The 61,077-nt window shown below is 42.2% G+C and overlaps 1 protein-coding gene and 1 long non-coding RNA gene across 4 annotated transcripts; one reads left to right on the top strand and one right to left on the bottom strand.

The window, feature by feature from the left end:
- Positions 1-669: 669 nt before the first annotated feature.
- Positions 670-1,950, bottom strand: LOC310852475. Its single transcript, XR_014568111.1, has 3 exons — positions 1,879-1,950; positions 979-1,101; positions 670-761 (listed from the first exon to the last, which is right to left on the bottom strand). It is a non-coding gene; the product is annotated as an uncharacterized lncRNA (long non-coding RNA).
- An 18,816-nt stretch (positions 1,951-20,766) lies between these two features.
- On the top strand, positions 20,767-41,339 carry INSIG2 (insulin induced gene 2). Of its 3 annotated transcripts, XM_083753833.1 has the most exons (7): positions 20,767-20,906; positions 31,997-32,090; positions 32,243-32,353; positions 35,426-35,550; positions 36,178-36,344; positions 37,197-37,296; positions 37,948-41,339. In XM_083753833.1, the coding sequence occupies exons 4-7, from the start codon at positions 35,452-35,454 to the stop codon at positions 37,987-37,989; spliced, it is 408 nt and encodes a 135-aa protein (XP_083609959.1). In that variant the 5' UTR covers positions 20,767-20,906; positions 31,997-32,090; positions 32,243-32,353; positions 35,426-35,451; the 3' UTR covers positions 37,990-41,339. The 3 variants fall into 3 exon arrangements, with proteins under 3 accessions (XP_083609959.1, XP_083609958.1, XP_083609960.1); XM_083753832.1 differs by having other exon boundaries at positions 20,789-20,906; positions 31,997-32,353; XM_083753834.1 differs by lacking the exon at positions 31,997-32,090 and having other exon boundaries at positions 20,839-20,906.
- The last annotated feature ends 19,738 nt before the right edge of the window (positions 41,340-61,077 follow it).

The following is a 61,077-nucleotide window of genomic DNA, read 5'->3' as shown; positions in this document are numbered from 1 at the left end:
AAGCGGAATGACTGAAAAAGCACTATTGAATTCCATTAGAGGTCTTTGTTTTTAAATCAGTCATTTCTTTGTGAATAGCCAACTATATACTTCTTGACCCTATCGGGGAGTAATAATTGTGAACTAATATCACAAAACATTAATCTGAGTTACTGATTCAATTAAAGCTACTTTCTCCAGGATTATTTCTGTACTATCAAATGTGAAACAGCCTGAGTATTGCAAATACGCTTCTTTCTTTCTTTCTTTCTTTCTTTCTTTCTTTCTTTCTTTCTTTCTTTCTTTTTTACTTTTTGCTGGAGGAGAACACACTTTCTCAATTTATTTTCTCCCAAGTCCAGTTTCAATTCATTAGGTATAAGGAAGGCTACTAGATTAGATTTCTTAAAACACACAAACACACACACAACCGTGCCAAGGAGAAATAACCCCAATCAACAAATCTATAAAGGTAAACAGTTTTACAAGATTTGCCACAAATAGTTCATGCATAGTCTTGGTTAATTATTAGGAAAATCAATAAATAACTCCCCATCTTACAAGCCAAACAGTGCCACCTTATCTATCCATCACATATGATTTATCCAGCTTCATAATTGCTTGGATAATTAGTACAGGATTTAGGTTCATTTGGTATGCCAAACCCTTTGGGAATGGTTGAATAATTACCATTTGTGGAGACGATCAAGTTATGAATTATTCTTTCCCATACAGAAAGGTGGCTTGGGAACTTAGCAGCATGCCTTTCTTCATTCACTGTCCTAAAAACAAACAGGGGTTTATCCATCATTCCATGTCAAATGCCCTTCAGATGAAATGCATGTTATTTTTTTTTTTTTAAATCATGCCATGCTGGCAAATACATTTTTAGATGGGGTACAGAACTAAACAGAGAGAAATGCAGGAGTGTGTGTGCCCCTCACATTTCACATAATGGTAAGGGGTGGGTGGGAGGAAGCGAGCACTCTTTATACAGACCATATTTAAATATTGCTTTTCTGTGTTTTCTGAAGATAATGGTCTGTTTTCAAATCCAAACGATCGTCATGCCTCTGTGGCGGAGTTTTCGATGCCCACAGCTTGAGAATGAGACTTCCCTTACTGTTGTAATGACAGGTGTAAGATTAACTTTGTTAGGTGTTGAACCACTCATGCAAACTAAATTAAATTAATGGAACAAATTTCTATCATAATTAAGATAAAAATTCATGTCAGCTGTAACCTTGCTGTACACTAATTATGTACAAATGATTTATCATCTGTTTCGCCCAGAATATTAATCCTCACCTCATTGATAACTCCAGCCAGTGTTAAGAGATGAGAGTTGATTAACAATGACAGATTGGGCAACCACACTGCAGAGTGCCTGTACAACCAGGGAAGCCAATAAGATTTAAATGGCACTTCTTATTTAGAAATCCATTCCCATGGAAACAGATGCATACTTAATGAGGGGAATGGAGATGATTTCAATAATGATGGATATTGGAACAGTGGGCAGAGCCAATCAATAACAATTAAGCACTTAGTCTACTAAAGCTATGGTTCTATAAAGCAGGTTATATACACATTAGTTGGACCCCGGTTCAAGACATGTTTTATAGAACGTCTTTATGCTTTGCTGTTAATATTATTTGCTTTCATAACTGTGGAAGACACTGCTTGGGTTTCATATGCTACCAAGCCTATTTTCTGTTTCAAAAAGAAAAATGAATATATTAGAAGAAACAGACATACTAGGAAATTCTTGGAATGGTCCAGATGTGACTTCAAAAATGAATTGCAATGTCAAAGACCTACAAATCTGATTTGCTGTTAGTATTACCATAAACATACATTTGTCAGTTTGTTGCTTGTTATTGTTGGCTACTTACATACGTAGCTTCCAAAAATTGGATTCCTTATCCATATAGAAGTCACACCTCACTAAATTCTGTGCAGGTTTTCTTTTCTTTCTTTCTTTTTTAAAAAATAGTTTTATTGAAAGTTTTCAACGTAAGATACAATTCTGTGTAGGTTTTCTAACATTGTATTCCTGTTTGTGACTCTTTGAGAAGCCAATAAAGTGAGCTTTGACTATAATATGTTTATTTGGATATGCACTACTCAAGTGGGGGGATTCACCAAAACAAGGGTCTTTCTTCACAATGGAAGAACAGAAGTGTCAACTGAATGTTTGATGTAAAATTCTAGACTGCAGAGAAATGATCCCTAGAATAACCAGAAAAAGCCATAGTACTCGGGAAGCGGGCAAGCTCATGCTGAAAAAAAGAGCCACTATTATAATCCGGATTTGATGTCTTTGAGACACTCAAATAAGAAGATTGTTCTACCTCTCGGGAGCCTTTCAGTAGCCCAGACATATCGCTACTTACTGTGGATTGATAATAAAAGGAGGGAATACAGTATTTTTCATCAGTAATGTCACTATGCTATAAACCCATTCTTTTCATTTAGGAACCATTCTCTTAGAGTTCCAGATCACCATTCTGGAACTTTGTTTTGGATGTTAAAAGGTTGGGCTTATAACGACAGAAGGTTCCTGACAAATGTTGAAACAATAGACAATCCGGACTAGGCTGGATTTTATTTAGACTAACAAGACAAACCTTGAAACTCAATGGCCAGCTTAGACACTGAGGTTGCAACCCTGACTCCAGTTTTGTAGTCCTTAGCCTTTTGACTTCTGAAGGACAATGAATTCAGGCAGAGTTTGGTTAGTGATAGAGATTTCATTCATCGGCCATTGCCTATCAGTTTTGAGAGTCATCTGCAATCGTTGCCCACCAGCATTGCCTGCTTCCAGGTATAACAGCCAATGTGTATGTGTAGCATTTTCATTGACACACCTACCATGTGCTCCCCATGGTAGCTGACTCTGAGCAGCAAGTCATTTGTTTAAGTCTTTGATTGGAAGTTGGCAGTGTTACTGAGAAAATCTCCTGATACCTCTGCTCACATCTTGGTCCCACAAGATGCAATGATGGGCACCAATTTGGATGGCTCAGAAAGAGGAGTAAACAAATGCATGGAGGATAGTCCTATCAATGGCCACTAGCCATGGCTGGCTATGGTCTGCCTCCACTGCCCTACCTCCACTGGTTGCTGGGAATCACAAGTGGGGAGAATGGTGTTTGTGCTCAGGGCTTTTCATAGGCATCTAGTTGGTCACAGGATGCTAGACTAGATGGGCCTCTGGCCTCATCCGGCAGGGCTCATCCTGTGTTCTTATACATTCAGAAGTGTCACCATGAGAAACAATGACAGCAGAGTCTGCATGCTGGCTGTTACCTGTATACCATACTTTAGCAAGATCTCAGAGAAACAGGGCTTGTAGTGTGAACTCCTGGCAATACACATTATTCAAGCATTTTTCTAATGTTGCCAAGACACCCAGATGCATAGAAGTCTACTCAGGCACCCAGCGACAGTCTTATGCACCATTTTGCTGTGCGTTACGACTTCAGTTTATTAAATTCCAGCTTCAGCTGAGAGAGAGCAGGTTCTTCGCACTTCTTAGAGAAAGGCACTTCTTTCTCTGCCCTTCTAGCAATTTCAGGGCTAATTGCCTTTGAATGTGTAAATGCAGATAATTAGAAGAATCATATGTAGAAAGGATTAGACAGAGTGTATGCAGAACAAGTCAAGTATCTGATTCTCCAATTTAATTTTGGATCTAATATCAACTTTAAATAACAGAAAGAGCCATAAGATTTATCATCCTCTCCTCTCTAGGGGAAACACATCTGCTTCGAACCTAATCAGCCACGTTCTATCTCCAGTGCTCTGCACACAAATGCTAATGAGGGAACGTTTATGTGGCAGAACAAAAATGGATCATAAACACTGCAAGTCAGATGTGGCAACTAAAAATTGCCCTGCACATTTTCATGAAGATTCAGTGCCTGCCTTATGCAATCTCTGTTACTCCTCCTCCCCGCTTCTCATGAATAAAAATTAGGAAAGGGAGACACATAAAAAAGAAGTGCATTAAAAAACTAAAACCACATTTTCATGTGCATTGCACACCTATACACTCACAGTCTTGCTCTTGTGTACACACACACACATCTGTATGCAGAGCAATCCTTCTTGTGGATTAATGTTCTTTGCAAGCTGTGTGGTGTGGCGACTCATTGTTCTGGAAAGTACCATGAACACGTGAAGCTGCCTTTTACGGAGTCAGACCATTGGCCTGTCCAGGCTAGGACCACCACCCTTGATGGGCAGCAGGCCTCCCAGGTTTCTGGCAAAGGACTTTTCCACTCCTGCTACCTAAGATCCATTTTAAATCAGAGTAGCCAGGGATTGAATGCAAAACATGCACTCTGCCACTGAGATTTTCAGATGGTTGTATGGCTGGTGTGCCAGGCAGACTTGGGTAATATGATGCCCTGAGCGAGGACAAAATTTGGTGCCTCCCCTAAATAATTCCTATTTTGACAATAATTCATTTTGTCACAGTTGTCTTTTCAATGGATCTTCTCAGTAGGTACCCATGTAAATATAGGTTTTAAATTTAAACTTTTTAATTGCTACTTTTTTGCACCCCCTCAGCTTGGCACCCTGTGAGGAGGACCTGTCCTCACTGCCTTAAATCCGCCACTGTGTATATGCTCATACATCTCCAGGGACCACAAAGCATCCTTAGCCCTGGGTGTGTGACACAGAGAATGGAATATAGCATCATTGTGCTTGTAGACTTCTGTGGCTAAATACAGATGACCATTGACATTTGTAACAATGGGTACTAATCTGAACTTTTTACATGGTTTATTTCTATGGATCATGCCATCTGCAGATAGCAGAAGTTTAATATAAAATATACTCCTCATGCGCTACCTGTGACCCTGGTACAAGCTCCTATCTTATACATGACCTGGAAAAAACCCCATAGTTCCAAAAAAGATCAGAGCACTCTGTGTTTGCCAGGAAGACCTGGTTATCAACTTCCTGTAAGCAGGTGTCAATTCGACAACAGCAATCTCTTTTACTGTAATGGCAATTCACGATTCAGGAACTGTCAAGATAAAGCTATGGTCTTCCCAAAGTTGACGCCATGTGCTCTTCACTTCAGACACAGCTCATAAAACACAACAGTACACTAAGAAGGAACAAACAACAGGTCACGGGTGTTGTATTATTTCCTCACAAAGGAAGCCCCCTCTCCTCTCCATAGAAGTTAGAGTCAAAGGGTGGTTAGTTAGCTCACAGCACCAGTGGGGACCCCCCCCCCCCTTTGCTTCTCAAGGATCAACACTGTTGCTTGGCTGGCACAGAGTTTTGAAGGATAGACCTTAATTCTCACACAAGGCACAGATCTCAACTCCCATAACTTTGCTATTGTAATAATAATAATAATAATAATAATAATAATAATAATAATAAATTATTTATTATTTATACCCCGTCCATCTGGCTGTGCTTCCCCAGCCACTCTGGGCGTCTTCCAACAAAACACTAAAATACAGTAACCTATTAAACATTAAAAGCTTCCCTAAGTTTGGTAGTTATTTTTATCTTTGACATCTGGTGGGAAGGCGTTCCACAGGGCAGGTGCCATTACTGAGAAGGCCCTCTGCCTGGTTCCCTGTAACTTGGCTTCTCGTAGCGAGGGAACCGCCAGAAGGCCCTCGGCACTGGACCTCAGTGTCCAGGCAGAACGATGGAGGTTTACTGGAGTGAGGCTGTTTAGGGCTTTAAAGGTCAGCACCAACACTTTAAATTGTGCTTGAAAATGTACTGGGAGCCAGTGTAGGTCTTTCAAAACTGGTGTTATATGGTCTCGGCAGCCACTCCCAGTCACCAGTTTTGCTGCCGCATTCTGGATTAGTTGTAGTTTCCAGGTCACCTTCAAAGGTAGCCCCACATAGAGCGCATTGCAGTAGTCCAAGCAAGAGATAACGAGAGCATGCACCACTCTGGCGAGACAGTCCGCGGGCAGATAGGGTCTCAGCCTGCGTACCAGATGGAGCTGATAAACAGCTGCCCTGGACACAGAACTGACCTGCGCCTCCATGGACTGCTGTGAGTCCATTGGCCACCCTAGCAGCCCCCATCAGGCTAATGTCCACCTCCATCCCATCTACAGCTGGGTAGCAACTTGTTACTGCCAATATCTAAGTTTGGATCAGCTTAGGCTAAGAAAAGGGGCTGCACTTCTGCCTGTGTCCCTGTTATCCTCCCACAAAGCTTCTCTGCCCGAGATAATTACGTGAGTCAGGCAATGCAAACAAACAGCATTATTTGGGGATGCAATAAGCAGAGGCTGCCTTTGCGACACAGAAGCCATTCTGCACCTTCCAGTAAATAAACATTTTTTATGCAGACATCTTTTAAAAGAGGCAATAGGCCCACAGCACCGCTCAGCTTTAATGAGCATATGAAGGCAGGGTCATAGGTATATTTCCTTCTCTTTCTCTTTCTTTCCCTTCCCCTCCCCCCTCCGACCGCCCTGCTAGCCTAATGAGGAAAGTGACAGACACTGAAACACTTCACACTTGAGTAATTTCCCAGGCATCAACAACTGCAATGTTCATAGAAGGTGCCGAGGAGGGAGGGGGAGTGGGGGGAGAGAGAAAGCTATACAATAAATGTGGACTGAATGCATTGGCCAGAATAAGTTATCACTAGGATAGAGATCTTGGGGCAAGCTCCCCTAGGAAATTTAAACCAAAAGAGTCAATTTAAGGCATCCCTAGCAGTGCATTCAATTAAAATTAAATTTGAAAAAAAGATTGTGGGAGGTGGGGAGAGGAGAGAGATCAGCTGCTGTTCCACTAGACCACCTGCCCAAAGGAAGAAGGGAAGGGAAGAAGGGGGCGGCAAGGGAGAGATAGAGAGGCAATGACCCTGCCCCATTGGTGTCTGCAAGCTGCTTGAAATTGCTGAATAATATCTACTTTTCTCAACTGTCCATGCAACAAAGAAAGAAAGAAAGAAAGAAAGAAAGAAAGAAAGAAAGAAAGAAAGTCTTTCCTTCTTACATGTTTAAGACGCTGGCATTCGCTTGCAGATGACACCTCCCTTTGCCCCCTTTTAAAAATAAGTTCTATTTTTAAGGCAAGGTTTTATAAACCGATGTACATCAGAAAGGCAACATATGCAGCAAAAAATAAAGTGTACACAGCAATTTAAAAAGCAGACCTTAAAAAGGATAAAATTGCAAAAGTCCACAGAGCGTAGTATAAAAGGGCTGAGTCACCCTTTGCAAGAGAAAGCTGCCTTAAAAAGATGCACTTTCAAAAGCCACCTGAAAGCAAAAGTGCTAGCTAGGTGCTTAATGGGTGCTGGTACTTTTACATGGTGACTGGAAGCCATAGCCAAAAAACAAAAACCCAATGGGGTAGGCAAGAAGGAAAGGCTAATAGATCCAGTGCGTTTTGGCCTTACTGTACAAAGAGAAATTCAGAGAACAATCGTTCAAAATGCAGATGTGAAGCCTCTTTAATCTCTTGCACTGCAGACATGGGTGTGCAGAGCAGGGGGAGTGGGTAATGTAAGGTGCAGAAATATGTGGACTGTGACAAGAAGGGGCAACAAAGGCAAGGAGTAGAGAGTAATCTTTGGGGATGTCAGAAGATTGTGAAGATTGTATAAAAATGATTTTTCCCTCCGTGCTCCTCCTCAATAAGCTGCTTTCAATCTAGATTGATTATAGAACATGGGTAGGCAAACTAAGGCCCGGGGGCCGAATCTGGAGCAATCGCCTTCTCAATCCGGCCCGTGAACAGTCCGGGAATCAGCATGTTTTTATATGAGTAGAATGTGCCCTTTTATTTAAAATGCATCTCTGGGTTATTTGTGGGGCATAGAAATTCATTCATTTCCCTGCTCCCCAAAAATATAGTCCGGCCCCCCAAAAGTCTGAGGGACAGTGGATCGGCCCCCTGCTGAAAAAGTTTGCTGACCCCTGGTCTAGATCCTGCTGTCCCCAAGAGTGGCTGTTGTTCTTTGATCCATGCTGGAATACCCTCCCTTCAGTTAGATTATCTACGTCTTTTCCTCCCTGCAGATGCCCGAGGTGGTCGAACAAGGAAGTGGCTTTGCGATCTCGGTTTATGCCCCCCAATGCATTCACTCCCCATTGCCAGGAGCCCCATCATCTATTTCCAAATGGCCACACTGTGAGGTAATGCAGAATCAATATGCATTGAGTGTACATAAGAAGAGCCTGCAGGATCAGGCCAATGGACCTCTTTTTCTAGAAAAATAGCACCGAACAAGAAGCCATTTTCAGGGGCAAAAAATATGCAACAGATCTAGGTTGTGACTGGACTACTTAGAAAAATTAAGTGCTTCAGTCTCCATTGATTCTAGAATAAAACGTGTGTATGCAGACCGAATGCATCCCTCCATAGATTACTTAGCAAACATATGAAACCAGTCCCAAGCTGGCACCATTCAGGGTGGATCTGGGTGAAAAACCCATTTAAAATCTCAACGTGATCCCACCCTACCGCGTGAAGTTATCTTGTGCATATCAATAACATTCTTGGGACTGGAAATATATGCGAAAGGTATCACCCAAAGACATATAGAGAAATAACCTCCCCTGTTCGAGCGAAGTCTAATTATTCCTAGCATTTAAAAAATAACAATGAATGAGCAAAATAAAATAAAAAATGTGCCATGTATCTTATGTGAGCATTGTAATTAACATGGAGTCTTTTAAAATTCCTATCTGATGCCCATGCTAGTTACAGCACATATTTAATATATGCAAGAGCTACATCTTTTCGAGGTTTCTTTTACTTTATTCAAATTACTAATCATTTAGATCCTATCTGAAAGCCTCTCCTCCCTCGCTCCCCATGCATGCTTAACCTAATTAACTATAAATGAGAAAAAATGCTATTCGCATAAAAAGAAAATGTTAACCTATAAATTATCCAGCTCTCCCTACTGTAGCTGGAAACGCCTCCCTTAGAAAAGCTGAAATTTTGGTGCAGTATTCTTGGCATGCAGCGTGGTGAGCATCTCACAGAACCCTGCCCCTGGCCATTTTATGCAATGAAAGGCAACATTTTGCTTTTATCGAATTCTCTCGGATGTTTCCAGAATCATATCAGGCTCTACAGCCATATTAGCAGTCAGCTCGAAAACACCAGTCAGTTAGGTCATTATGGCTCAGGGCTTTCCTTGAGCCACATTTTAGTTTCGGAGACCAATCTCAGCGCCAAGGCTTAATTCAAAAAACAACAAGGTATTTTTCTGAGCATGTGCAGAGACACATATTTGAAAGCGGGCACAGCTCAGGGGTAGTGAACATGCTATGCACCCAGAACACTCCAGGTTCAACCTCTGGCATCACTTTGCAAGTCATGGAGAAAACTGCTGCTTGAGACTTTGGCTGCATTCATATCATACAGTGGATGCTCGGGTTGCGAATGTGATCCGTGCGGGAAGCACGTTTGCAACCCGCAGCACCGCATCTGCGCATGCACGGGTCGCAATTCAGCGCTTCTGCACATGCACAAAGTGTGATTTAGTAACCTGTTCTGGTACTTACAGGTTCGGCGTGGTGCACAACCTGAAATCGTGGAACCCGATGCATCTGTAATCTGAGGTATGACTGTACATTGAAAGCAGTGCCAGATTTATGTATAAGCTAAACAAGCTATAGCTTAGGGCCCCACTCTTTTGGGGGCCCCCCAAAAATTTAAAGGAAAAACAACAACCTGGATGTACATATCCAAAATATAAGATAAAAAACAAATAAAATAAAACCTACATACAGCAACAGTGTTTTGTGTTGTGTAGGCTCCTATGATGTAGTTTAATAATTATTTCATTATTAATATACTTCTTCTTAATTGTATTTCAGTTCAACAACTACTTTGATAAAATACATATTTTGTTGTGCGCAAGTGGCTTTAGATAGCTATTAGGTCCATAAATTACCATACAGCATATATTCAACACAAAAAACAGCGACAATTTGTTGTTGACAAACTGGACAGCTGGGCATATAAAGGGCCCCATTACCTTCAGTAGTTTAGGGCCTCATCAAACCTAAATCCGGCCCTGATTGAAAGCATCACTGCCAAAGAGTCCCGAGAACTGTAGTTTGTTAAGAGTGCTGGGAACTGTAGCTTTTTGGTAGGGGAGGAATGTATTTTAAATGTATGGCATGCTCACAACTGTTAGTAGACAACATTGCACTGCAAGCTCCAGTGGCCTGACTTTGCATAAAACTGTCTTTTATGCCTGATCATCTATCTGCTTGCTGATAAGTGATTCAAATCCAACCCATGGATAGAATAAAGGGGGGAAAGGGAGAATCACTTCCAAGCTGGTCAAAACATGCACATTCTCGCCTACTAAATCATTAATTGCAAGTTTCACAAGGGGAATTTTCAAATCAGCTCTGACTGCATCCTTGTAGACAATTTAGGTGCAGTAGTATGATTCAGGCGGTGTGCACGAAATGATTTGCCTGGGAATCATTTGTTCTAGTGTGCGGTTTGGTCAAGAGAACTCTTAATTGAAATATACTCAAAATATCACCTTTATTGATATATTGCAACATCTATATTAGTCAGTTAACAAGCTATTTAATTGGCTGAAAGCTAAAGTGTTAATCAGCTGACAACCTTAATTACCGGCGGTGCTGGGTGGTGAATGGGAGCCAGGAGTCAGAAGCCAAGAATCACAAACCAGGAGTCAAGAGCTGGGGCTTAGGCACAATAATACTATTATTATCCAAACAAAGGCAGTGTACACACACACACTTACTCTGCATCCAGCGTGCTACCACTGCCGGTTGGGGTTTGTGCATGCGATGGTAGTCACAATTCATATCTATCCTGCTATGTGTTCTGTAGTTTTTTTTAGGAAATGCTGTGTTTTATTTGTTATTTATTTATTGCATTTTTTACCCCCCCGAATAAGGAGCTCAAGGTGGCGAACATGGTTCTGCCCTTCCTCAGTTCATCCCCACAGCAACTCTGTGACGTAGGTTAGGCTGAGTGGGGATTTGAACCCTGATGCCCCAGGTCCAGCACACTAAGCACTGCACTGCACTGACTCTCACTGGCTCTGGACGCATTTCCTCCTAACCTGCTTTGATCTGAATTAAGAAAAAGAATGATGTAATTGCATTTGAACCTGGTAATGCACCTGTGGCAGAAGCCACGATATGAATAGGCAAGCATGCTGGTGTTCTATCTATTTCTTCCAGATCAGGGGAGGCCATTGGGAAATCCACTTTAGAACACAGTGAACACTCTACAGCCCAGATAACACATAATAATAATAATAATAATTTATTATTTGTACCCACCCACTCTGGGCGGTTTCCAACAAAGATTAAAAATACATTAAAATGTCACACATTTAAAACTTCCCTGAACAGGGCTGCCTTCAGATGTCTTCTAAAAGTCTGGTACTGTAGTTGTTGTTCTCTTTGACATCTGAGGGAGGGCGTTCCACAGGGCGGGTGCCACTACCGAAAAGGCCCTCTGCCTGGTTCCCTGTAACTTGGCTTCTCACAAGAAGGCCCTCAGCACTGGACCTCAGCATCCGGGCAGAACGTTGGGGGTGGAGATGCTCCTTCAGGTATACTGGATCGAGGCCGTTTAGGGCTTTAAAGGTCAGCACCAACACTTTGAATTGTGCTCAGAAACGTACTCAAGACCTCTAGCCCCAATGGCTTTTAACATAGGGTAACAGAGTATTTGGTTTTATGAATTTTGGGGTTCCTGGTTGTTGCTCTAATACCTCTTAACAATGACCAAATCCTCAAATCCTAGGTCTCATAGAATCACAGGTGTGTAGAGTTGGTCCCTGAGGGACATCTATTCCCAACCATTTCAATATAGGAATCACAACTAAAGTACCCCTGGCCATTTTGTTTTGCTTCCCAACTCTGCCTCTTAAACCATAACTATAAAGAGTGATGCCACTGCCTCCGAGGAATGATAAATTAGGGATGTCTCCAGACAACCTGCATATTGACCATTCATAATTATCTTCTTTTATTTTTTATTTGGCACGGAAATTAGACAATGTTGGCTATGTGGAGAGCATTCATTCCAACTGGTTTGCAATTTCGCAAAAGCACTGAAAAAACACAATAGTTTCAACATAAGAACATAGGAAGAGCTCTGTTGGATCTGACCCAAGGCCCATCTAGTCTACCATCCTGTGCTCACAGTGGCCAACCTGATGCCCAGGGAAGGCCTACATGCAGGGCATGAGCGCAACAGCACCCTGTCCGGCTGTGTTCCTTCCATTCTTCCTCTCATGATCTCCAGGCATATTGCCTCTGATACTGAATGCAGTTCACAGACGTCCTGACTTGTAGCCATTGACAGCCTTCTTCTCAATGAATTTATCTCTTTTAAAGTCATCCATGCTGGTGACCACCAGCCATCACTACTCCTGTGGCAGAGTATCCCAAATTTTCACTGTGCACTGCAAGAAGTACTTCCTTTTTTAGCTGAAGATGATAGCACATTATCCATGCTGTGCTCAATTTATTAATTTCTTTACCCCACCCCTCTCGCTTGTTGAATAGGTTGTGCAGGGTTTTGAAGCGCTATTAGAAACTTGCAAAACCTATTCACCAGAGACGACAGGGGAATAAACGTTAACAGCTTAAGATTCTATTCCACTTCAGCTTTCTGGTGCTGGTGGGGATACTTATCATCTTGTCTTCAGCCTGAAATATAACTTATTTTTTGCCTTTTCACAACAGCGGAATACTCTTCCCATACACACTTATCAAAGGGCAAGCCTATGTATCTTGAAGGAATCCCAGCCTTTTGATGATTGGGGTTAAGCTGGTTTAGGATAATTTAAATTCTGTTTAAAAAATATTTAGAGTTTTAATTTGTCAGCTTTACTGTACTGAGTGTCGGTTGTAGTGCTGTGTTACCTGCCCTGAGCCAGCAGGATAGAAATCCAATTTGCTAAACAAGTAATCTTTTTGTAAGGCTGGTCATTTGCAGTACTTATGACTCTTCCTAGTGTTCCTTTTCCTGGAAAGCTGATAGGTCTTATTCACAGACGACACACTCCAGCAGTTTGATAAATACATAGCTACTTGAAAAGGAGTTTCTTGGGACACTGTGTGTTATTCATCAGGTCTTATATGGACGGACACACACACACACACACACACACACACACACACGAAAGGCCCAGTTCAGTTCTCAAAGTTGTTTTTTTATCATTATTTTCATTATTTGACATTTTGCGCTGACTTCTTTGATCTTCCCCTTTGCCAAGGCACACAAAGAAAAACAGCATCCAAGGACAAGCCAAACTGCACATATGGCGCAGTGAAAAATATTCTTATATACTTTTAGCGTATTATCTCGTAGCCGCTATCTGACAATTGAGGGTGAGGGAATATTGTAAAGTCATATTCTATAGCAGGCATAATGCTTATCAGTTTATTTTCCTTTGACCTTCTGCCTTAGAAAATTAATTCACTTGAGCTCTCCTCACAACTCAGAACATTAGGAGGGGAAAAAAATAATGTTAGCGCTAGTGAATATAATCTCTGCAGGAAAGCTGTGCAATTATTCAATGGCCTAATCTTATCTCTTGTTTCATTTTTTTTTATGGCAAGTCTCCATTTAAACACATTAGATATACTGGGCTATTGCCCTGCACCTTCAAAGCACAGTAAATAAATGCAGCTAAGTGCCACCAAGAGTGAAAGAGCTTATAATGAGAAGTGTGAATAGACGGGGGTGCCATTCATCATTCTGTTCAGTCCAATATTGGGGCTCTTTTTATCAGCAGTATCCGTAGTAGTGTCATCACCTCTGGTATAAATCTTCTGTCAGTGTCTGTCGTCTCGGCACCCTATTAAACCCATGCTCTCATATAATCACCAAATGACCTTTGGATGTCTTTCATTAACCCCTGACCTAAACCTTGCCAGTGTCTTGTTGGTAGGTAAATCTATGACATGACATTTGCCTATAACCCTACATTTATCTCCATTTATTAATTTGTGCTTTTTCAGTGACTGCTCCCAAGCCGAAACCTGGTAAGGGTTTTAGATAACAGTGGCTTTCGTGGCTTTGAATTGAATAGGCTCTTTAAGCTTATTAAACGTGTACATTTCATTCTTAACGGAATATTCTCGATGACAGTGCTAGTTATCCCCTCGCCCCAATAAATCAAGAAATATTTTTCTTGGTGGCGAAAGATGCCCAATTACATCTATTTGTCAAAGTGGAGATTTTCTTTGCAAAACAAAAGGAGTTGTCTGATGGAAGTTCTTCTGAGCAACTTGGATTTCAGTGAATGGGAATTGTGCAAGAGCACCACCCAGGGTGTTCAGCTTGGTTCAGCTTAAACTGTGCAGCTGTGACACAGCTCAACCTAGAATGGCAGACTCAAGAAGCACCCATTTGTTTCTTTGCTCCATTTGCTGGTATTTATTTATTTTCAAGTTTTGATTACAGGAGGTAGGCAGCCTGATCCCATGCAGTGTTAGACGCACGTACACCTACATTGGTTAACGAGTTGTTGTTGTTGTTGACGACACACATACACCTACATTGGTTAACAAATAGTAGTTGTTGTTGTTAGCTACTTACTCTTCACCAGAAAGTTGCAGCGCAGGCTATAGCAATATAAAATGCAAAATCGCAGTCACTCCTAAAAATATCTCTCTCAGCTATGAAAGGCCAGGCTAAAGAGGTGCATCTTGAGAACAGAGGGAAAGCTGTAAATGAAGAAATAATAGTAATAGTAATAGTAGTACAGTAATAATAATAATAATAATAATTTTATTATTTATATGCTGCCCATGTCAATGAAATTTTCAATTTCATTGTTCTGCAAGGGACAATGATAATAAAGAAATCTTATCGTATGTGATTGCTTTGCCCCAAGCACTCTCAATGGCTCCTAACAGAATATTAAAAACACAAGAAACACCACTGTGGACAGTGAATTCCACAATTTAGGGTTACCAGAAAGAATGTCCTCTCCTGGGTCACCCTGTCTCCGAACCTCTGAGGGCCCCATTAACACATTTCTTTGTGATTAGGGAGGTGTGGGCCAAGCCAGGTGCATGTTTATTCACAGTCCCATGCCACCCGTGAGGCAAGCTGCCTCAGATGGCAGGAACCACAGGCAGTAGATCCCAATGTAGATCTTTATTCCCCACTAGTTCCCAATGTAGATCATTACTCACCCTTTTTTCCCTGATGGGGAGGGGTGCCAAAAATATCTTTGGCTGGCTGTGTTTATTCATCAGCTAAACCTGTGTGAATAACCTGCCTATGCTTCCTGATATCTATCTATCTATATCATCTATCTATCTATCTATCTATCTATCTATCTATCTATCTATCTATCTATCTATCTATATCTATCTATCTATCTATCTATCTATCTATCTATCTATCTATCTATCATCTATCTATCTATCTATCTATCTATCTATCTATCTATCTATCTATCATCTATCTATCTATCATCTATCTATCATCTATCTATCTATCTATCTATCTATCTATCTATCTATCTATCATCTATCTATCTATCTATCTATCTATCTATCTATCTATCTATCTATCTATCATCTATCTCTATCTATCATCTATCTATCTATCTATCTATCTATCTATCTATCTATCTATCTATCATCTATCTATCTACTTATCATCTATCTATCTATCTATCTATCTATCTATCTATCTATCTATCTATCATCTATCTATCTATCTATCTATCTATCTATCTATCTATCTATCATCTATCTATCTATCTATCTATCTATCTATCTATCATCTATCTATCAATCATCTATCTATCTATCAAAAGGCAGGATATAAGTAGCAAGACAAACTAACAATAAAAATTAATGGGTGTGGATTTGAGAGGATTCCAAATATGAAATTAAACACAGGTTGCATGATCAGAAAAGGGTGAGCTGTGCATAACTAATGCCTGGCCTACAGATAAACAAAGAACTCTAGTCTTTCCAACTGACTATCCGGCAATCTTTCATAAATGATAAAATAAGTCAATGCAACTCAAATTGTGTATTCTGCCTCTATAGCTGGGGATGTGAGCTGATGATTTGATGCTACAGCTGTTTCTTTATCTTTACTCTCTAACATGTCAGCCTCGTTGAAAAACCAATTTTATATGACTTATCTCTTGTAGGCTGCACTCTTGCCGAGTTGCTGGAACTGTTAGCCGTGTGCTGTCTCCCTTTATGCACAACCATGTTCCTACATGCTGGACATTACCAGCTTTGATTACAACCCTTTTGCATACGCATTGGAACAGCTATTCTGGTTCTTATAGTTTCCTTTAAGATTTGGCAGCAATTAAAAGGCTGAATGTTTACAAGAGCTGCCTTTAAACAAGCAACACTTGCATTCCCGCCCCCCACCCAATGTTGCATGCCAAATTCTGAATATCCAGCAGGAAGGACATATTCAAACTGTGCTATTCAAAGGAACAAGGATAGATATTTTAATAACTGTGTGGCTTTACAGCATACAGTATATTTAATTATAGGCTAAAAGTAAAAATGTTCAGACTGATACCGCCTTTCGAGGGAGGTTAGACTGACACCTTCATTGGCGATTTCCCCCCAGTGGGGTGGGGTGGAGGTTAACAGTACAGTTCTATTATACATGTCTATTCAGAAGTGCCAATAAGTTCCATCAGTCCCAGGTAAACATATATTGGATTGTAGCTTATCAGTGCAATCCTCAGTATGTGCATGTGTGAAGTGGCAGGTAGTCACTTCTAAAGCCACATCAGGTCATGGTGGGGAGATAATGGAAGTGTGTGCGCACTGGGCACCCCCCCCCCCGTTCTAGTAAGGGAAGAAATAGTTGTGCCACCTCTGGGCTGGTGTACAGGGGGAGCCCATTCCCGATAAATGAAAGGGCCTCCATTCCACCCTGGAATGTCCCACATCAGTGGTATCGTTAGGCCCAGAGAGATATCTGTAGGGATCTGTAGGCATTCTCCTCTGCTGCCAGAGGTGCCCCTGCTCAGTCTTAACCTCCTGCAGCCAGCAGATCGGTGGGGTTAGGACTGTTGTAACCTGCCATTTTTATTCTGCCAAGCGTTTGCTGCATTTTAATTCTTACCTGCATGTGAAGTCATTTTATTGGCTTGCTTTGAAGTTTTATGGGTTTTAATTGTAACACTATTCTAATATTGTAAACTGCCTGGGGACCCTTTTTAAGCCTGACTGACACCATACAAATGCTTTTTAGAATTATGATGCAATACCCAATGAAGTATGATGAAGACAAATAGTAGATTTCACGTTTTGATTATTCCACAATGCAAATCTAGAGCTAGGTTTCTCCTACGTAAATTTGAGTGCTCTTGTGTCTCCTACTGCGGTCTAGTCAACTACATACCTTCATCTCAGGTAGCTAAATGTCTTGGGCCATTGGGCCAACCCTGCCAGCTGTCTATGCCACTGGTTTTCAACCTTAGGTCCTCCTCAGATATTGTTAACTACAACTCCCATCGTCCCTGGAGTCCCAACAGCCTGTGGGAACTCCAAGGCTGAAGAACACTGCTTCACGCAGATTTTCATCTGAACATGTAGAGGTTGGGAGTGACGATAGCGCAAGCAACCCCATTCTCCTACCAATTTTGAAACATTGTCTTAGAAGGGCTGAACTGCAGCTAATTTCAATGGCAAATAAGCTGTGAGAGTTTGTACAAATGAAGCTGGCCCACTCCGAAAGGGACTGACAGGCTGTTGAGAAGGAGTATGCAGGAGGCCCCCAAATGCAATCAGATACTCCCACACTAATGCCCTTAGAAGCAGAACTCTTGAGGCACTGAAAACCTCCCATTGTCTTTTAGGCACCACTCTGCTACCAAGGATAATCCCACGGAAAGGTAGAAATCTTGCTACAGCAATCTCATGTAAAGTTGAAGGCAGAACCACTCTGATGTCCCTGCAAATATACAGTGTGGCACTCATCCTGCCTAAAGTTAACCTAACTTTTTGTTATCTTGTTTACTTTACCCAGAAACAAATTTCCCAGGAACGAATCCACTATTGCCTTCATTTCTTTTATTTATTCTGTGGCCTGTGTAAAAAGACTAACTTGCTGTTCTTCTGTGTCAATGTGCTATGCTGCTTTAGTGGAAATGTCACCGTCCCCCCCCCCCCACCCCAAGATCAACACATTGCTATTTTCTGTGACCTCACTCAAACTCAACTCCCTTGCCCCAAACATTATATTCTGTTTTTTCACACAGACTACTTCAAAGGGCCTCAAGTGTACCCCCTTTACCAAAGTCTGTTGCGTAACCAGGAAAACTTTGCTCTTGAAAGCCTTTGGAGGAAATTAGCAAATGTGGTTTAACGTTTTGAGGGTTGTCTGCACTGCTGCATTTTACTAATGATCAGGCTGAAGTAGTCTTACGGTTCTTTTCTGTTAAATAGGATCTGTTTTCTGTTGGAAATTGTGATAAGGTCACTATCTATGGTGGAAGGGCAGTCTAAAAATCTGGCAGAAAATATAAATTTATTATTTTGTCACTGACAGATAAAATGACCTGCTCAAAAGTCAGGTAGCTATGGCTAGGTCACCTTTGCAAGTGTGTCTTGCTTCATGACTTGTCCCTGTGTGCCAGGGAGCCCGAACCCCCTAGTTTACTGAAGAATTGAGGGCCATAAAGCCATTAGGGAAGCAGCTAGCACTAAAGTGTTAAAATACTTGCATTGTGCCACAGTGGGCATGTCACTGCAGCAATCTACAGGCCTATGAGGCTGGTTACCATTGCCACCCTACTGTTTTGATGCCTGACTGCTACTGCAGGCTCTATTGCTATCTCCTGGGTTTGACTGTGTTCCTTGAACCTGCTACCTAAACTTGGCTCAGTTTGATCTCCTGACCCTTAGACCAGTTGCATCTCAGCCAATGGCCTGCCCCTCTGATGAATGACACCCAACTGTGCCAAATCTACTCCAGCCACACTCTCACAAAAGCTCCAGTTACAGATAGGTAGCCGTGTTGGTCTGCCATAGTCAAAACAAAAAAAATCCTTCCAGTAGCACCTTAAAGACCAACTAAGTTAGTTCTTGGTATGAGCTTCTTTTGTTCACACTTGTAAGACTGTCATCTATTTTACTTGAATAAATGCAACACAGGCAAAATTCACCACAAGTATTTTCCAGCAATCTATCACAATCTAGAATAAGTTGCACCTGTTGGTTTCGGCATGTTATGCAGCAAAGAGTTTCATGCAGGGGGAAATATGGCAGCCCTATTTGTCCTGGTGTTTGTGGCAGAATTCACATGTACTTGCAGTGGCAAGAGTCACTTCTTCTTGGTGCAATCCATACAGTGTCCCATCCTTGATACACGCTTCCTTCATACACAAATTTGTGGAACTGTGTAAGATCACATCTGGGAAGTGCCGTGAACGGGCTCCGAGACAACTGCTCCACTATAACTTCACTCAGTTAAGCAATCAAATAGTAGCAGTACCTGGAAAAGGCACACATCTCCTGAATTGAGATTCTGAGGTGTACTTATTACATGTGTGAGAGTCTCTAGCCTCAGGCAGGAGTGATGTGCAAGAAAGCTTATCTTCACCAGAAAAGGTCACTCCACCTTAGGAAAGGAATTCTCTTATCCTGCAATAAATCTACAGACAGGTCAAATGAAATACAGTAGTAGCCAGAACCATAAATAACCAATCTTCACTATTGTAGGCATCCACTGGTAATTGTTTTTGCATGACAGATTTCTTTAAATGGATTTAATTTGTCAATCAATTAAACCTACAGCCCTAGTTTTTCTTTTAAAAGGGGGAATACTGAACAGCTGTCCTTGGGGTGGGATAATACTGTAAAGAAACTGTAAAGTTTCTTTCCATGTGTAAAGAGCTGCACAAGTAATGGAGAACAATTATCCAATTGGTAGTTGCTCTTTATTATTCTGATGAATTTAAAAATACAGCACAATGCAGTTTTGTGTCACATTATACAACTTACTTTGATTTCTATTTTTATTTTATTATAAACATTTTAAGCTTGCTATTTTATTTCATTTTTCCAGGCAGGGCCCTTAGGAGTTTTAACAACAGCTGGTCAAGCAGCAATTCTGCTTGTGAAGATGCTGATGTGATGAAGGAAAAGCTACCATACTTCTCTCAAGGGGTCTGCCAAGGGGGGGGGGGAAAGGGGGGGAAGAGCTGGCTATAGCACTGCTGTTAGCTTTGGGTGCAATAATCATTCAGTTTTAAATATAGATACCATTGCTAACTTTTACTTTTAGCAAACAATTAATGGTCCAACGATAGACCACTATGCGCAAAGGAGCGTATTCTGTTGCATCCAAATCCAGGTAAAAATATACACAGAATAGCAAACACTTAAGTCTGAAAACAGACGACCAGTTATAAATCTAACCCGCTATTTCCCTGCGCAGCAATTTAAATTTGCAGTGTAGGAATGGCTCAGAAAATGCGACAGGACCCAAACGCAGAACCAACCCCTCTTTCCTACTTGGTTTGAAGCATATCTGTCTAATAATGATGATGATGATGATGATGATGATGATGATGATGGAAGAGTTGACTGGAACTTCTTCTCTCTCCACACTCAAGCAAGCAAACCAACTCGCAACCCAAATTTATTAGGAAGCGCACAAAGCTCAATCCTTGCATATTGTGGGGCGCCCCCCCTCCACTTCTCGTCGCCGGTCTGGGAGGCAGCCGGCAGCACCCACCACCCCGCTGCCCGGTCTCCCGGTCCCGGCGGCCTCTCGGGCCCCGGACTTCCCTGCAGCCTCCGCGGCTCGGCGGAAGCGGCTTTGCCCCGAGTCAGGTGTCGTCGTCGTCGTCGGCAAGGCGAGCCCGCTGCCGGGTTAGAGAAGACGCGGGAGGCGGAGACTAGCAAGCAGGCAGGGGAGGGAGAAGATGGCGGAGGCAGAGTGAGTAGAGAGCTCGGCGTGCCTGCGGCGGGGCGGGCGGAGAGGGAGCGGGACTCGGCCGCGGCGGGGCTGCAGCCGACGAGCGGGGAGGGCGCTTAGGAGGGGATGCAGCAGCGGCAGCAGAGGGGGCGGGGGGCTCCCATATATCTATATGTCTATCTGTACCTAATAGGCAGCTGTAGAGCCTTCCCCGCGCCCCTCCTGTCTCTCCTGGTTTATGGTGACGGAGTTGAGGGGCTCCTGACGCCTGCCAGTCAGAGGGAGACAGACAGACAGACGGACGGACGGTCAGGGGTGATTCTCATGCCACCCCCCGTCTAGACAGCTACTTTTGTAAAGGGTGCTTGCTGCTCCTTGCCCTCCTGTCAAGCCGGAGAGAACGACACATGTGTTCGTAGAGAGAGTTGTAGGGTTGGGAGGGGGGACCCCAAGGGTCATCTAGTCCAACCCCCTGCAAGCAGCTGAATCGCCAGGTCGAGAACCAAGACAAGGCGCAGGGAATCTGTCCTCTTTCCAGACACACACACACACCCCAACACCTCTTCCTCTAACCAGCCAAACCTGAACTTGATACAGCCCAAATTGGCTGGTTCAAAGACCATCCGGTTCAGGAAGTAGCTTGTCTACATCAAAGCCAGGAATGAAGGTTTCTTCTTGCCTGCTGTTTGTATTTATATCCCACCGTTGCACATAAAAGGAAGCGCAAGGCGAAATTATGTCGTTTTGCCAATCTCCCCCTGCCTGCCCAAATTTCATCCCGTCCCCACCCAGTGAAGTCCATGCCTGAGAGGAGGTTTGAACCTGGTCCTAGCTCAGTGCTCCCAGCTAACCGCAACACAATGTCCACCAGATTGCATCCTGCAGTAGACGTCATCCCTTTAGGACAATACACTTCATCAGGTCACTGACTACGTCACAGAAGGCAAAACAGGGAGTGGATGTAGTGTGGGTTTTAGTATTCAGGCGCTTTCTTTGTTTTCTGGTTTTTTGATGCAACAAATTTTCTGCTTTTTGAAAAGGTATCTTCACCCCCCGCCCAAACACACTTATTCTAGTGTCATTTCTTCAAGGATTTTGAAGATATATAATTATGTACAAGGTTTATATCAAGCTCTTATCAGTTCCATCTAAGAATAAAGTGAGGTGGGGGAGAGTTTGTTCGTTTTTTTTATTAACTCGAGGGATTTAAAAGCAACGTCAATCTGCATCACCAGCGGCAGTAGAAATATCTTCAAGTCCTTCCTGCGTGTATGTAAATTGTTCCTGTCTCTGGGTTGGCCCGCAGTGTTAGGCACTTTCTGTTTGTCCATCACTATGTCTCTTGCGTTCCAACCATGCCTTACTAGGTGACTATAGATGGACCCACGTGAGATAAGCTACCACATGGCTATGTGTCCTCTCTGGAACTCACCAAACTGACTTGTACCATCACCAACTTTCTTGAGAGGTTGTAGAAGCATGGTAATGGCAATTTCATTTAAGTGTTTACCTACAGATAGCTGTCCATGCAAGTCGATCTGTGCATTTGTTTTGAATCTGCTATTATGTCGTCAATGGCTGTATAACTGGGATCCACTAAATCTGCTTGCAGTGCCCCTGTAATGTACACTGAGAACAAGATAGTCACTAGGTTCCTTCCCAAAGGCCCTAGCAAACCTCACCAGGAAGAGAAAACACCTTGCATAGTGCTTCCTGGCATGGCAGCCACAAATAACAAGCCAAACAACAAATAGCCAAACATGAAATAACAAGCCAAACCAAAATAAGCGGACTCATATTTGTGAGTCTAGTTATTGTGGTACTGTACAAAGGAGGTTTGTGTGTTGTTCATACAGAATGCAATTTAAAATCATTTCATTTAAAATCAATAGGAAATCTGCTATATAGGTATCTTGTCATTTAGGATATTTGCTCCCCATTGTTTCAGAATAATTTGGAATAATTTGGGGTTTTTAATGTATTTTTTATTAGTTTTTAACATTTTAATAAACATTCATACAACAGAACTTCACATCTTATACAATATTTTTTGGACTTCCGTCAACACCTCTGATGATTTCCCGTTCTTATCACTTATTATGCATTTCTTAATTTCATATTACCTTTAATTATCTTTAACTAATAATTCTCCTCATTATCTTTTTTGCAATGTTTCAAATAATTCACCTTACAAAATTTCTTGCAAACTTACTAGCGTAATCGGTTCATCACAATTACTTTTCAAATAATCCATAAATTTACTCCAGTCTTCTGAGAATCTCTGGTCCTGCAGGTTTCAAATCCTTCCTGTTAGTTTATCTAATTCTGCATAGTCCATCAATTTCATCCTCCATTCTTCTTTCGTTGGTAATTCTTCTTGCTTGCAGTTTTGTGCCAAGGAATAATTTGTAAACATGTACTATAGTATTCTGCATTCCAGACTGAGTATTTGTTTTGAAAATGCCTTCGTTTTTCAAGGCCACTGATGGTGCAATGCCTTCGCTAGGGAGCTTTGCAAGAGTTGCTTCAATGCAGGAGATCTTTTCTTACCTTGCTTTATGTGCTACTCAACCATAAATTTGTGCGATACTAGTGCATTGCTCAAGAAGAGTTAATATAGTTAAGTATTGTAATAGTTAATAGTTGAGTTGCCTTTAATCTCATTTTTGAGAAAGTGATTTATAAATTAAAGGTATCTCGGGGTGCAGCTACAATTCAGTTTCTGTGAATTCCAGTGTGAACTAGCCTGATCTATATTTCCTTGCAGATTGGACTAATTATCCTTTGGAGTTTGTATTTCTCCAAATTTTGTGATGTAGTTCTTGGCTCAACAACAACAAACCAAGTGAGTTATTTTAGGATAAAACATGTTTAGAAATGCACACAGTGAGATAAAATATGTTAAATTAATACAAATACGTTTTGCAGATTGTTTAAAAGCAAATAGCATTTTAAAGCAGGAATGAGTTTGTGAATGAACATGTGCAAAATTAACCCAGGCCGGAAATAGACAAATTTGCCCTTCCCTGGTCCATAAAAGCTTCCATATGCATGTGGAGAGGATCTCTGCAAGTGCACCCAAGCCCTCTTTTTCCTTCTTGCTCTGCACCTTTTACTAGTTGCACTTTCATGGTGCCGTATGTCCTGCTGCTTAGCCAGCCATTCTCTGTGATGAGAGCTCTTCCTCTGCATCACATTCCATTATCTGATGGCCTGATTTTATATCGGGCCCTGCCATGTAGGCTACTCACACAAAATAGAAGTACCTCTTGCTGGCATTATGGAGAGGACCAGATCAGAAGATAACTCTTATGTGAGGGTGATTATACCTAGCACAGTGGCAAGTTGAGAGTTGGTAAGGAGGTGGGCATCACAGAAAACAGGACCCCACATGCAGCCACAAAAGGTCTTGTCTGGACACTAGTCTTCACACAGAAATCTCTTGAACTGTTGTAAATACTTTATTGTGTCCCCTATCCCCCATCAAATGTAAGACCGTTCCATTTTATATGTAAAAGAACTGAAAAATGACTGACGGCCTTGTCATGTCTGCTTTAGGGGATTTGCAAAAAATTGTTGGTGGGGAATGAACACTTGGCTTAGCTTTCAGTTGAGGAGGAGCAGGCAAAAAACATTTTATTTATACAGGCCTCTAGCCTGCAAGCTGCCTTGCAAACATATTTGAATTAGTTTTAACTGATTTGGTGTTTTAATTTTCTTTTGGGACTGATGTTGTAGCTGCCCTTGGATCTTTTAAAAAAAACTTTGTATTTTATAGCTGTTTTGTGGTATTTTTCTATCTATATTGGGGACAGTGCCGTCAGACCAAGGCATTGCCCACTCATTTATGTCATTGACACATGGTCCCAGAACTAGTTACAGGTAGGTAGCTGCGTTGGTCTGCCGTAGTCGAAACAAAATAAAAAAATTCCTTCGAGTAGCACCTTAGAGACCAACTATGTTTGTTATTGGTATGAGCTTTCGTGTGCATGCACACTTCTTTAGATACAAGAAGTGTACATGCACATGAAAGCTCATACCAATAACAAACATAGTTGGTCTCTAAGGTGCTACTGGAAGGATTTTTTTTTTTATTTGGTCTCAGAACTGTGCTTGATGTCTTGACTACAAACCCAGAACGAGGTTCTGGACGCAGATTTCAAACATTAGAGGACCTTCCAAAACCCAATAGTAGAGTCTGAAAACTCTATTTCCTGCTTTGTAGCAAAACACTGTAATGTACCTGCAGTTGCCTAGATCAGTAGGCAACTTGACTGTTGAACTGTGAAGAGAACTGCAAATGATAGGGAACTACTGTAGGAAGTCTGCACAGAGATGGCAATTAACCAAAAGTGAGACCTGATGGTCACCAGAGCAAAGAATGTTATGACAAGGTCATTCTGGACCAAAGGAAAGCTTAGGCTGCATAAATTGCAGAGTTGGAAGTGGGGAAATCAGCCTTCAAAACAAAGCAAAAACAACCACCCATATGATCACATAACTAAGGCATACTTCTATGCCTTCTACATCAAGTACTGTACTCAAGAAAATTCCACACTCCTCACCAGCTCTCCCTACACACCCCCTGGATCAGACTGGCAGAATTCCTTTTTCAGACACCTCTTTTTCCAACCTGTCAATCAAATATCTTGTTCTACATGGATCCGGTCTTACATTTGTGTATAACAAGTATTTTGACTGACAGCTTAGTCACCTGGAACGTTAAAGGGAGGGGAAAACCCTCCCCCAGAAGCGTTGTTTTGCACATTCTGAAGCTGCCAACCGTTTGCATCTTTTGATAGCGCTTATTCATAAGCAAGTGGAGGAGATGTAGCGGCAAGAGACTGTGTGTTTCTTCTACGCCACCTCTTATTCAGCAGATTCTCAGAGCACACAGAACTGCCTGCAGGTGTGGAGTACTGCTGCTGGCCTGCACTTCTGCACCCAACAAATTGCCAACTGAGCATAGTAAAAAAATAAAAAATAAGGAAGTTGCAATCACTTTTCAACCCACTTCCACAAAGGTAGTCTAGCAAGGTTCTGTACAGCCCTCATATTTATGGGACCGCCTTTCCTGGTATGCCCCGCGGAGGACCTTAAGGTCCATGAATAATCATAGTTTAGAGGTCCCGGGTCCTAAGGAAGTCAGATTATCCTCCACCAGGGCCAGGGACTTCGCAGTGATGGCTCCGACTTGGTGGAATGCTCTGTCCCATGAGACCAGGGCCCTGCAGGATTTAAATTCCTTCTGCAGGGCCTGTAAGACGGCGCCTGGCTTTCAATTTGAACTCAGCCTGATCTATTCCCCTTCCTTCCCTCCCCCTCCCCTTTTTATGAAGATTACCTGTTCTGGGATCCCACAGCTAATTCTCCCCTGGTCTCCTCGCTGGCCCAAATAGGACTAATTTAGCCAGCTAGTCCTAGTGATCATCTAATGTTTATTGGATGGATTTCCCCCCTAAATTAATTTTTGAATTCTGAATTTATTGTCATTCACGTTTTATACTGTATTTTATGCTGTTTTTTGTTGCATCAATTAAGTGTTTTCAATTTGTTGTTACCCACCCTGAGCCCGGTTTTCTGAACCGGGAAGGGCAGGGTATAAATAAAAATTTATTATTATTATTATTATTATTATTATTATTATTATTAGGAATGCTTTGGGATCCCTTTGCACCAGATACGCAGTTGGGAAGCAATAGGTGGTGGTGGATCTTTGCTCACAACTAGTGTGCAGGTTCTGAAAGAATGCATCAATTGTCAACACAGCACCCATGCTTTCAGCGGTCCAGCTTTTGGTGGTAATATTTTGTATTTTGAAGAGTTTGTGGTGAGTTGGATGAAAAGCCTTGAGGGAAGGCAGATGGCTAAGACACTGGGGGCAAGATGTAGAAAAGGGCACAAGAAGAAATGCTTTTTGAAGGCTTAGGTTGTGAGTTCAGAGTAAGAGTTGATTGTGTGGCTCGGCTGAAGCTTCTGTGGGTGACTTCTGCTTTTCCGAGCAAAGCAAACCATTGAATGGAGTTAAGCTTGGAAACTCTGCAAAAACTTGAAAGGTCTGCCTGTACATGCAGCACACCTCACCATGGAGCTAAAGACACCACCTGCACAGCGAGTTCTGTTTTCTGAACGATGCTATCTAAACAAGGATAACTTAAACATTGAGTCATCCCCTACGTAACCAACTGATCACTGTGCCCTTCCATGGAGGGCATCTTGCAGGTACCACCCTATCAAAGAGGTTCATTTCAGAACTGGGCCAGAATTAGGGTGGTAGCATCTCCCCTTTGGAACATATCTATGTCTGCTACATATCAGAGAGGCAACTCCCCTGTTGTCATTCAGTGAGTGCTAAAGACATTCCTGTTTCAGCAAGCCTTCAAAATAGAGATCTTTACCTCTGTATCAGATTTAAAACTTTCACGTGCTGCTGTTGTTTTCAAATATATGTGTTCATTTGTTTTTTATCTATGTAGCCATTTTATATAAGTTTTTATTATACTGTGAATCACTTTGGGATGCCTCGTGGGAAGCGACTCATAGATGAAATAAGCATTAATAACATAATAATTCTGAGCACCAAAGGGTTGGGTTGACTGTTTCGTTTCCTGTCCTGCTTGTCAGCACCTAGCTGGCTCCTGTCGGAAATAGGATGTTTGAATTGATATCTCTTTAGTCTGATCTGGGAAGACAGCTCTCCTATTCCTATGAAATTCTTCAGGTATACATGCACACTCGCTGAAAGGCTCCCTTTTCCTCTTCTACCACACAGAGGACCAGCTTTGGAGTTACGCAAGTTTGCCCAGCCAGGTTTCTGATTTCAAAGCGTACCTTAGTCATTTTCTCTGCATGTTCTGCTCTTCTGGCGCGGGGCTAAGTGTGTGAAGAACTGTTGTGCAAGCACCCCTTTAGCTCACCTGACCGTAGCACTTTGTGTCTTAATAAAACCTGTTTCAGAAATTGAGAACACCTTTAATGAATGAGAACCCTTTACTGAATGATGTTTTTGTGGGGAGAGGAGAGGCACACAGCAACACCAGAAATGGCTCAGTTGGTAGAGCCTGAGATTCCTAATCTCAGGGTAAGGGGCTTGAGCCCCACATTGGGCGAAAGATTCCTTCATTGCAGGGGTTGGACTAGATGGCCCTCCAGGTCCACTTCTAACTCTACAATTCTTTGAAAAGCACCTCTTCTAGAAATCACAGAACCATGGAATTTCAGAGTTGGAATGGACCCTGACGATCACCTAGTCCAACCCCAGCAATGCAGTAATATGCAGCTGTCCCATACAGGGATCGAACCTGCAACAATGTAATTACAGTGGTACCTCAGGTTACATACGCTTCAGGTTACAGATTCCACTAACCCAGAAATAGTTCTTCAGGTTAAGAACTTTGCTTCAGGATGAGAACTGACATCGTACTCCGGCGGCACGGCAGCAGCGGGAGGCCCCATTAACTAAAGTAGTGCTTCAGGTTAAGAACAGTTTCAGGTTAAGAACGGACCTCCGGAACGAATTAAGTACTTAACCCGAGGTACCACTGTATCAGCACCATGCTTTAACCAGCTGAGCTATTCAGGTCTGAATCTTGTAGTAAAGTACACCAGGCCCTGCCTACCAATACTTTCTTCCTACCTCCGGTACTACCTAATAATGCTTGGGTGTGTTTCCATTCTTTTGTTTGCATATTGATCTAACCAAGTCAATTACTGAAGTTGTCATCATTCAATCGTCAGGCACACAAGGATAATTCCATTGACTTCTAAGTAGTCACACTGCTGCGTCTTCTTTCCCCATCAAAGCAACACCCTAGCCATTATACTATCTGTGCAGCTACTCTGATTCTATTCCTGATAAGTTCAACTTAAAGCTAGGCTCTGCAGTTTATTATGCAATCGCTAATCGCTTACTATCACAGCAATTTGTGGAATCACCTCTTTGGGAGGTTGCCACATTGACTTGGTATGTTTAAGTTTGTGGTAACATGATGTGTGCCAGGCTTTGGCTAAAAGGAAAACAAAAGAAAAGAAAACAGGCTATGCTACTTCGGTGATTCACCATTACCCCATGAATGTTTGGCTGCCTATGATATTCCATGTTTAGTTCTCAGCTTTTGGGGAGACGGGCCTTGAATCTTTCTTTTTTTTAAAAAAAATTCTTTTTATTGATTTTCGCTTAAATAACCAAAAAGAAAAACGAAAAACGAAAAAACAGTTACAACCATTACATAAAACCCCAAAAACACAAATAGGAAATTAAGTAAATTTCTGAACATAACAGAAAAATAGCGACCGTTTCCCATTACGTTTCTTTGTCTTCTCATTTATCTCTTTATATCTTAAAATACTTAAGTCGTTCCTTTGTACACCTATTGACTTCTATCCCTCCCGGTTTCAGGCTTCTTAATATGAGTAATTTATTTCTCTTGCAGTTAATAAAAATATAACAGATAGGTAGCCGTGTTGGTCTGCCATAGTCAAAACAAAAAAAATTCCTTCCAGTAGCACCTTAAAGACCAACTAAGTCAGTTCTTGGTATGAGCTTTCGTGTGCATGCACACTTCTTCAGATACACTGAAACAGAAGTTTCCAGACCCTTCTATATAGTGAGAAGGTGGGGAGGGGTATTACTCAGAAGGGTGGTGGGAATGGGTGATTGGCAGATGTCCGTGTTAGGTCTGGTTGTAGTATTATTGTGGGTTAGGAGTTGTTTAAGGCTGGGTGGCTGTCTGTAGGCAATGAAAGGTCTTCCTCCCAGAGCTTGAGAAAGAGAACTGCTGCTGAATTACAACTTATCACCAAACTTAAAACCATGGAGAAACCTGGCCTGAACAAAGACCTTGGATTCTTATCTCATTATACATGACAAAGCCATTTTTCACCTTTTCACCCCTTGCTTCTTCCTGTAAGACCTATTGCAGTCGTTAAGAGTCGTCAACAGGCTCATCACAGCTATCTGCCAATCACCCATTCCCACCACCCTTCTGAGTAATACCCCTCCCCACCTTCTCACTATATAGAAGGGTCTGGAAACTTCTGTTTCAGTGTATCTGAAGAAGTGTGCATGCACACGAAAGCTCATACCAAGAACTGACTTAGTTGGTCTTTAAGGTGCTACTGGAAGGAATTTTTTTTGTTTTAATTATAATGATTTACACATCATAAGATCTATATCAGTCCTGCTGTAGTTTTTATGTTCTTATAGTTCCCTTCAATGTAAGTCATAAATTTGTTCCAATCGTTAATAAACTTTGTATTTTTTTGGTTTCTATTTTTTTGTGTCATTTTTGCGAGTTCTACAAATTCTAATAACTTTGTTTGCCAGTCTCTAATTTCTGGGGTACTTTGGCTTTTCCAATTTTGGGCAATTAATAGTCTAGCGGCGGCTGTGGCATACTGAAATAGCGTTTTGTCTTCTTTTTTAATTTCGTCCCCAATTATTCCTAGTAGAAAGGCCTCTGGTCTTTTGGGGAATGTATATTTGAATATTTTTTTAACTCATTATAAATATGTTCCCAGTATTTCTTCATTACATCGCATGTCCACCACATGTGGAAAAAGTTACCCTCTTTAATTTTACACTTCCAGCAAAACTTATTACCTGTTTTATACATTTTCCCCAGTTTTGCTGGGGTAATGTACCACCTATACATCATCTTTTCTAAATTTTCCCTCAGTGTTACACATGCTGTGAATTTCATTCCACTAGTCCATAAGTTCCGCCACTTATCATACTCTATATTATATCCCAGATCCATTGCCCATCTTGTCATAACCTCCTTTATTTCTTCATCTTTGGTGTCCCATTCCAATAATATATGATACATTTTGGATAATAGTTTAGATTTGCCCTCACTTATTTCTATCTGGAATTTGGATTTCTTCTCATTCATCCCTACTTTTTTGTGTTCTGTCCATATTGCGTTTATTTGGTGGAATTGTAGCCAGCTTGCTAATTTACCTTTCAACTCCTCATATGTTCTCATCTTCCATCCATTTTCTGATCTTATTAGTAGGTCTTCATAGGTGAGTCTGAAAAAGACGGGCCTTGAATCTTTCAGCAATAGAGACCAAAATTCCTAGTATCAGTTTTGTCAAGATTACCGTATTTTTTGCTCTATAAGGCTCACTTTTTCCCTCCTAAAAAGTAAGTGCGTCTTATGGAGCAAATGCAGGCTGCGCAGCTATCCCAGAAGCCAGAACAGCAAGAGGGATTGCTGCTTTCACTGTGCAGCGATCCCTCTTGCTGTTCTGGCTTCTGAGATTCAGAATATTTTTTTTCTTGTTGTCCTCCTCCAAAAACTAGATGTGTATTGTGGTCTGGTGCGTCTTATAGAGCGAAAAATACGGTAAATAATTCCTGAAGCAGTGATGATGAACCAGAAAGTTTAGTAAAAATCATTTCATTTCCATTTTGTTTTCTGCAACTTTCTATCCAGATGGTGGTTATGGGTGTTACTCAACTAAGTCTTACATAGAGTAGACCCATTGAAATAAATGAGCATGGGTAAGTTAGGTCCATGGGTGTCAATAGGTCTACTCTGAATAAAATCTGGATGCATATGACCCCAGGATTTAAAGCTTTTATTCACAAATGAGGAGTAGAATTTTATTGTACTAAAATAAATGAAAGCTGATGCTACATTTATCTTTATATCAGCAACTTATTTTTTTTTTAGCAGAACCTATATTTTCAGTTGAGCAGTGGGCACCTATGGACTTCTTCCCATGTGAGTAGCCACATTGCCAAAGTGCTCTTTTAACCCAGTCCTCCCCACTGTGAATAGTGACAAAAAAGCCTTTCTTGCTCACACACATTAGTGTGCATTCATTGCAGAACCTGATGCCTCTGTATTTTAGTGGGCAGCTGAGACATGCACCAAGAGCAGCTGTGCTTGTTTTCTACTCAGAAGCATCTTTGGAATGGGTTGAATCCACTTGCCACTTATTCCCTGTACAGTAGCTCTCCAAAGGTGCACAAGGATTGAAAGCTGCAGAAATTGGCTAGTAGAAGTCCTCGTGAGTTAATGCCATGCTGCAGCAGCCTTCTTCAAAGATTATATATGAGTGCGTTCCATAATTATATTGTTTGTTTGTTTTGTTTTGCACAGGATTTGGAGTATACCCTGAATTAAGAAAAATAGTATTGCTTCAAGCTTCTTGGTCATCCTGCCTTCTCTCCCAACATATGCGTTGCATTCTGCTGTAAGTACAGGCGGCCATGGCAGATGACGATGATACGCAGCCATCCATCCCAAAGAAGTGCGGTCCGTACATTTCCTCGGTGACCAGCCACAGCCTGAACTTGATGATCCGCGGGATCGTCCTGTTTTTAATTGGTGTCTTTCTTGCTCTAGTATTAAACTTGCTACAAATTCAGAGAAACGTCACCTTGTTCCCACCAGATGTGATCACCAGCGTCTTCTCTTCGGCTTGGTGGGTCCCGCTTTGCTGTGGAACAGCATCAGGTATGTCGGAACAAATGCGGCCGGAGAGAAACCTTATTAGGGGAAACATCATGGGCTTGATTCGGTCCGCAGAAGCACCATTTGGCATTGCCTCCTCCTTTCCTCCAAGACACCTGTGGACATGAACCAGGCAAGGGGCGTAAAGAGGAACGTGAGGTCTGGGTGCACCTTTTGTATCTATGCACTTCCCTGTCTCCTCTGCTCAGCCATGGAGAATGAGGTGGACAGAGAGTCACAGATATGGGAGGTGCATCATGTAGCCCTAATGTGCTGGAACCTAATGTGCCGAGAACTCATGCGTGCACATCAGAGAATATGTAGATGCTGGATTCATGCAACTGTGCAACCCAGTTACAGCTCCCCCTCTTGCTGCTAGTAGGGATTAGCTTGCTGGGATGTCTTAGATTCTGGCAGAGGAAAGCGTGCCAGGTATTCTCCATTCGTCATTGCTTCTCATGGGCCAATCTGGGCATGGCATCCCAGGGCCAGATTTACGTATAAGCTAAACAAGCTATAGCTTAGGGCCCTACTCTCTTGGGGCCTCCAGAGAAATTTAAAGGGGGGGACTGGATGTACGTTTCCAAAATATAAGATAAAAAAATAAAATAAAACCTACATACAGCAACAGTGTTTTGTGTTGTGTAGGCTCCTATGATGTAAGTAATGGGCACTGCCTGCTAGTCTGCTCCCTCAAATCTCACTGGTTTGCTCATTTCTATATATAGGGTGCCTACATTCTGCATGGACTGGTTGCATGGCAACATGTGCAAATGGCTTTAGATACCTATTGGGCCCATAAATTACCATATAGCATACATTCAACACCAAAAACAGTGACAATTTGTTGTGGACAAAGGGCAGCTGGGCATATAAAGGGCCCCATTACCTTCAGTAGCCTAAATCTTCAGTAACCTAAATCTGGCCCTGCATCAACCACATGACTGGCCCTAGGCAGAGAGGGAGGCCTAGCTAATCTGGACCAGGGCTGGTGGGAGGGGACGCCAACACTTTGCTTCCGCTACAGTCCCAGTCCGGATTGCACCTCCCCTCCCCTGGCTGCAGTTTAGAAAAGAAAAAGCAGTCATGGGCAGCCAGTTTGCATTCAGTGATCCAACTTCATTTTTTTATATAAAAAAAATCTGATTTCAATTTCCATTTGGTCCAAATTTATTTATTTTGAAAATCTGATTTATAGTAGAAATGTTCTTAAATTTTGCAAGGCAATGCTGATCTTAAGTAAGTAGCATGGTCTGCTGAATTCTTTTGATTGAGCAGAATTTCTGTAAGCCAGACTGCTGGTGGGGGCTGATGAGAGTTATAGCCCAAAACATCTGGAGAACCCCAGGTTGGGTAAGGCTTTTGTAGTACAATGGCAACTAGATTTCTGTGGCAGGGTAGGGTACATATCTTTCCAGTCTCCCTACCACTGATTCAGCCAACACTTTAATGAATTTAGTTGCTGCATAAGATTTTTATCAGCGGAAACCTCTTGGCAGTGGAGTCAGGGGGCAGCACTAGGGGAAGGTTCTATTGTAAGTAAACCTCCCATAATATGCCAATATTTTCCTGAGGTGCTGCTTGTCAGATTCTGATACAGGTCAATAAACCGATCTATTGTCTAGGAAACAGGTTTTTGTTGTTGCTGCTGAAGATAATCTTCAAGGCTACGTATCTTGCATTATCTAATTACTTTCCTTTTGTACCTTTTCATGGAATTAATACACCACAGATTTTACAGAGGATTCAGATTTGAAAGGAATTGTCTGTGTAAATTGTCTGAATGTGTTGGTTTTCTTTTCTCAGGGGTGTGTGTGTGTCTGTGCGCGCTTGGAATATTTTGGTCACAGTTAGAGACTCATTTTATCTCTAAACTGCCTGCCTGTCATCTTTCCTTTTTATTTATTTATTTTTTGCCCATCTGAAATCCTTGAGTATTTTACTGTACCATTTGCTTCATTTTTATTTTACACCTAGATTGGCAATTCTAGACATAAGCATTTGCTTGGCTTGATTGTCTTTTGCCATCCTTCTCCACCCTGGTCCCTCTGGAGGTTTAGAGTACAGCTCCCAGCATCCCGCACTGTTGTTGTTTGCTTTCATTAGCCACTTTCCCCACAAAGGTGACTTGAAGCAACTTGCAAAAATGGTACAAACATTAAAACCGGATACAGTGGTACCTCGGGTCACAAACACTTCAGGTTACAAACGCTTTGGGTTACAAATTCCACTAACCCAGAAATAGTACCTCGGGTTGCGAACTTTGCCCCAGGATGAGAACGGAAATCGCGCGCTGGCAGCAGTGGGAGGCCCCATTAGCGAAAGCGCACCTCAGGTTAAGAATGGTTTCGGGTTAAGAACGGACTTCCGGAACGAATTAAGTTCATAACCCAAGGTACCACTGTATTAGGAACCCAAACAGAATGAGAACCTAAAAACACATCCATATATAGGTCTCAAACACCCCACCCCACTAAAAGAGGCCACAGATAGCTGATACTCTGATACTCTCTAAATTAAGGGGCTAAAGCCTTAAGGGTTCAAAGAGATGTTTTTGTCTGGTGCCTGAAAATACATAGCAGTGGTGCCAGGCATGCCTTCTGGGGGAGAGTGTTTCACAAGTAGGATGCTGTCCGTCAAAAGGCTTGCTTTCATGTTTCCACCCTCTGCACCTCTCTCAGTGGGTGCACATGGAGAAGGGCCTCAGGTGATGAACACAGTCTTGACTTGGTTCATGTGCGGACAGGTGGTCCTTGAGAGTGAGCTGCATGAGGCTTCATAGGTCAAAACCAGCACATTGGTTTCCCACATTGCCTGGGGCTAATGGAAGTTCTAGTCCAAAGCATCTGGAGGGCATTCAACAAGGCTGAAGGCAAGGGCAGTGGCAGAAATTTTTTTGCTAGCGTGTTTTCATCTGCGGGAAGTTATAAAAAAATATGTCATTTCGTAAAATTAACTAGTAATGTAATGAATGGTTACCAGTATGTTATCAGCCAATTTAGGGAGCGTCAGCGAATGGCAAATTTGGCAGAAGTCATAATTGTTCCTTTGGCTTTTTGTTGTTGTCATTTACAGCTGTGATTGGGTTATTGTACCCCTGCATGGATCGACACCTGGGAGAGCCACACAAATTTAAGAGGGAATGGTCCAGTGTGATGCGGTGTGTAGCAGTCTTTGTTGGTATAAATCATGCCAGTGCTGTATCCTTCTCTATGGTAATGAAGTTGGCAGCCGCATCCAAACTTTTTTCTAGGAGGCCAAGAGCTAAACAACAGCTGCCCCGCTCACTTCACTGGGATTGCACGCCTGGTGCACTCCCCGACGTGGCAGTGAATTTATTAGTTGCCCTTCCATTGTTAACTCAGGGTGATTTACAACAGTTTCAAGCTACATGTTTAAAATAACTTAATAAACACAATAAAAAATCCAGTGTGGCTGAAGAAAGCTTGGCCATAAAACAGCAGCAAGAAGCAATAAAGTATTAAGAAATAACATTCTCGTGGCACAAGAGTTCACACTAATGACAGGGTGCATGTAAACTTTTAGCAAGGTGGCTATCCCAAGGAAGGCACTTTTGCAAGCCAACACGCACTCATGAGTAATTGCATGCCTACTAAACAAGCATCATGCCTTTGGTCTAGTCCTAAGAATGCTGCGAATGGTCAGCTAGGGATGTTCCAGTTAGATCTGATTTTCGGAAAGCTGTTCAGTGTCAGGAAAATCAGAGTTGTGTTATGCTTACTGGCAATCCCTTTGAGGCAAAATCCCAAAACAATTAGTCAGTGTTCCGCTGATCTTCCGAAACCGTTCCTTAACGACGCTCACAGAAAGTGGATTTTGCCAACAACATCCAGTTGTCCCTCACACTTGCTGCACTTTCAATTGGGCTGTGGTGGACGTTTGATCGATCTCGAAGTGGCTTCGGCCTGGGAATAGGAATTGCATTTCTTGCCACATTGGTGACTCAGCTTCTCGTCTACAATGGAGTTTATCAGTAAGTGTTTTCTCTTCAGTATGGCGATTGTAATGTTAGGATATTAGAAGAGGTATCGGGGTTGGTGCCGATGAAATACTAAAAACTATTCCGACTCCTTGCCCAGCGTGCATCAATCCCATCAGAATGGATGGTGTGCAAGATTGCACCAGAGGTGCGGGGATTTGCATGGGCCTGTCCTTTCGGCTTTGGGACTGTGTGCTTCTACACCTGCCTGCTCTGTTTTAAAAGAAGAAATAGAAGGGGAGAGGTGTTCAAGCAACAGGACCACAAGCAGGACCCCACACTTGGGTTCCCAACCTTGCAGCAGATGTCTGCCCTCTTCCCAGTTTACAAGGCCAAGGGAAAAGCTTAGGGGTGTTTTGGCAGCTGCATTGCCAATGACCTATGAGCAGCTTAGCCAAAGCACCTAGGGCCAAAACAACAACCCTATTGCTACCTTTCCAATCTCAAACTTGGAACTAGGGAAGGAAGCCTGGCGTTACATGGAGGTGCAGCATGGGGTCAGGGGCCTGGCTGCAAGCTTTTGCTTGACTTCCAGTGCCCAATTCTGACATTGTGGGCTGGGCTTAAGGTGCTGTGCTGATTCCAATGGAAGATCTGCTGGGCAAGGGCTGGTGTCTCAGCCATTGCAGCACAGTGCTGCTTATGGGTCTTTTTGCAAAGCTTCAATGCACAGTGAGCAGGCTGTGCCTCGTTTTTCAGAAACGGGACTGTGTCGGATACATTAGTACAAGCTGTTACTTGTACCAGTTCAGTCTTGAGCCCAGGCGACAGCGTCAGAGTGTCGGAGGTTTCCTGTTTCTTTGTGCATTCTTTCATGCCTAACCATGACTCTTTATCTCTCCCTAGATACACATCTCCTGACTTCCTTTATGTGCGTTCCTGGTTACCCTGTATATTTTTTGCTGGTGGAATAACTATGGGGAACATTGGCAGGCAGCTGGCAATGGTAAGTTAGTCTGTCAGTGCTGGGATTATTTGCAGCATACTTGTGAATAATTTTGTCTACCTTTAGATGTGTGAGCCATCCTTTGCAGGCCACATCCAGATAACTGTGCTTCTGTTCAGGCAGCTCAACATACAGCAGTACTTGTGCTTTCCAACCCTGCCCTGTTCTCCACTTAACTACACTCACTATTCAGTTCACAGTGCCTTGTAGGATAAAACCCAAGATGTACCTGATGTTGTTTGTGCATGAGCAGAACTCCCACTTGCATAATGGGACTTTACCTTCTCAGCTACCCCTGTAAACCTACCCCACAACATGCCCTCTAAACCTGCTCTGGACAGCTGGGAGACCTAGAGAAGTTTGGTAGGGGGTGGGAAAGCTGCAGAGCACATGACAGCATCATGAAGTCCTGCTGTGTGAGTGGAAGTCCGTTCAACACAACGTTGGATTCAACCTGCAGATTGTAGGAATAAGGCGGAAAGCTGGGCTCCCAGAAAATTTACCATGCTGAGCTCCACTCATTTGCATCTCTTGTTCTCAATTTTTACAGTGTATCCTTTATTGTGTGTGTGTGTGTGTGTGTGTGTGTGTGTGTGTGTGTGTGATTCTTGGAGACACTTACCACTTAATTTATGTGTTTTTATTTTGTAGTATGAATGCAAGGTTATTGCAGAAAAGTCTCATCAGGACTGAAAAAGAGCAAAGCATACCTTTCTCAAGGAGGATGAATGACAGACCTGGAAGAACTGGCACCAAGGAGTACTTTATAGTGTTTTCAAAACAGTCGTTGCCCTCTCTTGTGTCTTCTTCTGCTCTCACTCATTGTCCCCCTTGGCCTGTTCCACCTGCAAAAGATACTTTTTACTGCAATCTGTGATTGCTACATCTGTAATTCACTTGAAAATCCCAGCATCTTGGTATCTGATCAGTGTGAAATTCTGCTGGAATGCAACATGCTGGACAAGTTGTTGGTTTTTAGATAGGAGCCTTTACTTTATAAAGTAAGCTAGTCTTGCCATATACCATCCTCTTATTTGCATTATGTTCCTGTGCCAAACCAAACTCTCTCTCTCTCTCGGTTGCATTCCTTTTTTTACCTTTCCCTGGACAACTTGGGGGATTAAATGTTATTAGAGTGTTTCTATTTTATTATTCATGCCAGAGTGATGTAAAGGTGGCCTGAAAAGGCATTGAGGACAGTAAATCACAAATATAATTCAAGGCTGTGACTTCACTTGTCCCTACCCCACCCCACCCAAAAAATCAACAGGTTAGTTGTATGTCAGGTACAGTTATACACAACCAACTTGTTCTGTGTCATGGGTTGATTGTATATTGGATGTAAAACCAACCTGGACCATTCTGCATACGTACAGGTGAGGCTTCTGCTGCAGTCATGATGTCTGTGCCTGCCATGTTCATTTGTAAATAGGTGCATTCTGTTGTAGGACTCTTCATGCAACACTAGCAGTAACACTGCTGCGAGTGCAGACATGGCTGAGATGGAGTGATGCTACTAAGACCACCTGAAAATAAGTCATCTGTGGATGATAGATCTGTTGTGGAAATAGGAAAACCAGAACTTCTTTAAATTCAGTGAGATCAGCCTCTGTTTACTTGTTGGAAGTTTCACTTGCACTATATGCATAAGTGTGGATTCTCACATGCATTCTGATGATAGAAGACACAATCTGCTGTGAACTTCTCCTATGCGTGCCCCATTGAAAAGAATGGATGAGTGGATAATTGTTGTATGCTACAGCAAACGTGAAAGGATCCCAGTAGTTCAGGGATTGGGAGCCCCTTACCCTTCAGGTGTTGTTGGACTCCAGCTTCCATCAGCCCCAGCTAGCGTAGACAGTGGTCAGGGATGATGGAATTTGTAGTCCAACAACATCTGGCAGGCCAGAGGTTTCCCATCCCTGCATTAGATTGTTCTTGGTTAAACAGACTCGAAGAAGGCCAGAGTATGATGTGACCTTGACACACTCTTATTAGAGGTGTCCATTGAGGTTGGGGGTGTGGCAGAAGGGAGAAATGCCTTACTTGTAATGAAGCCCTAAAGTTGTTGATTCTAAGTAAAAAGCATAAGTTGAATCTGTTCTAAACTTGACCAGTTTCATTCTTTCTATTGTCATTCATTTAGCTTTAGAGAGCTGCTTATATTCTTTTAAAGAACATTTTCTTTTTAAAAGAAATATTCTGTAAAAGGTTTTTTTTTTAGAAAATGTGTTACAGTGACTCGAAAGGGCTTGGTCCAAAGAACTGATGTGTTTAGACAAAATGTTTTATTTTTCTTTAATAATGTATATTGTTGTGTTCATTAAAAAAATTGTGGAACAGACAAACTAAGCAGCGTTTTTAAGGCTTGCCTGCTAATATATGAAGAATATGCAATGAAAGCTTGGGACAAAAAGATGTCGGAAGGAAAATGTGCAATCAATAAGACTTAAAGAAAAGAAAAAGCGCAAAAGCAAATAATATGCAAAAGATCAGTAGCTGAGACTTCCCACTTGGTGTTGTAGCTTCCCACCGCAGCACTGAAATGTTTCCAGTGTCATCCTATGGACTTAATGTTATGGAGAAAGCACTTACGCCTTAGTGTATCTCCTTATATGCCCTTCCCCACACTGAAATGCAAACACTTTGTGTATATTTATATGATTTACCGTAATTTTGAAGCATTTCCTTGAATGGTACAAATGTCACTTGGGATTGTGGAGATACTTTAAAATTAAGTCAACAGAGAGCTTAGTATTCCAGCAGAGCTTGCAAGTGATCCTGCTGATTAATATTTATGGGTCAACCCAACTATTTAAAGTGTTCGTTAAAATTGTGGCATGAGTATATTTTGAAGGCTTAAATCTGGCAGTTTGGCCCTTGGAAAACAATAGAGTGACTAAATTAGGCAACAGCAGTAAGATGTGTGGAGCTTTTTACGTGAACTGTACAAGAGATCCCTTACTTAGAAGTTTCTAGTCATTGCTTGTATTCTCCAGGGCCTTCCCACAGACAGGTGAGCTTGGAGCATATCAGCAGAGAGCTAGTAGTTATCAAGGAGATCACCTTCTGTTTCACATGTATAGTCTAGGGCAACTCTTGTTGGGAGTAGATGGTCTTGGGAGTATAGCAGGTCTCTTGTTCCCACAGTTGTTGCTTTTAAATCTAGTTGACACGAAATGTGAAAAGAACTATGAAGGCACGAAGAGCAATTGTGTGGCACCTCAGTTCACAATATGGCATGCAATAGCTAAAAAAGATGGCTGTTCATGGCTATGTTAATTGAATGTTATGAATACCACTGTATTCTGTAACAGACTCTGCAAACTTTGGAGGACTTAACAGATTTGCCACTTACAAATCTTTCTTGCTTTTGTGTCACGTGTTCTTTTCACCCAGCTGTAACGAGGGAGAAAAACTGGTTTTCATCCACCTTGCTGAAAAATTTCAAATGTGGTGTTAAATCTTACATACATCTTCATATATTTATCTCATCCTTTGTATATTAACATGAACATGGAGAATAAAACCTTTTGTATATCGTAACTACTCACCAGGCATCCTTGTATACAAGGCCTTGCACTGTTTGTCAGTCAGTGATAGATAATACATGGTCAGTTTGAAAATGCCACTTGGAATCAGTTCAGTGACTCTTCCATGTCTTTAAGCCAGTGATGCAAAGTCACCCCAAAGTCATTCTTGTGGACTACTGCTTTTCTGTTGATGAGTAGCTTTTCGTTTAACAAAACATGTGTTGATTTTTATGTACCTACTAGCCAGTACTAGAATTTTGGGAGGAGAGGTTTGTAATGGGAATGCCTTAATTACAGTGGTGGGAAGAAGCAGCTACTGTATAATGTGTAATTATAATATTAGACTGTCTTCAAAATGTTCTGTAGAGGATGACTAAGATATATTTTAGATACAACTTTATAAGCACTATAAACTCTTCACTAGTTTTGAATTGTAAAGGTTGACGATGTTTACTTCAAATTGCTGTTAAAAGCAAAACATGTATTAAATATAATTACAGCCTCGTTGAACCGGTTTCTTTTTCATTTTTCAAGAAGCAATAATTGATAATTATCCCGTTTCAAAGATCAAATTAGAATGCTGGCTGTTGGAGCGCCTTAATGGTTATGGAACACCTGTGGAAATGCTACAAGGAAACAAGCCCGTTAATACACATAAATCAGAAATTGCCATGAGTCAAGATGATTGCAGCACGATGGGCCCTTTAAAGATCCAAACCCTTCCAACTATGGTGAGGGCAGCGGAGGTGAGAGAATTAAGTGAAGAAACAAAACTAACTGAAAAAAAAGGTACATTGAAAAGGGAAGAACGAAGAGTATCGGGACAATTTCATCTAATAAAATTACTTTCCTCTTCCTGATGAACAGAGTTGTAATTAGTTTGTTAATGAGATAATTTAATTGCCAGTTATTTTGTTTACTGTAGCGTTGAAGGGCTTCAAATAAGTTATATATGGAATAGCAATACAGTCCTTTCAAATGCTTAAATCTAGCATTTTCACATAAGGTGGTTTGGATGAAGACTGTAGCTTATATATAGTTTTTTAAAGCTCACATCTATACCACTGCTTCTACGTGAAAAACCTTGGGTGACATGTGCTACGCTAAAAGAATGTTCCTAAACTTACCTGTAAAAATGTCCTTAGCCTTTGACTCCCTTGAAGTGCCATAGCTAGAAAGGGAACTATGGTAGAATGGTGTCATGGGAATAGGTCCATTTAAGAATCCAAAAGAATTAAATAGATAGTGAATGGCATATTGCCATCTTTAAAATGTATTCTTCTCAGCAGTATATCCTGGTGACAGGGATACCTAATGCTGCCATAAAAGTCAGTGTATTCTCAGGGGTAGTAGCTGTTCATGGTAAAAAGTTTTCCTCATGAAACTTCTGCAGAATCTGAGACAGTGTGCAATAAATTATGGCGAAAGAAGACAAAACCCTCTCGGGATACAAGGAACGGGCAAGTATCTTTGGGCAAAGAAATATTTCTTTTGTGTTACTTAGAGGCACATTCTGTGGTGTTTCTCACGCTGCTATAGGGGAAAAAAAAATCCTAAGGACAGTTTCCTTTAAGGCTATACTTCTACAAATGTCTGAAACAGAAGAGAAGATGAACAGAGCAAGTACATAAATAAGCACAAAGTGAGTTGGCCGGTCAGCTAATTGACTTTGGTGCCTTTTTACCCAAAGGCACAGAGAGTAAGAAATTAAAACATTCCAACGCAGCATAAAATAACAAAGATGCTAATTACAGGTCATAGCTTGTTGTTCACATTCTGGAACTATAAAGGTGTGTAGACCAAATTGCACAAGTTGGGCAATTCCATAATTCATCTTAATTTTTTATCCTCATTAAAAGTCAGAGGCTGAGGTTAGAGGCAGACCCTTCCCTGCTTTAGCATTGCTCATTTCTTTTTCTCCTTGACTGGAAAAGCAGGTTGATTGAGGTGGGGTGTTGTGTAGATAAATTATGTGTGAAAGAATTAAGCATCCCTCTCTCTTGCTGATCCTCTCCCCCAGTGTGCCAAAATCTATCCTCCAATTTCTGAATAGTTTTATTCCTCTGAGGCAAAAAAAATGTCCATTTTTTCTGCCTCAATTACCTGGGCATTTCAGAAATTCTTTAGAATTTAAGTCAATGTGAGATATTGAGTTTACCGTACCTTATAGTTATGAGTGTGTGCTTCTTGTAAATGTTGCTCCATCACTCTGCCATTTCCTTGGCTGCCAATGCTTCCTGGTCTGAAAAAGAGTCATAGGAGGTGTTGCCTTATAATAGGCTTCAGCAAACATTTTCGGCAGGGAACCGGTCCACTGTCCTTCAGACTTTGTGGGGGGCCGGACTATTTTTTTTTTTGGCGGGGTGAACGAATTCCTATGGCCCACAAATAACCCAATTTAAATAAAAGGGCACATTCTACTCATGTAAAAACATGCTGATTCCCAGACCGTTCGCAGGACGGATTGAGAAGGCGATTGGGCCGGATCCGGCCCTCATGCCTTAGTTTGCCTACCCATGCCTTGAAGCACAGACACTTGAGAAAGCTGACCACTGGCGAAATGATCTGTAGAATAAGGTTAAAGGAAACTCACAAATATCTCTTGGCCAGCTGAAAAGCAAGGCAAGTGCAAAAGTAAGTAAGTTTGGCTTTTACTCTTTTAGTTTTATCTCAGTTTTAATGTATATTTGTAAATCACATTGAACTACTATACATTCAGAAAATAATAAACAACCTCCAAAAGTTCTACTACATCCAAGTGAAGGGAAATCATGCAGGTTTAGTTCCCTATTTGACAAATTTTAAAGAAGAGTTTTCAAAGCCATTTTTGTCACAATGCCAAGCTCAGTAACTCTTGCTATTCCAGCTACAGTGGTACCTCGGGTTACAAACACTTCAGGTTACAGATGCTTCAGGTTACAGATGCTTCAGGTTACAGACTCCACTAACCCAGAAATAGTACCTCAGGTTAATAACTTTGCTTCAGGATGAGAACAGAAATCATGTGGCAGTGGCACGGCGGCAGCGGAAGGCCCCATTAGCTAAAGTGGTACCTCAGGTTAAGAACAGTTTCAGGTTAAGAATGGACCTCCAGAACGAATTAAGTTCTTAACCCGAGGTACCACTGTACTATCAAATATTGGCTTCTGCCATGTAGGTAATGCTCATTTGAAAACAAGCTTGTATGTACCTTTTCACCTCATACATTCAGGGGGGAAATCCCAGGACTGATAAGATTTTCCCCTTCATTCATCCAGTACAATTAAAACAAAGAAGGTGTTTATTACTATTATTATTCATTATATTAGTCATTATTTATCATATTATATTATTCTAAATTCTATTTGGGAAAATAAGCAGTTTTACTTCAGCATGGGAGTGCAATAACTTTATAGACTTTGCAATATCTGTAAAAAGAAAAAAAACTTTGGTTTGCAACTAATATATTCAGGGCCAAGCAAGATGATACGAGAAATGTATGCTTGCATTTCATGTCTTTTAAGAAGAAATTGAATGGGTGGGAGACTACCTTTCAGGACTGGGGCTTTGGTTCCAGAGAAGAAGCATCACACCTTCCTCCCTACACTGTGATCCTGATTTAAAAAGCAACCTCCCCACTTGGCCTGGTGCAGTTTCTGCTGGAACAGAAGTTGCTGCAGGTAGGTTGGAAAGTTGCAAAGCTGTAAGTAGGCTGATACTGGAGAACCAGCCATTGGAAACGCTTCACCTGTTTGATTTCTGCAGGCACAGTTGCTGATCGAGGTGCAGGTTAGGAACCGAGTCAGTTAAGAAGTTGGCAACAATAAAAAAGAAAAGAAATTAAAGGCATGGAAGACAAAGGATCTCTGAGATGGCAGATTTCTGCAGCTTCTTTCTGGGGGTTAGCAAGGGCCCCATAGCAACGTTTTGCAAAATGTAATGTAGTTAGACAGGGACATGCACAAATTGCAGTAGATAACTGACAGCTGAATTATCAGGGAAATGGCTACCATTTTTTAAGACGCTGGGGGTTAAGGGCTGCTTTGAACATTAATAAGCCTTGATTGATTTTGTAAATAAGAATCGCAGTTATTCTGCTTACAGCGAAGGAGCCGTTTTATTGCCACAGTATCAAAGATTACCCTGCTCTGAGCAGCGATATTGAGAGCGAAGCGCCATCTGTCCTGGAGAATTTCTTCCCTTTATGAACAGGACTTTCTCATGGAAATTAATTGAATAGCAAGAACTGTGCTTATTGTGTTTCACCGCTTTCTTCTGCAAAAAAGGATCTGTTATCTTACAACATGGCCCCTGTCATATCATACCCAAATTCACTCACCATCAATTCTGGTTCCGGTTCACACACACAGGTGTCTTACCGCCTTAGATGAATTTTGTACAGAACGAGAAACGTGGAAAGCAAAACATCCACAATTTACTCATATGTGGAATTATTGCAAAGAAACCATCTGCTGCCTTCTTCATTTGTTTTCTGGAGAAGGGGAAGTCAATGAGCCAGATCCACCTACTTCCATTCAGAGCTTCGGGAGGGGGTGGAGGGGGGCGTTACAATGGACCATCTCTCTCTCTCTCTCTCTCTCTCTCTCTCTCTCTCTCTCTCACTGGGTGTGGCCACAAAGGAGCTTCCTACAATACAGGGCCAGCTGAAATTGTGTGCAATGTGGTGCTGTGCTTTCCTCTGCCTGTGCAGATGGTATGAGTTGTACCTAAGGCAGGTACAGCCTTAGGTCCCGAGGTCCAGCCATTTTGCTGGAGGTTTCTCATCCCTCTCCTGGGGCAAACATGCAGAGACCAGGCAGGGCTACATATCATAGGAAACAAAAAAAAATTCCTTCCAGTAGCACCTTAAAGACTAACTAAGTTAGTTCTTGGTATGAGCTTTCGTGTGCATGCACACTTCAACTGAATCATAGGAAACGTTAGGCTTAGGACAAAATAAACAGGGTTATCCAGGGATGTTAAGCAGAGGCACAACTGCACCATGAGAATAGATAAACAAGAGATGGAAAGAAGATAAAAGTCTCTACCAGAGAAGAATGGCAGATTGAACTGTTGTACCATGCCGAAATGGCACAATTGACCAGGAAGCTCAGAAACCAAGAAGACCGAAACTTCAACAAGGCATGGGGATTTTTTAAAAATAATTTATCTTGAGGACCACTGTAAGCAGATGAAAACATTAGCAGGATTGCAATAACACTTGTAATGTAACGAGTACTATGGAGATAATGGAGTTTAAAAAAACGGATTACTGAAAAAGATGCAGTAGAAAAGGTGGGAACAGAACCCATGGAGGAGAAGGTGGGAAGTGCAGAGATTCAGAGGAATCTTTTAATTACGGATGTGTGTTGTAGTATGATTATAATTGTATATTTGTAAAACCACATAAAAAAACATTTCCACGACACACACACACGGGGGGCAGGGAGAGAGAGAGAGAGAATAGATAATCAGGGAAGCCGTTGCTAAGATTGCTAAGGTTTGGGTTTTTGGATTTTTCTTTCTTTCAACAACTGGCCAAATCGGTAGATATAAATGTCAATCCTTATCCAAGATATACCTTCAAGTGGGGTTGGGATGCTACATGTTCAGGAACCCCATTCCCGCATATATAAAACCCAACGAGAGAAATGCAACCCAATGGGAGTTATGCTTTTCCAAATGTTGTGTCAGCGCAAACATTTCTGCTTGTCCTATGGAACAATCTCCCCTCTTGCCTCCCCCGCCCTTGTGCACTGGTCTGGGGACTCTTATGAAACCCCTACCCACCCCATCCCAGATCACAGCCAAATTCCATCAGCATGGGGTAAGCACGAAGGTGGTAGTAGAAGTCTACCATGTGGATTCCACTGGGGGAACCCCTTGGTCGTATTTGGCCCAGATGGGGTTTTGCTCCTCCCATAAGTCATACCCATTTCTCCTGCCCTCCTGGACTGTCTTAATATCCATTCTGTATGCTTAATTAATTAATTCAGATGGAAATTCCCAGGTGTAAAAAAAAGGCTATTTATGTATGCTACCACTGTGGCCTGTGTTTTGTTAGCCCAAAAATGGAAAACGAGTGAGGTCCCAGTTAAAGAAGAATGGCAACTTAATCTGATGGACTACGCACAGCTTTCAAACTTAACTTATGGAATAAGAGAACAAGAATATTATATGTTTAAAGAAGATTGGAAAATGTGTAATGAATATATGGGTGAAAATTGTGTACATTTGAAAACGTTGGCAGCATTAAGATAAGTTCAACAGTGTGAATAAGTTTTGATGGATGTAAAAATGGAATACTAAATTGCTTAGTTGATGTAAAATATGCAGGGATCAATGGCATGCAAACTGAACCATGAAGGAGGAGAAGGAAAGTCAGTATTTTAAGGTTGTTCAAATGAATGTTCTAAAATGTAAAATATGAAAACTTAATTAAAAATATACCAAAAAAAACCCCAGCAAGAAAAAGACCCCCAAAATCAATCAATCAAATTAATATACACCCTTCACTTGAGGCTCATGGGGCAGTTTATGCGTTTAAAGCACTCTTATCCAACTCTCAACAGTCTCATGCCTTCCTCTAAAATCCTGGGAACTGTAGTTTGTTCGGAGTGCTAGGAATCATAGCTCTGTGAGGAGTAAGCTACAGTTCCCTGGATTCTCTGAGGGGGAAGGTATGGTTGTTAAAGTGGCATTAAATGCCCTTTAAGTGTAGGAGGTGGTGGATGTGACCTGGCTGTCGTCATTTCCATGCAAGGGCAAAGGCAGTTGGTACCCAGTCTCACGCTGGACCCTTCTGTGTGTAGGCATTTCTTGACGAAGCTACTGGCTGGAATCGCTTTCCAATGGCCCCCTGAGTTTGCTATCTGAGAAATGCTGTTTCCCCGAGAGATTAACAAATGTACTTTTTACAAGCGGAAGTACAATAAAAAAGAGTTAGCGGGGAAGGATACAATTTGATGCCCTGCATTAGGGAACCAACAAAAGCTGGTAGGAGATCTTTCAAAACTGAGCACATTAGTTGAAGGCCTATTCAAATAAATATCAAAACCCAAGCGAATGCCACATCTGGTTCCTTTCAGCTCCCCACACTCTCGTTCTTTCCAGCTGTTAACACCTGCTGTTCTGTCAGATATAATAATGAAACTTCAGGTGCTTTATAATAACATGAAAGCATTATTAATTTTTCATATGCAAAGGCCTTTAGGGGAACATATTTCAGGGGGAAAGATATCTGGGAGTGTTTGCTAGTGATCTTTTTAGAACAGCATGTACTTCATCTTTTCTTTTCCTCCTGACCAAATTTTAGGGCGGTGATTGGAGCTGTTGCAATCCTTCTAGGGCCTAGGCGATATCCAAATATTTGAGGCATCTGGGAAGCACATGCTGCTGCTTGTTGGTGTGGCTTTTTATTTTATTTTACTGCTGACATGTAGCCAGAAGCAGTTTTTAACATGGTGCTGGGCTGATACTGTCGCATTGCGCCTGCAAAGTATTCACACCAGAACCGAAATATGGCACACTGATAGCTCCTTTAAGCAGCTAAAATCAGCTGTGCTCTAGGGAAGACTCAATGCAGCATTTGCAGAACTGTCAGGGTGCGTGAGGATCCTTAAAGCCCTGCAAAAGCATAAGGTCCCAGTGCCATCTTGCTGCCATCCATAAACATTAGAGAACTACAGGGCCTGTGAAATCTTGTAAGTTGAATAAATGTTTCGAACAGGGTTTTTACAAACTTCTGAGTTCACTGACCCCTGGATGAGCTTGCAAAGCTGTTGTTGACACCAACCCAAATTCTTAGGAATGTAAATGAAAGAAAGTCAATAAATATCACTATATAATCATGTTTTAATCCCCAATCAGCATTAATAGGAATTGTAAAAAATATATAATAAATAAGGAAGCAAAAATAGTGAAAATGATAACAAAACCATACAGTGGTTTCTTATTGGGAAGGGGGTGTGCACTCTGTACATGCCAATGACCTTTACTTCTGGTGCTCATAGTTCCTAATTAAATTGTTTGCTCTTGTAAACTTCCTTCCCCATCAAGCTCTTTTGGACTCCCTTTGGAACTCCAGGTCTTTATTCACCACCCACTTCATCGTCCCATCAACCACAGAGGATCGATAGGGACCACTTTGGGAAACTGAGATTGAGAGTGTGGATATTGTAGGCTTTCTGGCCATCAACCAACATAGACAATGGTCAGGGATGGTGGACGTTACAGTTCAGCAACATCTGGAGAGCCACAAGGTCCCCACTCCAGATACACATATACCTGGCAAAACCCAAAATGGTTCCCTGTGAGTTGTTGTGAGGCTCAGAAAGGAGAGCAAACGTAGGAAGGTGGCCCTTACACAAAAGCCCTATGCTTAAGTGCACCACCTTAAAAACAAAGGTTCTTTTGAGACCATTGAGAGAGAAGTCTTCTCCTTCATAGAGCTACCTGGAGACTGATCTTAACCAAGACTGTAGACTGTGAGGCAGACATCCTACTGGGTGTTGTAATATCCTGCAAGTCTGAGGGAAAGCGCAGTCACCTTCCACTCGAGCATATTTGTATAATGTTGTGAAATGCCTGCTCATGCTTGGAAATAACTTGTGAAGTCTTCCTTAGCTTTGGTTGCCTAAGGGAGCTTTTTATTAACGATAATATTTCAAAAGCAAGCTAGAAGAGAAGTGTGTTTCCCAGCAATGGAAATCCTTTGCAGGGAGGTTTCTGCAAAGAGAAGGGGAAGCTGAACCTTCTCAAATTTTCACCATCACCCCCAACTACCAAAAGCAGAACAGCTCATTCTTCTGCCTTTCTGAAACTTGGCTTTCTTCAGTGAGCAAGGGGCACAAAGATCACCCCCATATTTACTTTATATGCTTCATACTTTGCTATGAAAGCTGCTGACTGATGGAAACATAACAAATTATTTTACGGTGACCCTAAATCTCTGTGCCTTTCTCCCAGATGGGTGGAGGCTCAGCTGAGGCTAGGCAAAGAAGCCACCTTACTGAATTGATCGAATAATATGTCAGCTTTGGTTGTCACACAAGGGCCTGCTGATTTTTGTGTTCCCAAGGGAGTCACAGTTAGCAGTGGTACAAGACAGAGCGTTTTCAGTGGTGTCATGCCAGCGGTAGAATGCTCTCCTGAGCAAAGTTTGACCTGCCCCACCTCTGATGGTTCTTAGACCGGCAGCTGTGATATGCTTATCTGGTCAAGATTTTAAGTATTTATAAATGGTTTGCTCATTCTCCTCTTTTGGTGCTGCTTTTATAGTAATGTTTACTGATCTAGGTTTTACGATATCAATTTATGGTTTATTAAACCACCTTGGTTGAATAAGTGAACTGGGAACTTTCGTTTGTTAAGGACACTGGGACTAGTAGATCTGTGAGGGATAAATTGCAGTTTCCAGAATTCTTTGGGAGAAATAATGTGCCTTAAGTGTCCTTTAAATGTATGGTATGTACACATCCATTAGCATATCCCTTCTCTTCTCTTCCCTTGCACCCTGCCTTTCCATACGTCTCATTCCATACTTTACAACTGTGTCTACATTCCTGATGCAAAAGCAAAACACAAACAAAAAAGAGTAGGCAGGCAGGTAGGTAGGTAGAAAGAAAGACTTGGAGTGCCTACAGTTGCATATCATAACACAATCATAAATCTGTTTACCATCATGACTAGAGGAATAAAATGGGTTTTGCTTTGGCTGCCCTGGTGCTAGACACCTCCAGACTGTGTGCATACTCTTGCTTGCTCTGCATCCCGTTTGCTTTGCATCCAGTTCATGCCCAATGCTGGTTTGGGAAGTGGTATACACACAGCATTATTTGTCCAGTCATTTCTTAGGGAATACGGCATTCTGATGTATTCTGCCCACTCCCAACCAGCTTTGATCTGCTTTGAGAAAAAGCACAAGTTAGCAGTGTTTTAAGTTTGCAATGTGTAAATAGGCATACTTGAAAATCAAGGCCATTTTGTTGGCGAAAAGGATAGTAATTTTTAAAGTAAAAATAACAAAGTGAGCATGTACATACTTTGCTGCCCACCCCAACTGTAAAATTAAAAAGAGGAAGAAAGAAATGGGGGGGGGGGGAGCTGGTGACTGGCATCAGTTGCCCTGGCACACTTGTGAAGTCTTCCTTAGCTTTGGTTGCCTAAGGGAGCCTTTTATTAAGGAGCACCTGCCATTCTCTGTGTGGTCATTTAGGGTGTGGGCTAGACTTCAGCCTGGAGGTCCAGCCCTAGCTAAACTACTGATTCTGAAGGTTATGAAAGCAACTTAGATGTTCCCCAGTACCTCGGTGTTTTGACTGAGTCCAGCTATTTCTTCAATCAGCAAAATGCATTCTTAAAGAAAAATAGAACATTTCTTGTAGTCTGATTCTTAATTTCTGTCCCATAATACCAGATGGGTGAAGATTCACTCTGGCTATTCGGGGGGGGGGACCCATTTTGCATATGGTGTTCTTTCAGGTACCCGGTTCCAATGATTTGAAAGCGTCTTAGCATTGCAAATAGGTTCTAGAGCCGACGCTTTGCAAATCTTTGCTTAAACTGAGCCCGGAGGAGCTCCGAAAGTGGAGGGGAAATTGCTAATTGAATCTGAGATTGCATTTGCCTTCGACTAATAGCTGAGGAATTTGTAATGAATTCTTCCCCGAGAAAAGTGAGATAAATGATGTGGACGTGTCTATCCGGTGAAATATTTGATCACTTACCTTCTTAGTCATCATTGATCTTTAATCACTTATTATGTAACGTTTCACCCCCGATACAGATTGCAAAGGGAGGTTGGAGGGTGGGGAGAGGAAAAAATAACAAGCATGCAGCCTATGGAAGCGAGAAAGTAATTTGTCTGCAACAGGAAGGTTGCTCTTTTCTGCACACTCCGTTTACAGCATCATCTATCATCTGTGAAAATCGCCAGGAGGCTGCGGGAACAAAGATCAGCTCAAGTCGCAGGAGAAAAACTGTCTTATTAAAGTCTCATATAGTGATAGTAGCCAAATCCTCAGAACTGCCCAGGGCAAAGAAAACAGCAGATGCAACGCCACAGCAATAGGGTTGCTGAGGAGGCTTGCAAGACTTCCAGAAACTCTTGGCCGACACTGTGTGTTCAGAACCACTATTTCCCCTGCTGCTTCGGCTTTTGGAATACCCCCTCCCCACCCACCCCAGGCATTACATTCCATCTGTGTTGTCTCTTGCAGCCTCCCATGGGATAAATGTGGCATCTTGAGATAACTGTTTTCATCTTAAACAGTGCTGGGGTGTTTTTTTCCTGACTATACCCACAAGCCTTTGTGCTGTTCCCCATTGCAAATGCTATTAGCACCTCTAGACTGTGGTACTTCTCTTTTCCGAGTTTTCAGCTCGTCAAGTTGATTGGTCTTCAATAACAACTTGGCAGGTCAGTCCTCTGCATGTCTACTCAGAAGTACGCTCCACTGAGTTCAATGGGTCTTACTCCCAAGTATTGTAGCCCAAGAGACCAATCATGGCCCCAGAATGGCCTGAAGGCATATGATGTAGCTTAGCCTTCCCCAGGCAGGGATACTTCATATTTCAGAGTATCGTACATCTCCTATCAGCCCTGCCCATTGACTGTGGGAATTGGAGTCCAGGAGGGCACCAGGTTGGTGAAACCTGCTATGACTGAATGGCTCTGGGTCTGAACGGAAGGTAGACTGGAGCCCCCAGTACACTGCCTTGAGTTCTACAATTGAAGAAAGGTGGGATATATAATAATTTTACATTTTATTAAATTTCAAGGATTTCACAGATTTCAAGGATACTTATTTCAGGTGTCCGTTCTTAGGACTCCAGCCATTGTGCATAAATAATATCTAATCCCAATCCCTTTAAAGGTGATCATTAGCTCTGTTTTTCCAGGTGAGGAATAGTGTCTGGGAAAGAGTGTGCTCCCATGAAGTGACATAAGAAGAGCCCTACTGGCTCAGGCCAGTGGCCGGCGGTGTATCTTGTGGGGCACAGAGGTGGTTGTGCAAAATTGTTAAGGGGTACAAAACTCTGACATCTGGTGCTGCTTTAATACAGTTGTGTGCTTCTGTCGCTGTTGAGAACAGCTTTTCCATGAGAACCAGTAAGTGACCTCTCCAGGCAACGGAATGCCTCTTCTGTGGTTGTGATCTCCTGGGTAATGCAGATGCCATAAGACTGTTGAATGCACATGTGTACTCTGTATGTTTCCCTCCCTCCCCATCTGCATGGCCCCGGGCACTGGCAACCCATGCTTACACCAGTGCCAGTGGCCCATCTAGTCCAGCATTCTGTTCTCACAGTGCCAACCAAATTTATGTGAGAAACCCGCAAGCTGGACCTGAGCACAAGGGCACTCTCCCCTCTGGTGGTTTCCAGCAACTGGCATTCAGAAGCATTACAGCCATCATAGTTACCGGCTGCAGCAATACAGAAATGCCTACACCCTCCTGGAAAGCATCATCACTCAGTCGAGTGATGCAGATCAGGGAGCTTAGCTGGGCCAGCTGGGTGCATTGGCTTAACTAAGAAACTGGTTTGACCAGTTCAGCAGTTCCTTCTTGTAGACAGAAAACCACAGGCATGTTTGGGACCCACAGGCACCCTCCAAACCAACACCCTTTCCTAGAACAATAGCTACTAGAGAGCATATTGCCTCCAACATCCAAATTGAAGTCAGTGGGAAGCAACAGCAGAGGAGGGCAACTGCTGGATTCCCCAGTGGTATCATGTTGGTCACTGTGGAAAACAGAATGCTGGACTAGTTAGGCCTTTGGTCTGATCCTGCAAGGCTCTTCTTAGGTTCTTAAAATTGCTATGTGCGTCTTCACCCTCAAAGGTAAAGAAGCCTTCTCAGGAAGTGGCAACTGTAAGAAGCAGAAGAAGCAGGGGCCTTTTTTATTTTGCTCTTCGGTTGTCTTTAACAGCAATCTAAAATGCAGAAATTCAGCTGGTGATTCAGAAAGAGAAGCTGCAATCTCCTCAGTGCCATCTGACAGCACCCTGCACACAGCATTAAGCACCAAGCATAGGAAAGGCACACTGGAGAACAATGGAAGGTTATATTGCAGGCAGTTTGTGCTTCTCTAATCTGTATTATTTAAACAGGGAGGGCTGGCAGAGACAAAGTGGAGAAAAAGGATAGTGTGAGGTGACTGAGCCTTTTTTCCAGCTACTGTTGAGCAATTGAACAAACTTTCGAAAAGTTATGAAATCCTCTTGCCAGACTTCCATTTGGCAGACACTGTTGGAGGCCTAGTGGTTCCGGCATGCTGAACGGGGACGTGTAAAGTCTCTTTCAACTGTATCTGTGCTTTTATGGCAAGTTCTTAAAGGCAGGTACTTTTCTGTGAAGCACTGAGGTCTCCCTCAGCTTCAGGAATGCATATAAAATGGCTGGGCTAGACAGTGGGCACCCGCAAAAGCCTTTTCATACATAAAATCCCTCCATTGCAGTAGTCATGTAAATGTCTGAACACAGTGTTCATGCATGAGAGAAAGCTGAGGGGAGCATTGTGGCCAATGTCTTTTTAATATGTGTATCATGCAGAGGAGCTGAAATAAGACCCATTGTTTTGTCCATGAATGTGACCATCCTATGAACAGCCAACCACCATTATGCAGCGAAACATGGCAGTGTGTTGGGCAGCCATGTTAATTTGCCTCTCTATTTCAGGTTGCATTTGAACTAACTGTTTAGCCTGGAATTGATGCCCTTATTTTTTAGGGAGAACCCAGATGATATTGTTGCCAGACCATTGCATTCCAGCGTTTCCTATGTGGAACTTCCTGAACCAAACTAATGAAGCACAATGATGCTTTATTTGCAGTTTGGTATTAATGCACTATTAATTGGGTCAATGACATGTTGTAGAATACACCTGCAAACTCTCCACCACCACCACCAATTTGAAGAGGTCTTTATATCTTTTGTAGGAGCTGCATGCTACTGAGACCACCTGTCTCAATGGTCTTACCCTAACTAGTAGGAGCTCTCCAAGTTGTCCGGCAGCATCTTTGGTTTTGGCACCCTTATCTGAATTTATTGATCTGGAAATTCCAGGGAACGAACCCGAGACCTTATTCATGGAAAGTCTGGTGCTGTATAATTGAGCTATTTCTGACTTCCTGAAGCATTCACAACTGACCTGTTTCCCTGCACAGCGATTCCAGCCCCACCTTCCAGTGCTAATCCTCAAGCAGTCTTATTTTGCACCACAGGCTATCTTGTACCTACATATTCCATAAAACTTTATTATTTGTTGCACGCCTTGAATGATTTCTCCTCCTAAAACCAACTTTTCCCACACTTTGGCGTCTCCATTGTAGTTTGAGGGTGTGTGTTTCAGTTGAAGTGTTATTACATTACACTGGAAGCACATAACAGTCTCTTTAAACACCCACACCAACGCAACCCATATGGATTTCATTGAGCAATGAAACTGGAATAAGAATGAAAGAGTAGAAGCAACTGCTGGGAGATCTAGCTATTGTTCTTGTCAATCATCCTGATTGATTAAATATGGTAGCTCACCATATGATTCAAATGGAATGTTCTTCCTGGAAAGAACACTTAGGCTGAGACGTTTGACCAGCTTTTGTAAATAAGTTAGCAAGGAGACAATATGTTTGTGGAGCAGCACACGGGAGATGAACAAAAGCACTGAAATGTATTTATTTATTGAGAATAATTTATAAACCACTTAACTGAAGAATAACCAAGTGGTGCACATAGAACAATTTAAAATTGTACTTTATAAGTGAGACAGAAGTTACTTTTATTCCACCCACAACTCAAGAATCTCTGTGGAGAGGATACTTGAACTGATAATCCATAAATAAACATATTGCTTGTGTACTGTGTACTGCATATGAAACTTAATGTACCACTGGACAAGTTACTGTAGTTATATGTTGTTCTTGTATTTACATGAAAACCAATATAAATTATTGGGGAATTGTACTTAGTACAGGGGAGAAGTTTTAGCTTGCTTTGGTGCATTACAGGTAGGGATGTGAGAAGACATCATTTTCCATTCTGACTTGTATTCGTCACATGCACTGTTTCCATTGCACTGCAGTTCATCTTCCACCAAAAACATTATTTGTCTCACTGTCCACTGTAGTGTAATTACATAAATTACATTACATAATTATGTAAATTACATAAGTTATGTTGTCATTATGTTATCCCAATTCCTTTCATTTCAATGCAACAGAAAACCGATGCAAATTGACCAGTGGGGAGGGGGAAGTAGTCAATTGCATATTGTAAGCAACCTCTCCACCTTCCTGTGCTCTTAGAAAAGCCCATCCAAGGAGAGAAAGGTTGCAGAGTGCAGACCATTGGAGAGATGATTTGCACTAGGAAAGAAAGGAGTCTCATAAATAGCCCTTTAGCCATCCTGAAAGTAAGCATGCTCAAGAAAAGAAAAAAAAAAAAGCACTCTACTCATAAGAATTTGACCAAACGTTCCCCTTCCCTTTGATAATTTCTGAATACAATTTATTTTCTCATTAATTGGTGCAGGGGACATGCAGGGAAATCTTTGACACAGCATCAATAGCAAGTGGTGACCACTATATTTAGAACGTCTGCATCTAAAGCAAACAAATTGTTTTATAACCATGGCAGGAAACTAGGTACCAGTGGACCTGTTGAATATAGGGAAAGGATCACCAATGTGGTGTTCCCCAGATGTTGTTGGACTCCCAGTTTCCATAATCCTCAACCAGCATGGCCAATGCCCAGGGATGGTGGGAGCTGGAGTTCAGCAACATCTGAAGGGCACCATGTTGGCTATGTCTTATATACAGAGAATCATAGAGTTGGCAGGGGTCTTGTAGCCCCTCTAGCCAATACCTGACATCCAGGGCTAGAGCATCCTCAACAGATGTCCAGCCATTGCTTGAAGGAAGAGTGAGCTGTTCCCCAGTTGACTGCTTCTATGGCTGAACTCCTCCTACTGTTAAGAAGTGTCTCCTAAAGCCCACCAGAAGTATGCATCTACAAGCAAATGACGCTAACACATGTTGAGTAAAATCACTGGTCTCCTCCGACTGGCAGCAGCTCTCCAGACTCAGGCATCATCTGCTACCTGGCTTTTCAATAGAAGGTGCCCAGTACTGAACCTGGGACTTTCTGCATCCCAAGCATGTGCCCTGCCAATGAGTTATATTTGGCCTGTGGGCCCTCAATCCATTTACAACTTTGTGCTCGCTGCATGGTGCCTTTATGTTCCCCGACTGAAAGATGGATGGACAGGAAACAGCCAGAAAGCCACAGGCTTTGCCACCTACATTTTTCCTGCAGCTTCTCTTTGCCTGCCAAGGGAAGGCATCCAACGAAGAGCAAGTCACATAGTTTTTATGAATATGCTGGCAGTGGCTATCAAGTGAGAGGGATGTGGGGGGAAGTGTGCTGTGCCCAAGACTGGCCTAACATCCAATGTACCTGTCAGCTACTGCTCAACAGGAATAAGAATGGGGAAAGGTCTTTTCTGTCGGTGCAGATTGATGTTTCTATATACATGTCTCCGCAAGATTCACTCCTCCTGCTTCTCTACATAAGCTTCCTCTCGCGGAGATCTTTTTAGAGTTTTGGGAAGTTCTCAAGGTTTTACATGACTTTAAAATGAAAAATGGCTTCACTAATACACACTGCCGGTGTAATAAAATGAATTATGAAAGGCTTTAACTTTGGCTATCAGCACTTTAGAGCTTTCTGACCAGCTTTCGGTGGCTCTGTGGAATGTAATGAATTACAGAGACTTTTAACACTCTGTGTCAGTAACTTTAGTGGTTTGGTGATTGGCTTGCAGTGACAAGTTTCTGGAGTTTGTAAAAGTGGGGTTTGTGCAGCCTGAAAGCTTAGAAAATCCAAGCGTATTTATGGCCAATAAATTCTCTTTGTCTTGCCAAATTTCCACGAACTTCAGTCAAAATGGCAAAATAGTTTACGACAGAAAGAATGATGATCTACATATTTAAAGAAAATAACATTGAGATATAGTGCATGTGTGAGAGAGAGTTTGGGCTTCGTTTGTTGCAAACATTTATTTAAAGCATAATTTGGGGAGGGAGCAGCACGACTGGCACACAACCAATATCCAGAGGTCTCTTGCGTCAAGCCCAAATTGCAGAGTAGTGGAGAATTAGATCTTTAAACCCTGAAGCGTCCTGCAAACAGGGCAGGGAAACAACCAGAGCCAGGTTGAGGTGGTGGTGATGGGCTGACAAACTTAAACCTTCTTTCCCCTCCCCACTCCCTGAACAGTAGCTTTGTAACTAGTACAAGGTTGATGTCAGAATGGAGGGCTTAACTCACTTTTCCTGCTGGGATTCTGAAGTCAAGTTTCTGGCTTTATTATCAATTTGTTGCACTGATTACTTGTGGCACCCCACTTGTCACTTTTTTCCAGGATGAGGAGGAACCATTGCTGAGCACTCTTTGGGTTCACTGAGTCAACCAGCTACAAATCCACCTAACAGTAAACTTGCCCAGCCTACATTTTACTGAGAGCCAGTGTGGTGTAGTGGTTAAGAGCAGTAGTCTCATAATCTGGTGAACTGGGTTCGCGTCCCCGCTCCTCCACATGCAGCTGCTGAGTGACCTTGGGCTAGTCACACTTCTTTGAAGTCTCTCAGCCTCACTCACCTCACAGAGTGTTTGTTGTGGGGAAGGAAGGCAAAGGAGAATGTTAGCCGCTTTGAGACTCCTTAGGGTAGTGATAAAGCGGGACATCAAATCCAAACTACTCTTCTTCTTCTTACCTGTTGAGCTTTCTGACAGAAACCCTGAGACTACAGAGGAGAAGACTGACAGCCAGTGTCACTCCCTGGACTGGCTGTATGTAAGGAAGCAGGCATTGGCTGGCTAAGGGCAGGCTGAGGTTGGTGGGGCACTGCACCATTTGCCCCAATGGACAGTCTGTACCCATAACGAGGCTTCAGTCGATTTGTAGCAGAACAAATATCACCATGAAAAGGTTTATGGAATTAGGTTTCTACATCACTACATGATTGCAATCAGGTGTGGGCAGCTGACATATGCTGATCATTTGAGCCTGGTGAAATTATGCTGCCTCTCTTCCTTAATTTGCCAGCCCTGCCCTTTCCTATAAAATCGGTGCAAGCGACTGCTTTTCTGTGCTCTGAAATTCTAACCTTGCCTATCAAGTGTCCCTGATTTCTCATGTACCTGCTACAACTGCATTTGGTGGCTGCCAGAGACCATTGTGGAAACCTCCAGATCGCAATGCAATTGGCTTTGCTCAGTTACTTTTCAACTTGGATTAAATAAGGGGAGCCTCACGGGGAAATGAAGTAGCAGCAGCTGCTTCCAGAAACGATAGCTGTAGCAGAGCAGCTTGAGTGAACGGTGAAGGTTGATACTGAGCCTTCACTTTTTTCTGGGCAGAATCACCTGTTCTCCCACACTGCAAATTCTCTTCTTCAGCAGGAATCCTGCAATGCAACTCTGCACACCTTCAATCTGGCTTCACCATTATTTTAGGGAATGGGCATGTAGCACCCCATTTTGAAGCATTCCTGAGTTGCAGGATAGGCTGTGTTGCTTTCTCAAACCAGAGCTCATCCACCAGCAGATCTCTGGATGACCAGAAACAACAAAAAAAGTCCACCCCACTTGTAACGTAAGTTGCTGAAGCAAGAATGCTTGTATTTTTACGTGCAAGGCCTTGTGAGAACGCCCCGTTTCTTTGTTCTTTGCATGCTTCTTCCCACGTGAGCCACTATTTTGCACCTGACTCCAGTTGGTGCATCTTGTAGTTCTATTAAACACACCCACCCACCCCCCTGAATTCTACCCATTTTTAAAAATAGGAAGCAAGCACTGAATCTTTATCCTTGATGAATACAGCCCACAGTGTTGTAAAGCAGTCTTCCCCAATGTGGTGCCCCAATTGGTCAGGGATGATGGGGAGCATCAGGTTTGGGAAGGCGGCTCTAAAGTAATATTTGGCACAGAGGTTTATGATTGGCTAGGGTTGCCTGGATTTTCCTGGAAACACCCTCTTTTTCAGGCTTAAAATGTCTGCCCAGGTAATCCTAAGAAAGAGAGAAATGTGGCCTTAGGTGCGTAAAAACTCTTTCTCTTAACCTTTGCCCCCTGCCGTCATCTTCAAAAGAAGAATAACAATACTGCCATAAGGATTACAGATAATGCACACAATGCACTATGTAAATAGGTGCTAAGCATCATCACCATCAATTGATTTTGCAATTAAAAGGGAAAATTGAAGTGTTTAAAAATATGAACAGAAGAACCAAAGAAAGCAAAGAAAGCTAGCAGGAACTCTTGAAGTACAACAAAGCTTCCTGCAGTGATATTTCTGTCGAAACTAACTGGATTGAGATATTTTCAGCTGAATCTGGCTGAGGTTTGCTTCTCTTTGCCCACACAAACCTATTTACTTCTTCAGTGCAAGTAAAGAATCTTGATTTCTTACTCATTTCTGCATGGGCAAGCCTATGCTCTATATACTTAGGAAAAAGTTCAAATAATTATATTTTTGTACAGTTATACTTCACTTACTGCAAGGATTCTTCACTCTTGACATGAACAAGAACCTTATCCAGGAGTCCCTGTCACATGGAGCCACCATATGTGTGCGCAAAAATACCAGCATGACCAGCTGGAGTCATGGCCAGCAGGCAGGATTCCACCCCTCCTTCATGTGTTTACTAGGGACTTTAAAGACACTTGTGCCTGCCCAGAAAGTGGGACTGCACCCTTGAAGGATGCGGCCTCCTAGCCCAGAGTGAGACCCCACAAAACAATGGCGCAGAGGATGAGGTGTCTGCATGCATCACTGCCCAAAGCCTAGTGATGTATCCTCCGCTCTGCTGTCATTTCCCCCCTCTAGATCCCTGAGATTCATTAATTAACTGATGGTACTCACTGCCCCAAAGTGTGGTGATAGCCTCTATCTTAGATTGGTTTTCAAAAACAATTAGACGAATTGATGGAGGATGGGTCTATCATTGGCTATTAGCCACAATAGCTAAAGGAAACCAAGTCCAGAGGCAGTGAAAACAAACCACAAGGTTGTTGTCTGTCGCACCCTGATTGTATGCTCCTCTGATTGGCCACTTTAGGAATCAGAATGTACAACTGGATAGACCTTTGGTCTGATTGGTCAGGATTCTTCTTATGTCCCTGTTACATAGCATTTGCTTGTGAAAGCTCTATTGCAACAAAGGACATTTTCACAATTTTGGCACATTAGGGATTAGGTAT

This window comes from Podarcis gaigeae (assembly GCF_964106915.1).
Source record: "Podarcis gaigeae genome assembly, chromosome: 1".
NCBI lineage: Eukaryota > Metazoa > Chordata > Lepidosauria > Squamata > Lacertidae > Podarcis > Podarcis gaigeae.
Note: the sequence above shows the minus strand (reverse complement) of the source record. Positions and strands in the feature narration are given on the sequence as shown.

Coding starts and splice junctions, on each gene's coding strand:
- INSIG2 (XM_083753832.1), top strand. CDS start 32,107: ATGGCAGATGACGATGATACGCAGCCATCCATCCCAAAGAAGTGCGGT. Junction 35,551..36,177: donor GTATAAATCATGCCAGTGCT/GTATCCTTCTCT, acceptor CGACGCTCACAG/AAAGTGGATTTTGCCAACAA. Junction 36,345..37,196: donor GTCTACAATGGAGTTTATCA/GTAAGTGTTTTC, acceptor ATCTCTCCCTAG/ATACACATCTCCTGACTTCC.